We start from the raw sequence: 72089 nt of genomic DNA, 5'->3' as shown, positions 1-72089 counted from the left end.
TAATTTGTTTTTTACTATTTCTGTATATTATTATTTATAGTATTTAAATATTATGAATTATAATTAACCAATATACATACAATTATAAAATATTGCTCTTATTATACAGATTTCATATAGACAATCTATGTGGGGGATTATTTAAATATATATTTTTAGTGACAGTTTGCTAGATACAAAATTGCAAGTAGGCAGGTGTTTCGTTTTCTTACAGCAGTTTCAAGGTAGCATTGCATTTTTTTCCTTTCAGCTTTCACCCCCATTCCTTTGAGCTTGAAATCTTAATCTTGTTCCACTGAAAAAACCTTAACTCTACCCTTTATTTCCTTCCTTTTAATTTTTTTTCTCTAGTCATTTTAGTTTCACCACTTTTACTATGATGCACTTATTTGCTGTTTTCTTTATATCTATATTTCAATGCCATGGTCTGAATGTTTGTGTTCTCCATAATCCATATATTGAAATCCTGACCCCAAAATTAATGTTATTAGGACGTGGGGCCTTTGGAATGTGCTTTAGTCCTGAGAGTGGAGTGCTCATGAATGGGAATCATGCTCTCATAAAACAGGCCTGAGGAGAGCTCAGCAACATAAACCCAAAAGAGGGTCCCCACCAAAATCCAGCTATGCTAACTTGGACTTCACTTCTGGAATGGGGGGAAATAATTTTCTGCTGTTTATAAAACACGTGGTCTATGATGATTTGATATAGTAGCCCAAACAGATTAAAACATGTGCCTGTTTGTTTTCTTTTTATTTATATTTCTCACTTTTAAAATCTATGAATGGCAGTTTTTCAGAAATTTTGGAAAATACTTTGATATTACTGTTTCAGATCTTGATTCTGCTATTGTTTCTCTATTTCCCCATTTTGGGCTCTGTTTTAAACAGAATTCTAAGACAGCCCTCCTTGTTACTGACCAGTGTTCTGGCCTCCTTAATCAATAGAAATTAATAATAGGCCAGACAAGAAATTTCGGCAAGGCTTTACTGGGGCCCTGCTGTAGCAGGGGAACGTGAAAACAAGTAACAGCGTTTCCAGGCTCACTCCCTGGGGTGCGGGAGCTGGTTCCTTATATGAGGGAAGGGTGGGAGGTGGATCTAGGAGTTGGGCCAGAGGAGTGGCTTAGGTAGACTGCCCACCACCTTGGTGATGCTGTGTGCAGGGAGCATGAATAGCATTCTACTTTTGCTCATGGCTCCCCAGAATTAGCCATCGGGTTTTTGGTCTTTTTGTAGCTTGTTGTTCACAATTTGCCCAAACTGCTTATGAACAGTTATTTTTAGCCCTTTGCAGTTTCTTTGCATTTTGCTGCTGGAGGAGACATTTATTTGTCCAGGTGCAAGCACTGAAGCAAACGGTCCCAGGTCCCAGGTTTCAGGTCCCAGCCAGTCTCAGTGTCATCTCCATTTCCTGTTGATACTACCATGGTTATATCATGTTTCATATTTAAATTTTATACACAATTAACCTTACAATAGATCCAACCAGTCCATCCTAAAGGAGATCAGTCCTGGGTGTTCAATGGAAGGACTGATGCTGAGGCTGAAACTCCAATACTTCGGCCACCTCATGCAAAGAGTTGACTCATTGGAAAAGACCCTGATGCTGGGAGGGATTGGGGTCAGGAGGAGAAGGGGACGGCAGAGGATGAGATGGCATCACTGACTCGCTACACATGAGTTTGGGTGAAGTCCAGGAGTTGGTGATGAACAGGGAGGCCTGGTGTGCTGCGATTCATGGGGTTGCAGAGTCTGATACGACTGAGCGACTGAACTGAACTGAATCTTACAATAGAAAGATTATCCAATTAGGCTTAACTCATTCATATGAGCACATTAAAAGAGGAGTTTTTTTCCAGCTGGTTACAAATAGGAAGTCAGATATTAGAAGCCTGAGGGAAATTTGAGTCTCTTGCGGCAGCTGTAATGTGACAGGGCCTGTGAGACTGGCCCAAGGCACAACACTGCAAGCAGAATGTAGGAGCTGAGAGTATTTTCCAGCTCACAGTCTGCAAGAGAAAGAAGCCCTCAGTCCTACAACCACAAGGAACTGAATTTTGCCAACTAACTCAATGAGCTAGTTGATAAGTTATTTTCTGGAATCTCCAGTGAAGAGTTTAGCTCTGTTGAGCTAAATTACAAAACTACAAAACTAGATTGCTAACCTACAAAACTACAAGATGCTAAACAGATGCTGTTTTAAGGCTTCTAGATTTATGGTAAGCAGAAAATAAAGTTAAAGATCTTTTTTATACTGTATAGTCTTTCTGTCCTGCCTCCCACAGACAGGGAGTGTGTTCCTGTGTTCTCTGCTTCCATAATATTTCATATCTACACAAACATCCATGAATTAAAAAAAAATCATAAATAGATCATTGCTTTATCTTCTCTAGTCAAATGCAATCTCTTGAAAGATAAGAACCATGATCTTCACTTTTTTTTTTTTTTTTTTGCTTCCAGATATATCAGGTTGGCCAAAAAGCTTATTCAGGTCTTTCTGTAAGACGTTATGGAAAAACCAAATGAAACTTTTGAACAACACAATAAATAGCCACACCTGGCCATAGAAGGAATTTTGTTTGAATGAAGTCAACAACAAAGTTTATTGAAATATTTTGTCTTTAAGAGATCAAATTTTAAAGTGGTAAGTTTTGTCATTAATGTAAGCTGAAAATTTTCAAGAATTGGAGGGTTCAAGTACTCTAGGATATAGAGATCCTGAAAAAAAAATTAGATTTTCTTTCAGCAATTTAGGTTTACACACACAGTTATGCACAAAATACACAAATATACACATATAAAAGTAATGCCAAATACTTTTTATTATTATTAGACAAATTATATTTTCTGTCTCTTTCCCAAACTTGCTAAACAATTACAAAAAATACTTACTGGCCATCTTCTCCATATGTATTTTCTTTTTTAGTTGATGTTTACTAATTGACTATTAGTCATTTATCAATACTTTTAACCTATTGGGAGACTCCCAAATTCAGAACAATTCACCCTGATCATTTTCCCCAGTGCTGAATTATTTTGAGCTTCTGAAGCATTTTTATGTGACTTTAGAGACATAAAATATATCAAACTGAAACTTTTAATAAAACTTTAATGAAGTGATAAGATGACTTTTGCAAAAAAATGTAAAAGTACAATTGTACCATTAAATGATGTAAGAATCATATCTAGTTTAAATGAGTTGCTTGAAAAATCAAAGAAGCATCAATCTAATACTTTCTTTAAAATGATTCTTCAAACTTTATTTTTTAAAGCAAAATAACGTGTTTCAGTTCAGTTGTGATTTTTGCAAGCATTTATCAGCAATCATGGTTTTAAATATATTAACTCTCAAAAATGTTAAAATGCAACTTCATATTTATTATTTTATTTTAAAATTTAATCTGTGCTAATGAAGCACTCCCATGCCATTTTTATTGTGAATTGACATTAATACTTTAAGAACATACATATCAACATTGTTAGGATCACTAGTGTGACCAAATTTGCATAAAACAGTGATTGATGGAATTACATTATTACATGCTTACTTTCATCAAAGCATATATATAAAACCTTCGAGATTCAATATGTTTTTGAGGTTTTCAAGATTGTTGTGAAGATGTTGCTGTTATTATTATGTTTTCTTCATATATTTCCTCTAGTCTCCAAAAGACCTATTGCAAAAGGGTGAAGACATCTATTATTGAAAGAAATCTTTTTCCAACATGACTGGCAAAATAAATAAATAATTCACTCAAGTTAGCTTTTTCTCTTTTATATCCTGTATATTAAAAAGGAATGAGAATGCATAAACTTAGGTTTTCTTGACATTCATTCTGGCTCTGTGTAAAGATTACTAGCATATATAACAAAATCCAATAGACTCAATATTTAAGTTGTTTACACAACTGTTGAATTCACATTATGTAGTTACCTAAGGAAGTTTTGCATTGTCAGAAAATTCCTGGACTTGATTAGTGTAGTTGATTGTGATGAGAATCTGAAATTCTTGCTGGGACTCTACACCTAAATTCTTCCACCATCAAGATGGAGAAATGGGTTTCCATACCTGGAAGTGGCAACGCTTTCCTCTTTTAATAGTGTATCAACACATGTGAAGCTAAAGAAAACTTTCTTGGAGCATATGTATGCTCTAGAGTTGAAACGATGAGCATTCATTTCAAAAGATTCATTCTTCTTTTGAAAATTGTTTCAGCAAAAGGGGAGGGCAGTCATAGATGGGTAAGACAAGAATTAGGGCATAACATTTATATCTCAAAAAATTCACTGCACCCAGTTGATTATCAGCTAGGTTGTTTTTCCCTTTCAGTCCTTCATGACGTACCAGCTCTAAATGAAGTGGGAATCCACAGCATGGCAAATCTCCCAGTCTACTGAACAGAGAGATCGGAGCTAGAAGTCTAATACTCTTTACTTTATTCCCAATGGAAATAACCACTGCAAAACAGAGGAAAAAATATCATTTCAATTGTAATAGCAAAATTTGTTTATTCATGTTTTTATATTTTTGTTGCTATTTAAAAAGCATACCTTCTTCAGACAAATGCAATTCTCAAATTTAGAGAATCCTATCAAGTATATCAAATATTCTTTTTGTTGTCTTTGCCATACATTATAGTATTGCTGTCTTGCTTTGTGATCTCAAGTTTCTGTGGTGAGTCATTCAATAAAGAAATGTTCCAGCGAATAACTATTATTAAAACTCTACAGATATTATCAGGCATTATTTCCCTAACAGTAATTTGTAGAAAAACTTGGAAGCAGAGAGAGGTGAAAATCACTACTCTAAACAAATTATACTTTAACTCTTTAAATTTAACTAGGAAGATCCCTGGAGAAGGAAATGGCAACCCACTCCAGTACTCTCGTCTGGAAAATCCCATGGACTGAGGAGCTTGATAGGCTACAGTCCATGGGGTCGTGAAGAGTCGGACACCTGAGCGAGTTTCAATCATGTCCGACTCTTTGAGACCCCATGGACTGTATAGTCCATGGAATTCTCCAGGCCAGAATACTGGAGTGAGTAGCCTTTCCCTTTTCCAGGGGATCGTCCCAGCCCAGGGATCGAACTCAGGTCTCCCTCATTGCAGGCGGATTCTGTACCAGCTGAGCCACCAGGAAGCTGTAATATTTCACCATGTACAGCATAAATAAATTGTGTGCTTGCGCGTGTGCCAGTCTTCTCTCTTTTCGACCCTATGGACTCTAGCCTGCCAGGCTCCTCTGTCCATAGGATTCTCCAAGCAAGAATACTGGAGTGGGTTGCTGTGTGTGGGTAGAGAGCAAATAAGCCAAGAGGCGTGCTCAGGCTCTCTCACCGCACGTTTTGTAAATAACGACTATGTAAAAGCTGAAATCACTGATAGCACTGCACATGCGCGGCAGGGCACTGGCTTGGTCACGGGTTACTTTGTACAGTACGCATATGTGAGCCCTGTCTAGAAAACGGCTCCATTACTGTTACATCATGGCTGTGTTGATTGGATCAGCCATGAGAGGAGAGAATATAGTGTGTCCTCTGCTACAGCTGCTGCGCCAAGCAGCAGAGAGGTCGTGTTGTGTTAGGTTACGCCATGGCTGCAGCTACAGCTGCTGCATTAGCCAGGAGAAAAGAAACCTGTCTTCAGTTACTACAGCTCCTGGAATCTTCCAGCCTCCTAGCTCGCAGCTTGCCTACCCTGGTTTCAATGAACAATGCGCACAGTGAGATACAGTGAGACAACTGGCATCACAAACAGGATCGGCAATACACTGTGCCCTCCTCCAGGGGATCTTCCTGGCCCAGGGTTTGAACCTGCATCTCTTGCATCTCCTCCTTTGGCAGGTGGATTATTTACCACTAGTGCCACCTGGGAAGCCCCAAATAAACTGTGTGCAAATTATTAAATTTGAATTATTTTGCTCTATTTGAGAAGCTATTAAATAGCAGTATGTCTAAACTTGTATCTGATATTCAGCAGCCACTTGTATAGGGAAAAAGTAGATTTGCACAATATTACATCACTATAAATATGTGGAAAGATTATTACAATGGTTAAGGAGTTGAGCCAACAGATAATTTTTCTGGAACCCTCAACCATCTCTGGGATTGATTCACATTTGTGTTTCAATTTTATCATTCTACCATTTTAATATTAACCTACAGGAAATACATTTATTAAAATTTCAACTTTGTAACTACTAGGCGTTTGCTGTTATTGTCACTTTCACTACTCTTAGCCAGAAAATAATGGAAGTTTTGTCCAAAGTTAGTTTGTTTACCTTAACTTCCAAATCCTACTCTTTTATAAATGTGTGCAGTTTTGAAAATCTACAGCCCATGGAGTCACAAAGAGTCGGACACGACTGAGCGATTTTCATTCACTCACTTCAAAATGGTAGGCCGCCATGAAATGACAACTGGTCCCTATACATGTTATTTTGTCAATATTGTTAAAGAAAAAATATATGCAAAATCATCAACTACATGCCAAAGAAATTTAGTAGACTAAACTTTTCAATGAAATTTTTAGGATGTTTTTCCTCTATTTTTTAATTGGAGGATTATTGTTTTAACATACTGTGTTGACCTCTGCCATACATCAACATTAATCATCCATAGTTAAACATATGTTCCCTCCCTCCTGAATCTCCCTCCCATCTCTTCTATATGTCAGTCCAAAGACTACATAATCAAATTAGTCACAAACCACACACCCAGAAAAGAAGTGAGCTATATATTTTAAATAAAAATCTATTAAAAAAAAAACTTTATTTCCATAAGCATTACTTTCTGGAGTACTCAGTAATGTAGGATAGATATTCTATAGCACATCAACTAATATACTTTGAACACTAGTAAGATTTTGATCATATGCTTTCCTTGATATCGCTACAGTGCTGTAGACAGTATTTTCTGGGTTCCTATTGTTGTTTTTTTTTTTTCTTCTAACTATGTCCTAAGAAAGTGTACATAAGAATAATTTTCTAAGTTGTTTTAGGGCTAAAAATATTTTTATTTCTTCCTGTCTGATTAATACTTTCTCTGTATATGTAGTTCTGGCTGGAAGTCATGTTTCCTTAGAAATTTGAAGAAGCTGTTATATTTTATTCTATTGTCTGATGCTGTATTGAGAAATCTTGTGCCTTCTGCTTCATATGCTGTAGTAGAGTTGCTAACCCTGAACCAATCCCTTTCAGGTTTTAGCATCCTTTAACCTCACTATTCTAAAGAGTGACAGTGATATGTTTTAGCCACAAATAATTTGTGATGTAAGCCACTATACTGTAAACAAAACAAAGCAAAACAAACAAAAGCCATAGAAAGCTAGTTTCCACTCAACATCCCATAGAAAATATGAGAGCGGAAATCATAATACCGGATGAATGGCTTATCTTCTCAGCATGCTGAGGCTTCTCATCTTGTGAGAAAATCCTCTTTTGGTAAAAAGTTGAATATTGAATTTCCATTAGTTTTGTTCATTTTAAGGGTTTTTGAAAATGTATAGATCTTGGTTATGAGTTGAACATATTTACTGAATCTGAATTTTTAAAAGAAAAGTTGACTTAAATTTCTAGATCAATAAAAATTTTTTTTTGTTTTTTCCAATTTAAAATTCACAGTTTGACTTTTTATCAGTTTGACTGATATAGACATATTTGTCTTCCCTGCTTCCTTTTTCAAGGTACAAAATGATTATTGAAAACAAAGATTTCCTTCTCCAAGGCACACATGAAAATGTAAACTAACAGATTTGTTAAATTCATTTTTTCTATAGCTATTTAAGTTTTTGCTATATTTTAGTTTTAAATAACTTTTCTCTGTTAGCAATAATTTCTACATGATATTCACATTTTCTAAATATTTATTATAGTGTATCATTAATTTTCTCTAATTCTTCAAATATATATTTCAATTGCAGACTAATTAATAATTTATCCAATCATGGACTGTGTTTAACTATGTTCTTATAAAATAAATTCTTTGCATGCCTTTTTTGCTCATCTTAACATATTAAATGAGAATTATCTAAACTACTTGAAAGCCCTATGTCAAATTTTCCACATGATTTGGACATGACTGCATTTCCAAAATATATAGATATTATTTTCTTATAAACTTTATATTGTTTCAGTTCAGTTCAGTCGCTCAGTTGTGTCCAACTCTTTGTGACCACATCGACCTCTGCACGCCAGGTTTCCCTGTCCATCATCAACTCCCGGAGTTTACTCAAACTAATATCTATTGAGTCAGTGATGCCATCTAACCATCTCATCCTCTGGTGTCCCCTTCTCCTGCCTTCAATCTTTCCCAGCATCAGGGTCTCTTCCAAGCAGTCAGTTCTTCTCATCAGGTGGCCAAATGAGTTTCAACTTCAGCATCAGTCTTTTCAATGAATATTCAGGACTGATTTCCTTTAGGATGGACTGGTTGTATCTCCTTGTTATATTGCTTAGTAATACTATTACTCCAATCAATTAATTAAAAGGCATCAGAACTTAAGCTACTGAGTGTTTTTGACTGTTGTTGTTCAGTCACACTACTACTGTTGCTGCTGCTGCTAAGTCGCTTCAGTCGTGTCCGACTCTGTGCGACCCCATAGATGGCAGCCCACCAGGCTCCCCCGCCCCTGGGATTCTCCAGGCAAGAACACTGGATTGGGTTGCCATTTCCTTCTCCAATGCAGGAAAGTGAAAAGTGAAAGTGAAGTCGCTCAGTCATGTCTGACTCTTAGCGACCCCATGGACTTCAGCCTACCAGGCTCCTCCGTCCATGGGATTTTCCAGGCAAGAGTACTGGAGTGGGGTGCCTTTGCCTTCTCCAGAAACAAACACTAAAAAGGTTCAAAAAACACACAGTCGTGTCCAACTCTTTGAGACCCCATGGATTGCAGCGATTTTGCCTCCCTGTTCCTTACCATCTCCTAGAGTTTGCCCAAGTTCATGTTCATTGCATCATTGATGCTGTCCAGCCATCTCATCCTCTGTTGCTGTTTTCTCCTTCTGCCTTCAAACTTTCCCAGCATCAGAGACTTTCCTAATGAGTCATCTGTTCACATCACATGACCAAAATACTGGAGCTTCAGCTTCAGCATCAATCCTTCCAGTGAATATTCAGGGTTAATCTCCCTTAAGATGATTGACTGGTTTGATCTCCTTGCTGTCTAAGGGACTTTCAAGAATCTTCTCCAGCACCATAATTTGAAGGCATCAATTCTTTTCACAGTAAAGTTTTTTCACTGTAACAATGAAAAATGGTTTTTTAAAAATGCTTCATGTTTGTATTTTTTGCATTTAAAATGTGTCTAATAATATTAATGGCTAATTTTTGTTGCAAATATAACTTAGTCAAACTTACTACCTCCTGAAGACATAAAGATACATACAACTTTATAATTTCCTTATATTTTTAATATAGGATGGTTTAGCATCCATATAAAATGTGCAGTATAATACTTAGAATAATTGCTTAATACTTTTTAAAACCCAACTATATATTAAAATTATTTAACAACTAAAAAGTGGAAAAGTTTGGTGTTTTAAATAATAATCAGGTCAAATGGTGGTAGAACTTATAACCTGATATATATATATATATATATATATATAGATATAGATATAGATATAGATATACACACATTATTTGGTTTGACAAGATGACTTTTACTATGGGTAAATTTTCCCTGTCCAGTATCTTTCTGCACCTTTGTGAAATCAGATATTTGGCTTTTGACAACAGAATGACTACTTCATTCTCTAACAGGTGGACTTAATAAAACTTATGGACATTGATATAAAAATATATTATCTGATTATTAATATAAAACTAGAAAAATAAAACTTCCCTACATTTTTCTGTACTCCTTCAGAAAGCACTAGCTTCAGAGCCATGGAAATATATACTATATAGCTTATGTTTATATAGAATAAATGGTGGTGGTTTAGCTGAGAAGTCATCTCTGACTCTTGCGACCTCATGGACTATAGGCCACCAGACTCCTCTGTTTATGGAATTCTCCAGGCAAGAATATGGGAGTGGGTTTCCATTTCCTTCTCCAGGGGATTTTCCTGACTCAGGGATCAAACCCATGCCTTCTGCATTGGCAGGTAGATGCTTTATTACTACTGAGTTTTCAGGGAAGGCCATATAGAATATATAGAAACATATATACTTAGAGTATGTTTATATAGAATAGAGTGCTTTTTTTCCCCCCAAGAAACAGCTCACATACTCTAAAACTTATATCTGTAGTCATTTTTTTGGTTAAATTGTCTGATCAAAATGATTAATGAAACTTCTCTGTCCATTTCTGGGACAGCCAGGTTAAAACCAGGTGCCAGGAAGACTGGAACAATATCTATCTGGTATTTACATGTCAAAAAATCAGAAACTTCAGGGTCTGTCTGAGTCCTGAAGAAATGTTTTTGTATACTAAATGGCTGGAGTTAGAATTTGAAGTATTTATATTTCCCAGGAACTCCTTTAGGAAGGAAGAACAATTGCCTTCTGCTTTAAAAGCAGAGAGAAATTTCTTTCTCATTCTTAGCCTGTGGGGCCTCTGGCTACTCCTGTAGTTAATTTTGCTCTCATGACCCCACATTAGGCATAACAACTCGGGCAAGAGGAGCCAATACACTTATCATTTACTGTATGGTATTTCATTGGGAATCTGTCTCTTATTCAGAATTTCTCATATTGTAAAGATATAATTCATAAAGATGAATATTAAAAACCTGGCAGTAGTCAGATATTTGCTGGTTGTCCAGTAACTAAGTCATGCCCTACTCTTTGGGATCCAGGGACTAGAGCTTGCTGGACTCCTCCGTCCTCCACTGTCTCCCAGAGTTTGTTGAAACTCATGTCAACTGAGTCCTTGATGCTATCTAACCATCTCATCTATGCTGCCCCCTTCTCCTTTTGCCTTCAGTTTTTCTCAGCATCAGGGTTGTTTCCAATTAGTCAGTTTTTCGCATCAGGTGGCCAAAACATTAGAGCTTCAGCTTCAGCACCAGTCTTTCCAATGAATACTTAGGGTTGATTTCCTTTAGGATTGACTGGTTGGATCTCTTTGCTGTCCAAGGGACTCTCAAGAGTCTTCTCCAGCACCACAGTTCAAAGCATCATTTTTCAATAGTCAGAAATAGGACTTGAGTATTTGTGTTGATCAAAAAAATGCACTTAGTTGAATATTCAAGCAAGGGGAATTATTTTTACATGTTAATGACATCAAGACTCTTTGCCAGAGACTTCATCTCCATGATGGGGATATATCTGATACAGAGATGTCAATGTCTGAACTTATGGGACAGACATATCCTACACAATAATTTTATTTTGTCCACATTGTTTTCTTGACTAGCCTAAGGTAAATTTACACTGTTTAAATCTTAGAATGTACCTTATTTTTCTTGCTTCAGAGTTTTTGTCCTAGTGTGAGATAAAATAATAGAGTAAAAAAATTCTATCTTCTCTCATGGGTTCCCCCAGTGGCTCAGCAGTAAAGGATCCATCTTCAGTGCAGGAGACACAGGAGATGCAGGTTCAATCCCTGGGTCAGGAAGATACTCTGGAAGATGAAATGGCAGCCCAGTCCAGTATTTTTGCCTGGGAAATTCCATGGACAGAGGAGCCTGGTAGTCCATCAGGTCCCAGAGTAGACATGACTGAGCAACTGAACACATTTTTCTCTCATGTATCCCTTACAAATGTCTCTCCTAAATTTTCTTATTAACAAATAGGCCTGAGTGACATTGGTATCATGGTGGCCTCCTTTTTGTCTCCCTGGTAACAACTGGCATCCATCCATGAGCATAAGTGCCTCAGTAGAGGCTATGGGACTTGGCACTATGCACCAAGAAGTCTAGGAGGAGTCTTGCCCACCTGTGTGCCAGGTAATAGCAAACAGATTTAGGTTAAAAAAAAAAAAAGAAAAAACTTGAATAAAATCATAGCAATAATAATGCCAGGAACTATGTCTATCTAATTATGTTTTTTCATTTCAATTTGTATTTTATCATTTAATTATGGCTAAAACTGGTGCAATATTCACAACTATAATCATTATGTGATCAAGAGATTAAGGCTCATTTTGGTTCACATATATTTCTTCAGATAATTTGTTTAGAATGAGGCATAGTTAAGACTAAAGATTTCAATTACCTTATTTTCAGAAAAAGCCCTGACACAGTGAAATTATATCATAATAGAATTCTAGAATCTAGGTTTTATCAACAACCATTTGTGTTATCTAAAAGTTCACTTAACACCAAACTTTATAAAATGCTGTGTGTTTAAGTTCAGTTCAGTTCAATAACTAAGGCATGTCCAACTCTTTATGGCCCCATGGACAGAGGCACACCAGGCTTCCCTGACCATCACCAACTCCCAGAGCTTGCTCAAACTTATATTATCCAATCATATCATTTTCTGTCATCCCCTTATCCTCCTGCCTTTAATCTTTCCCAACAGCAGGGTCTTTTCCAATAAATCAGTTCTTTGCACCAGGTGGCCAAAGTATTGGAACTTCAGCTTTAGCATCAATCCTTGAAAGGAATATTCAGGATTGATTTCCTTTAGGATTGACTGGTTTGATCTCCTTGCTGTGTGGCTAAGCACAGCACAGCACATCGATAGTGTATATATGTCAATTCCAATCTCCCAATTCATTGCTCCCCCCTTTACCTCCTTGCTACCCTTATGATTGTTCTCAGTACTTCTCTATGTTCAGAAAGATGTATGCTTCCCCCCTGCCCTTGGTTCAATATGCTTGTTCTCTACATATCTGTATCTCTGTTTTGCAAATAAGATTATTTATATAATTTTCTAGGTTCCACAAATATGGGTTAATATGTGATATATATCTTTTATCTTTCTTGTTTATTTCACTGTGTGGCAGGACCTAGGTTTATCCACATCTCTAGAAATGACCTGATTTCATTTCTTTTTAGGGATGAGTGATATTCAATAGCATACATGTACCACATCTTCTTTATTAATTCCTCCAGCAGTGGGTATTTAGGTTGCTTCCATGTTCTGACTATTTTAAATAGTACTTCAATGAACATTGGGGTGCATGTGTTTTTTGAATTATGATCTTCTCTGGGTATATGTCCAGTAGTGGAATTGCTGGGCCATCAGTTCAGTTCAGTCACTCAGTCGTGTCCAACTCTTTGCAACCTTATGAATCGCAGCACGTCAGGCCTCCCTGTCCATCATCAACTCCTGGAGTTCACTCAGACTCACGCCCATCGAGTCAGTGATGCCATCCAGCCATCTCATCCTCTGTGGTCCCCTTCTCCTCCTGCCCCCAATTCCTCCCAGCATCAGAGTCTTTTCCAATGAGTCAACTCTTCACATGAGGTGGCCAAAGTATTGGAGTTTCAGCTTTAGTGTCATTCCTTCCAATAAACACCCAGGACTGATCTCCTTCAGAATGGACTGGTGGGATCTCCTTGCAGTCCAAGGGACTCCAAGAGTCTTCTCCAACACCACAGTTCAAAAGCATCAATTCTTTGGCACTCAGCCTTCTTCACAGTCCAACTCTCACATCCATACATGACTACTGGAAAAACCATAGCCTTGACTAGATGGACCTTAGTCGGCAAAGTAATGTCTCTGCTTTTGAATATGCTATCTAGGTTGGTCATAACTTTCCTTCCAATGAGTAAGCGTCTTTTAATTTCATGGCTGCAATCACCATCTGCAGTGATTTTGGAGCCCCCAAAAATAAAGTCTGACACTGTTTCCACTGTTTCCCCATCTATTTCCCATGAAGTGATGGGACCGGATGCCATGATCTTCGTTTTCTGAATGTTGAGCTTGAAGCCAACTTTTTCACTCTCCTCTTTCACTTTCATCAAGAGGCTTTTTAGTTCTTCTTCACTTTCTGCCATAAGGGTGGTGTCATCTGCATATCTGAGGTTATTGATATTTCTCCCGGCAATCTTGATTCCAGCCTGTGTTCCTTCCAGTCCAGTGTGTCTCATGATGTACTCTGCATAGAAGTTAAATAGCAGGGTGACAATATACAGCCTTGACACACTCCTTTTCATATTTGGAACCAGTCTGTTGTCCCATGTCCAGTTCTAACTGTTGCTTCCTGACTTGCATGCAGATTTCTCAAGAGGCAGGTCAGGTGGTCTGGTATTCCCATCTCTTTCAGAATTTTCCACAGTTGATTGTGGTCCACATAGTCAAAGGCTTTGGCATAGTCAAGAAAGCAGAAATAGATGTTTTTCTGGAACTCTCTTGCTTTTTCCATGATCCACTGGATGTTGGCAATTTCATCTCTGGTTCAAGCCATAAGGTAATTCTATTCTTTATTTTGTAGACTTAGTTTATTTTATACTAGAAAATAGTATCAATCTAGTTAAAACATCTACTATAATATTTTTCTTCCATTTTCCCACTTGTTTTACATTTAAATAATTTTAATCCTGCATCATCTGGTGATTTACCATATCTTTGCTAAGTTACTATTTTAGAGTTATTAGAAGTTCATTTAAGTTTTTATTTATTCTCTGAAAGAATGAAAGAGTGGAAAACTCAACCCAAATTAAGAGAATATTTCCAATCTCCATCTGAATGTCATTCATTGTCTAAACACAGAAATTGTCAAATGAAGCAGCAAAACACAGGACTTGGATAAAATACTATTTCCTGCTGAGTAGATTCTTAGAAGCACTGAAAGTATTGAAAGAAAAATAGAGAGTTGACTTTGAAATAAGTATGATGTTTCATGCTGAGACAAACCACATTCACAGGATACATGAACATTGAAAATAGAATTGCAAACCAGAAGCAGGAGATAATATAATGCTAGCTAGAGATTCTATCTCCCCCCAAAAAAAAGAAAAGCAAAATTTTAGCACTTAGAGGAATTTGAGACATGAGGTTAAAATAAATAGAACAACAGCAACAACCCCTAAGGGTTATAAATGATTCCTTTAAAAAGAAGTAAATAAATTCTGTGTTGACAGGTGTATTCCTCTAAAGGTGGGTGCCAAAAGTGTAACAGTTGCAAACCTAATTAGATGAGCCAGATGTGAATATGGTGAAAGTCATTTCAGCAAAAAAATAGCTTGGGCATGCTGGCTTTTAAATTTTCCAATCTCCTCTTTCTTAAGTGAGTGTCAATGCAAGCATTTTTAATATAAATTTTTCTATCTTATACATCTTTAGAAAAATTTTTTTTATGTTTTGCCCAAAGCGTTGGTATTCATTTAACTGACAGCAGTTTCACAAAATGCTATCTGCCCAGAATTTCGTGTAACTTGTATTAATATTACCACATACTCCTACAAATAAAAGATGAAAAAGAAAAGCAAATCAAAATAGCTTGAAGATCAATCACTACCTAGTAAATTCCAAATAACAATGATCAAATTAAAAGAGAAATATACTTAAGGATATATTTATTTTCATTATAAATCTTCTTAAAGTGGGATAATATTACCATTCTATTTTTATTTTTCTACTCCTTTCACAAGCAAACCAGACCTCAGTATTAGATGAACTAACAGGTTGAAGAAATAAAATCTAAACACAGGTGTTTAATATGTTATGTGAAATATTGAAGCTGTGAGACATTAATTGTTGTGCTATGTTGTATCTGAGAAATGATGCAAAGATGGTATATTTGTCATTTATTAGAAATGTCAAATTTGTAAAAAACATTATAAAAGAGTGGAAAATAATACAATTATGGTTTATATTTATTATATAAGCTATACAAATAGAGCACTTTATTTTCACTTTTAATTGAACTATGGCATGCTTTTAAGATCAAGAAATAAAGCAATAAAAATTAAGATGATCTAGAAAATATTTCAGCTTCTAACAGAATATAAGAACTGCTTATATATAAATTAGGTGCTTTTAAGGTTTTTCTAACAGAATCTTTCAGAAAAGAGTTCAATTAGTGAATGAAGATAATATGTAAGATTATATAGCAAACAATTTATTGCTATGTAGTTTCTTAAGAATTTATATCTATTCACTTATCCAGGGCTTCCCAGGTGGGTTAGTGGTAAAGAATCTGCCTACTATGCAAGAGACCCAGGTTTCATCACTGGGTCAGCAATAACCCAATATTTTTGCCTGGGAAATCCCAGGGAGAGAGGAGCCTGGCGGGCTACCATCCATGGTGTAGCATAAAGTCGAACACAGCTTAGCAACTCAAAAACAACACATATCCAATCTCTTCAGAACATGTAAGACATAATTTCTTCTAAAAACTATGAGATAAGATACAGCCTTATCCTTAACATACTTATGATAAAGTTGAAAGGACAGAATTTAAAACTTCATAATTTTTAAATAATGCTATATGGCTTGTTATGAACAAACATTCTCTTTAAATCATACAATGCTTTGGAAAACCTTAAAGAAAATATAGGTTTAAGGGTATATGAGGAAGAACAGTTATTATTTACTAAGAGAATGCACTTGAGACAATCAAGCATGAAAAAAAGGCATTGAGGACCAGTGTGATGGTCTGAAGATGAGTGATCTAGATGATACTAGAGATCACATTAGACCGAGCATCACACGTCTGAAAGGGCAGTTTGAAAGCTCTGTATGATGGTAGCGCATAGATAATGTCTAGTTGCTTGAAAACTGGAAACATATTTTTGGTTTCCAGTCTGGCTCTCCCACTTAGCTGTTGAACATCGGACAGCTTGTTCAAGCTCTCTGTGGCTCTGTTTTCTCACACATAAAATAGGTGCAATAATGCTTTCTAGCTCATAGGATTGTTGTGAGGATTAAATAAATTTGTATGTGTGAAGTGCTTAAAACAGTATTTGTTATTAAGATAAATACAAGTTATTGCAATTATTTAGCACTCTATATATACATATAGCTGATTCATTTCATTGTATAGCTGAAAATAACACATTATAAAACAATTATATACCAATTTAAAAAACTAATAATCTACTATTATACCAGAAAAAAAATTAAATATATGTGTGCTTCAAGGAAGCAGAACTTCCTTGAATAGAAATGTGAGGGCTTCTGTAAATTCTTTCTTCCATAAAATTAATAATAAAAGAATCTTGAATGAAGATCAAAATGAACTTTTTCAGAACTCTGAAAATTAACCAAAATTTTACAAGAATTAGGACAGTATTTATTTATTTGAATAAATGCCCAACAGATGTTTTATTAAAGAGGATATACAAAGTTTAAAACATTGATCAACATAATTACTTATAGGGGAAATGAAAATTAAACCTACAATTTGATAACAATTTAACCTCTACTAAAATATCTATAGTAAATCAGGCAGATTATAGTCAAAGTAGGTGAGAATATGGAAAAACAGAGACTTACAAATTATTGCTTGATGGGAAAAAAAATGGTGCAGTCACTAGAAAGTAAGTCTGGCAGTTTCTAGAAAGATTAAACATAAAATGACCACATGACCTAGGTATCTAACTGACACGTGAAATTTTTGTCCACACAAAATTTTGTATGTGATTGTAACGAAAAGCATTATCATAATAGCTAAGTCTATGGGGTCCCACAGAGTCGGACACGACTGAAGCGACTTAGCAGCAGCAGCAGCAGAGAGGGTAATGGAGAAGGCAATGGCAGCCCACTCTTGCCTGGAGAATCCCATGGATGGAGGAGCCTGGTGGGCTGCATTCCATGGGGGCGCTAAGAGTCAGATACCACTGAGCGACTTCACTTTGACTTTTCACTTTCATGCATTGGAGAAGGAAATGGCAATCCATTCCAGTGGTCTTGCCTGGAGAATCCCAGGGACGGGGGAGCCTGGTGGGCTGCCGTCTATGGGGTCGCACAGAGTCGGACACGACTGAAGCGACTTAGCAGCAGCAGCAGCAGAAGCAGCAGAAGCAATCTAAGTAGAATGGAGAGATAAAATGTGTTTGGTCTATAAAATGGAAAATTATTCATCAATAAAAGAAAATATCATCATATTCCATGAACTTTAAAAATGTTAAGTGACCATATACAAGGTACCACATATTATATGATTTTATGTATATGTATAGATTCTGAAAGAAGCAAATGTATAGTGACAAAAAATAGATTAGTGGAAATCTGAGGCTGGGCATAGGATGGGGGCTAACTGTATATGGATATCTGCGATCTCATGGACTGTAGCCTGCCAGGCACCAATGTCCATGTGATTTTCTAGGCAAGAATACAGGAGTGGGTTGCCATTTCCTTCTCCAGGTTATCTTCCTGACCCAGAGGTGGAATCATTTCTCCTACTTGGCAGCTGGATTCTTTACTACTGAGGTGTATATGGACATGAGGGATCTTTTTTTTCCTTTGGAGGGATAAAAATGTTCTAATTTTTGTGACAGATGAAACAGTAAAGGTAATAAAAATTACTGAAATGTAATACTCAAAATAGATATAATTTCTGTTATGTTAAGAAACAATATATCTGCTTATAAAAATAATGTCTTAATAAGTTTGTGGAAGGACACAAAAGCCAGATGTAAGCTTTAATTATATTTATCCTTATTTTGATACTATTTTAGAATGTGCACAACATTATGATTTATCACATTTCATCTCACACCGTCCAGTAAGATAGAAATAGCATCTAACCAAATATCCTTTAACTGATTATTAAAGTGAAAGTAAATATAGACTGCAATAGTTGAACCCAGCTGCTTACCTGTACTTGGGTTTCATTATTATCTAGATTGAATTGGATTGAGTTGGAGCTAAATGCAAGATGTAAATTAAGAGAATATTATAGCAATTTGTATTTTCTGTGTCAATACCACCAGGAAAAATGGCAATACTCCAAAGGCACTGCTTTAATAATTAATAAAAATGACAACTTAAAGTCAATACTTGTATAATTAGTCTTATGAAGTATTTGAATATTTATAGCTCTCCTTAGCACTCTTTGTGGACATGCTTTATTCACAAAAGAATAAGGATTTACCCTTATGGCTCAGCAGTTAAAGAATCTGTCTGTAATGCAGAAGCCACAGAAGGTGTGGTTTTGATTCCTGAGTCAGAAAGATCCCTTTAAGAAGGAATTTGGCAATCTACTTCTGTATTCTTGCTTCAAAAATCTTATGGACAGAGGAGCATGGTGGGCTACTTGTCCAAAGGGGTGTTCAGTTCAGTTGCTCAGTCGTGTCCGACTCTCTGCGACCCCATGAATCGTAGCGCGCCAGGCCTCCCTGTTCATCACCATCTCCCGGAGTTCACTCAGACACGTCCATCAAGTCAATGATGCCATCCAGCCATCTCATCTTTGGTCGTCCCCTTCTCCTCCTGCCCGCAATCCCTCCCAGCATCAGAGTCTTTTCCAAAGGGGTATAAAGGATTTGAAATGACTGAACACAGTCCCTCTCTCTCTCCCTCAGAACCATAAAAATAAGCAATAGAATAACTATCTGTATAAGGTATTTCAGAATCAATTTTACACGAATCCCAACATGGATGCCTATATTTTAATTTTGTGCACTGAATTCAAAATGTGCAATTACTACTTTGATACTATTCCAACCATCATTAATTCTGTAAAATTTAATGAAGGTTCTGCTGATAACCCAAGCTTCTAGATGGAGGTAATATTTTAGAAGTAGCCTACAATTTCAGCTCGAGAGAAGTCAGAGATAAACATTCATGCAAGACTTCAGAACCTAATTGACTTAGTTATATTTCACTTTGAATGGTAGAGATTAGTATTTGTAGATCATATGTTTAAGATCAGAATAATGAGAGGAAAAATTCTATTAGATTCAGGCGTTATTTCTCAGTGAGTACAGTTCAGTGAATCAGATTTCTTTCCCATGCCATTTGAGTGAAGCTGCTGAATACAAAATGCCTTTCCCAATATACCTAAGAAATTGAAAGATTAAACTCTTGGTGATTTTAATGACTTTATAATTGGACTATAAATAATATCCCTAATATACTAATATGAAATTAATAGTAAGCTAAATATTCTAAACTCTTTAATTTTTCTTATGGTAAAAGCATTTTCATTAAGTATAATACTATTTCAAAAACTCATCAGTCTAGTTTTGATTTAAAATATGGCCAAGATATTTGTGCAAAGATAATTATATAAAAAGATAATTTTCTGAAATTTTTTTAATTAAAATATAAAAAGTAGTGTGTGTGTGCTTATTCCTCAGTCATGTCTGACTCAAAAGTAGTATCTTCCCTAAAAAATTTAAATGTTTTTAAGACTATAACAATAGGATGCAAAAATAAGTAACAAGGTTATTAGGCAAAACTTTTGCTTCTAAGTTAAATATTTACCACAAAATGTATTAATAAAATCATTTCTGGATGTTCTTTAGGATTTCTGTTACAACAACCAATATTCACTGAATATCTACTATGTAATGAAGCATTATAATTGCTTTTTGTTAATCCATAAAATCATTGAACACATATTTATTTGATTTCTCTCATGTACCAGAAATTATTCCAGGGTTTGGAAATGCACGAGCAAACAAACAAGCAAAAAAAAAAAAAAAAAATCTCTTCATTCACGAAGATTATTTCTGGGAGAAAATGCAGCTAAGGAAAAAAATAAGCATATTTTGAGACCTAGACCACTTTAATGCTGCTGCTTTCATGATATTAGAAGGCATGGCTAGAACATTTTTCACACAGTTGGGTCACTAATGATATTGGACTGACAGTGATTGTTAGATACAATAAGACTTCCATAATGTTAAATGTGGAAAGAAAAACAAAAACACAAAAGCCCACAGAACTCTGTACTGCAGACACATTGAAATAGTAAATAGGCCTATAGAGTCAGAATATAGTAAATATTGTAGAAAATAAAACTGGACAATGTGACAGGCCTTGAGACTGCTGGGGGACTTAGGATTTCAGAAGGCACACTCAGTAGAAATATCATTCTCAGAAGAGGAGAAAGGGAGCTATGAAGTTGTTTGGAGGAAAATAGGAAAAATAGGAAGAAGAAAACTTGCTTTCAGAAAGCAGGAAGAGCCACTGCAAAACCTTTTTCTATCAGAGCAAGCATAGACTGTTGAGGAATGATTAAGAGCTGTATGAGGCTAACAGGAAGGGAAGTTAAGAAAGAAAAAAAAAAGACAAGAGAGAAGGAGTGTGGAGTAAGGTAAGGCATCAGAGGTCGTTGGAAAGAACCACAGGGTGTGTCCATCCCAGAGAAGTTGTTGTTCAGTCACTAATTCATGTCCAACTCTTTGTGACCCCATGGACTGCATCACGCCAGGCTTTCCTGCCTTTCACTATCTCCCAGAGTTTGCTCAAACTTATGTCTATTGGTTTGTCATCCAACCATCTCATTGCCTGTTGCCCCCTTCTCCTGAGCTCAAACCTTCCCAGCATTAAAGTCTTTTCCAATGAGTCAGCTGTTAGCATTAGGTGCCCAAAGTGTTGGAGTTTCATTACAAACACTTCAGTCCAAGTATTTCAGCATCAGTCCTTCCAGTGAATATTCAGGATGGATTCCCTTTAAGATCGACTGTTTTTATCTCCTTGCTGTCCAAGGGACATCTCACAGAAGAGATATGGTCAGTCTCACAGGGCCACGCTGAACTTCATGTTGTGGATGAACAGTGATAATTTGAAGGTCACAGCAGGGAGATCAGTTAGGATGCTATTGCAAAAAACCTTGGGAAGAATGATGGACATGTAGACCAAAGTTGTAGAGGAGTAGATACATTTTGAAAGTAAAGCCAGAAAGATTTCTTTGACAAACAATGCAAGGTATGAGAGAGATATAGGACTCAAGTTGATTGCAAAGGTTAGGGAATTATTAATAATAATAAGAACTGTGGAGAAGTTTAAAAATGAAAGTGCAATGTACTTAACTGATTTGTAGAACATAGTAATTCCAAAGTAAACTTGCTGGAGATCTTACAGATGAATTATTTCAATAAGATGATTCAATACATACCAATATGTACCATTTGGCAGAATTAAAAATGCTTTCCCTTACTGTTTAAGTTTGTAACTCTGATAGCAAAAGTGACCTTTTTACCATTTAATAGTTATTTACTTGACTTGTATTAGGAACTAGATGCTAAATAGCTTTTAAGTTTTTCTGTTGATAACTTTTTCTTAAGTTATGAAAATACCTCATGTACTATATAGGACACTCATTCTTTAATCCAAAAAAGTAGCTGCCTATATTTTATTATTTTATATTCAGTCCAGTTCAGTTCACTACCTCACTTGTTCATGTTTGACTCTTTGAGACCCATGGACTACAGCATGCCAGGCTTCCCTATCCATCACCAACTCCCAGAGCTTGCTCAAGCTCACATCCATCAGGTTGGTGATGCCATACAACCATCTCATCCTCTGTCATCCCCTTCTCCTCCCGCCTTCAATCTTTCCCAACATCAGGGTCTTTTCCAATGAGTCATTTCTTCACATCAGGTGCCAAGGTATTGGACTTTCAGCTTCAGCTTTAATTCATATTAATTTATAAGTATTTAACATACATAAACCTATGTAATGATGCAATGAACACATTTATAAAAATAATTGCATTAATATCCTATGGTGGCTCTATCAAATCACTACCCATTTTGCGACTTAAACAACATAAATGTTCTCTCTTATGGTCTGGAGGCCAGAGTCTGTAAGTGTTCCCTGGGGTGACATCAGCATCGGCAGCTCCCTCTGCTGACTCCAGGAGAGAACACATTTTCTTGCCTTTAGCTTCTGGAGGCTTGTTCACTGGTCAGCTCACGGCCCCATATCATACCACCTTTGTCCCTAGCTTCCATGGTCACATGGTTTTCTTCCTCTTCTACCTTCAAATCCCTCTCTGCCTTCCTCTCATAAGGACAATTGTGAGTACATGTATGACTCACCCTGGAAATACAAGATGATCTCACCACATCAAGATCCTTAATCACACCTGTGAAATCCTAGCTAAGATCTAAACTCACACTCACAGCTTAGAGGAGTTAGGACCTGGGAAACCAAACTAGAGAACCAAAAATTATCAGTAGACTTGAAGAACTCTCTACCAATCACTTCTAACTTTTCAATTCAATTTTAAATTAATTTAATGGATTATGTAAGGTAGACATATAAATTAAATATTTTCTGATGTCATGAGTCAATTTTCCAGCAATCTGAATAATTGCTGATCACTGACACAAACATATATACTTGTCTGTGCACAGTCTGTCACTTCAGTTGAGTCCGACTCTTTGTGACCCCATGGACAGTAGCCCACCAGGCTCCTCTGTCCATGAAAACATAATATGTTGACTGGTTGAATTTTTACTTTCAAAAAATTGTTTTTTTCCTAAAATCATAGTGAATTAATTTCCTATTTTAGTGTTGTAGTCAAGTATACTAACTGCCATACTCCTTCACCTGAAGCTTCCCTAATTTGTTCTATTTTGCTTTTTCACAAATACAGCACTTGGCATATGTCTTTTTAATTAATTTTCTGGCAAAAGTATATATATATTTTTTTGCAAAATTCCCTGTCATCTATAATTTTCTTTTACTTCTGTAAGTGTAGGTTAAAAGAAAAAAGAAGAAAAAAATCCTTAGACTAAATAGCCGGCCTCAGGTATCCTATAACTCCTATGACTAAAAAGTATAGATAATTTGCTTGTTTTCCCAAGGAAGTGGGCAGGCAGCCAAACCTCACAAGCGAAATTAGTTCCCAATTTAGTGTTCGATGTCATTTCACAAGGACTAGAATGAAAAATGAGACATCGGACATGTTAGCTCTGAGGAAAATTATCACTTCACCTTGTATAGGGCGTCTTTACTGGATGAAATCAGAGGAGATAAATCATCTCTCCCCATGACAGATCTGCCTGTCATCAAAGGAAAGATGTCCCACAGTGAGAGGGCAGGCGCTGTCTGAGGTTCCCTCCGGTTGCGACCAGATATATTTTGTGCCTCAAAATAATTATAGAGATGTGAAAATGTGGATGGTGTATGCAGGACACACTTCCCAAGTCGATTTTTCCAAATGACATCTTAAGCGAATATACCCAAATACAAATAGAAATGCATTCAAATTTGTGAACTGCATATACCCTTGAAACAGTAACTGGGTAAAAAAACATTTACCAAATGCTATCTGTGGTCAGGTTTCCTAGTGTCTGGTGGTGATCAACATAAGTAAACTCATAAGCCCAAGTAAGATTCATGGGGTGTTTTGTCCCTCAAATTTTCCTTCAGAAAGCAGGAAATTAGCTTAAATTTAAGCACCTACAAAAGCAGTTATATTATGGTCAAATCTCTCATGAAATTTATTTTGAAATCTAAAGAGGCATTAACCAGAAATGATATCACTCCTCATCAAATTTTGGATACATAGAGAGGTGACCTTATGGAAACACAAACAATGGAGGTCAAGATTTCATTCTGACTTTGTGTTTATTCTTGTGCTATGGCATTGCAATTCAGTTTTGGCTGCGGTCTTTAAAAAGGATTCTAAATAGTAGAGAATGTGTTGATGGTGAAGTTGAATACATGCCTTTGGAAATAATAATTACCCAAATGTTTAATAAATGAGTCTTTGTGGCTACAGATAAAATAAGCAGCAAAATGAGCATTTTAAAAGGTCACTCTCATTTCTGAAGGAAGTCAAAGTCTAAACTGCTAGATAACTCCAAAATAGCTCTAGATTTAATAAAACTAAAGCTATATAAACTCCTAGAATCTAAAAAAAAAAAATCTAAATCTGCTATTACAAAGTTAAAGCTTGGCTGTAAGATGTCCAAATAAAATATATTTTTCTCCTAAATTGCTATTCTAGTTTCGCCCCCAAACATCGTTTTGAAGTGATCTTATAAAATAAGCACTCTGTCACCTTCTATTTTCATCTATTTGATTTTTAAAAAATGAAACTTTAAAAATAAATTAATACTCCCATGCAAAAATTGATATAATTCTTTAAAAATTGTGCTATTTCTAACATCAATAATATATTTAAATTAAATAATTAAAATAATTGAGAATAGTCATTTGAGTTTACTTCTGCAAAGAAAGTCAAACATGTGATAAGCCTGTCTGTGATTTTCTAAAAATTTTATTAAGTTTTATTAAATCTTTTTTCAGCTTGTAGTAATAATAGATCAGGGCTCATTGACAACTTGTTTATTGATTATGCAAATATTGAGCTTATCCTCTTGTCTGGGTCTTGTCTGGACATAAGATGTACAAGGGTAAACAAAACAGATGTGTCTTCTCAGAAACTGAATTCTAGTGATCACAAATTCAGTTCATATTGTTGATGAAGTAACCGGAATACTTTAGGGTCAGGTGAACCAGACAGAGAAAACTGCAGACTGGGACCAGTTAGATCAGCAGAAAAAAGAAAATCATAAGAGATGCTCAAAGCTAAGACCAGGCAGGCCATCAACACGGAAAGAACTGCATGTTTCAAACAAAATAATCTGGATTTAGAGATTATGATTTAGAGTGTGTGTTAATTTCAATAAAGTTGATAGAAGCAGTAATGTAGGAACTGGCTCCAAAGTGATCTAAGAGAAAAATACATTTGCTGGCTCTGTCCATTAGGGGTAAAGAAAACCTCCATCTGATTTCATTCACACATTCATTTCTTCATTCTCTTGTCCATTTATTCATCAAAAATGTATTAAGCACTCTCTATATATCAGGAATTTTTCTATTTCATGGGCATAGAAAGTTAAAACAGAGTCCTTGCCCTCAAGGAATTTACAGTTAACTAGAGAAATAAAGGACAATAAAATGTGCCATATATTTGAAAGGTAGTAATTATATGTAAATCTACAGATATGGATTATGTGTAATATGCCTATTATACATACATATAGATGACATTGTCTATATCAATATCTCTATCTGCCTCTCTTTATTTATAGAAATATAAAGAAATAATAAAAAAAGAAACCTGAGATATAAAATGGAAGGAGATGAAATAGAGATTTGGAAGGTTTCATAAGTCATTCTGATTTGATTTTTTAGATGAAGCTTTTTTCTAGAAATATTGAACATGATACTATATATATTCCCAGTTTTTCAAATACCTTACTCTCCCCCTCCTCCATGCCTTAATTATCCTGCTCTATCTACTAGGATGCTGTTCCCAAAGTTCCTTAAGATTAAAATACAAAAACCTGACTTTTGCTTCAAAGCCTTCGTTAATATGACCCCCTCATACATAATGTGTCCTTTCATCCAGGCAGTCAGTTACTCCTTCCCCACTGGTGTCTGAGAGCCCTAAAATATGCTCTCTAGTCCCCTTCACTGTCATGAAGGATTCTCCTAATCACCCTTCAACATTAAAACAAAATAATTTTGAATGCTACTAAATATTTATTGATTGCTTAACATCATCAAGTTCTCTAGTAGATTTTTTTTTTCCATTGTGTAACTTCTTAGTTCAACATCAATTGTTTGGGAAAGTTGGCTATTTTAAAGGACAGTAATTTTATCTTGGAAATCATCATAGACCAAAATTATACTACCCAAACCTGTGGCAAGGAAGAAGAATCCAGGATACAGAAGACTCCCTTGATGAAAATTTATGCTCTTCATTAATTACAAGTAGTTGTAAACCGAAAATGAAAGTGAAGTCACTCAGTTGTGTCTGACTCTTTGCGACCCCATGGACTATAGCCTACCCGGTTCCTCCATCCAGGGGATTTTCCAGGCAAGAATACTGGAGTGGGGTGCCATTTCTTTCTATTTATGTTGTTGTTCAGTCACTGAGTTGTGTCCAACTCTTTGCTACCCCGTGGACTGAAGCACACCAGGCCTCCCTGTCCCTCACTATCTTTAGGAGTTTGCCCAAGTTCATGTCTGTTAAATCAGTGATGTTATCCAACCGTCTCATCCTCTGCCACTCTCTTATCCTTTTGCCTTTAATATTTTCCAGCATCAGGGTCTTTTCCAATGAGTTGGCTGTTGGCATCAGGTGGCCAGAGTATTGGAGTAAATCTTAAATGGTACTATGGATATTGATAAGTTTTGACATTGAAAGAAAGCTATAAAATTTCCTCTTACCTGCAAGATAATGAATATATGGCATAATATATGACTCATGACCATTATGAACAAAGGTAATTATTCGTAGAAATTAGGAATTGGATGACTTCCCCTTTGGCTCAGCTGGTAAAGAACCTGCCTGCAATGCAGGGGACACAAGAGACATGGGTTCGATCCCTTGTTTGGGAAGATCCCCCTGGAGAAGGAAATGGCAACCCACTCCAGTATTCTTGCGTGGAAAATCCCATGGACAGAAAAGCCTGTCAGGCTACTGTCCATAGGGTCACAAAGTCAGACACAACTGAAGCGAGGCGATATTTGCTCATATAAAGAAAAGAAAACGATTGCTGTTAATTACAATAACAACTTCAGCAAATGAGACTAGAGTTAACATAGGGCAAGTGATTTTTTGCTGTAAGAGTGCTTTTTATACATAATATTAAACCAAAATCGTATTGCTTCACATCACTATGTAAGTGATATCTCACTGGCAGTTTATTTCCCTGCCTTCATAAACACACTACCCTAATTTAAAATCTGCTTAAAAGACAGATCTAAAATGCAGATTTGACCATTGTACAATGTTATGTAAAAACTATCTTTAGTTTCCACAAATCTCAGAGAAAAAAATCAAAACTTCTTCCCTTCAATGCCTATCAGTGTAACACCTGTGTACTTACCCTGCCACCTGCATTTCTTTTCTATGTCAGAGAAGCAATTCTATTTCCAGGACCACTATGGTTGTGTAACTACACTGACTTCAGAAATTTTGGATTTTTCACATGCTATTCTCTGGGCTCATAAAACTTATTCTCTCCTTCTTACTATCCTGTCTCCAACTCTATATTTTAATATCAGCTGACACTATTTCCTTCAGGATTAGCAATCTGCCTTCCACACTAGCAATCTGTTATTTCCAGGATGGGAGAAGTAATTAAGCTCCCCCTGTATCTTGTGTGTAATCTCAGTTTAATTGTTGTGACGAGTACCATTTCCATGTTATACTTGCATATTTCCCCATCTGTTTCCAGCATTGTTGCGTGACATCCCATAGCTTTAGCTTACACATTTTCTTAGGATTCATGACTCAGTTTCATCCCCAGAGATTTTTGCTTAACCACGTCTTAAATTATACCTGAGTCATGAATTTAAAAGAAGAAATGAAAGAACCAAAAAGTATTTGAATACAATTAATTGTATCGAATGTTTAGAACCATTGTCCTAAAAGGAATTCTATAATCTTAATGCATTACTTTGTTCCTGGAACAGAATAAGAAGAAAAAGAAAAAAAAAAATCTGAAAAAAAGACCTTCTTCAGTACAAGTATCAACTAGAAAAAAAAATGATTGTGCTTCTGTTGAATTAAAAATATTCAAAATATTGGATTATTTTATTTCCCACCTTTATCCAAAACTCTGTGGCCAAGATTGCCTACAATCTTTGTGGTTTTCAAATGTATCTTAACAATACATGATAACAAAGGAAACACAATTTCTGATAAGGTCATTCTAAGGCAAAGGGGTCCCATGGGTTTAGGGGATCTTAGACAATGTCAGGCAGAAGTCTCTACCCTACTCCAGAGACCACAAAGTCTCTAGTTCTGTTATCACAAGCCAGTAACGAACAGTCTTCTCTCTTCATGGGCTTCCCAGCTGGCACAGTGGTAAAGAATCTGCCTGCCAATGCTGGTGACACAGGAGACGTGAGTTCAATCCCTGGGTCAGGAAGATCCCCTGGATTAGGAAATGGCAACCCACTCCAGTGTTCTTGCCTGGAGAATTCCATGGACAAAGGAGCCTGATGGGCTACAGTCCATGGGGTCACAAAGAGTCGAACATGACTGAGTGACTGAGCATGCACTCACACTGTCTCTACTTCTCAATGAAGTTCACCTGCCATAAGCCCATCCCCCCAGGTTCTGTCTTGGCTTAGATAAGCAGCTTATGTTATTAAATACAGAGGTAAAGTATATCAAAGGTTTATGTAGGATATGTTTCTAATCCTATGTTTTTATCTTCTATTTATACTTTAACAGGGGATTTTCTGGACTTAGAATAACTTGATGGAACTCAGAAACATCCATCAAACAATTCAGGAGTGAGATAAGTTCTTGAGATTCTTCCCCGCCCCCCCTTTGGAATATAGTCAACAATGTTGTGTTACTTTCACGTGGACAGCAAACTGATTCAGTTATACATACACATGTAATTTTTCTTTTTCAAATTTTTTTCCTATTTAGGTTTTTACAGAATATTGAGCAGGATTCCCTGTCTACACAGTAGGTCATTATCCTTGTTGGTTATTTCTTAATATTTTAAATATAGTAGTGTATATTTTGCAAGAAAAACATTTAAACAGCTACTATATGGCCACAACTAAAATGTGATTGAGTATTCATGATTATTTATGTTTTTAATAAATGAGATTAAATTTAAATTATATATTTATAGCTTCTCGATTATTTAGCATTTCATGCAACTATATATTGACTCTTCTGCATGGCACCATTGTTTGGTATTTGATTTGGCAGAAGAATAACATAGCATAGTAGATAGTATAATAAAATGCTAGTGACCTTTTAGCGACCTTGTAGAAATTAAATTAAATTTAATTCTCTAGGGAACTCTAAAATGTCTCAATTAACTTAGCATTGAGTAATTAAGAATATGAATATTTTTAATATAAAAAACACCAGGATCCATTTTATAAAAGTTGTTTAAATATAATAACAATCAACATTAAAATAGAGTATCACATAGAAGACATGCAGAGTTTACTAATAAAATATAATGATAGTGTAATGACCATAATGTAAGACTAAAATATTTTAAAATTAAGAGCATAAATTTATTTTCTAACATATTATAAAATTAACATATTCCACAATGCTATCACTGGTTTATCTTTTACTTTTGCTTAAAAAAAGTCCAGAATTATAACATTTAATTACAGTAATCCAACAAACATTAAACAAAAAATATACTGACTTAATTCTCTTTTGATGAAGTTATCATATTAAACAAATATGGTACCTCTCAGAGATGGAAAATGAAAAAGAACAAGCATTGCATTAAATCATGGAATCAAATACAGACCCCTTGGGTCAAAATACATTATCTGTCAGAACTTGAGCAATTCATTGCTTTGTTAAAAACTTATGAAACTGAGAGGAAACCACCTAACTCTAGTGCTTGATATTTTAATTGTCAATGTTTCACTATTCACCTTAAAAGGATATTTTTCTGATTTTCCCTGCTTGTTGATTTGTTTTTTAGTGTTCTCAAAAGTATTGTAGCCAGGTTATTGCAATTTCCTTTGGCACCTGGTAATTGCATATTAGATCACCAAGGTCAAATTTTGCCACTGCCAGCTCTTATTAACTCTAATTTTTTTCCTTCAAACATATCTCAGTTCATATTCTGCAATAAGCTGCTGCAATTTAAAGCTATAACCTAATGACTCCCCTGTGATGTAGGCCACCTTGCTTAAATGGCTCTTGGAATCAGATAAAAATTTATTGAAATTATTAATCCAGAAAACAGCTTTCAGTCATGTAAATGTCAATCAGTAACCTGAATTCCCTAACCAAACACTGTAGTAAGTAATTGTCTTCCACTTGTCCTGTCACTCACAACATCTTACTCTGCATTCAAAATACTAAAATTTCATTATCAAAAATTCTTCTTAAATAAACAATTCAACCTTAATATTTACATTGTATATGCTGCATAAAAGTAACCTGTAGAGAATTTTCCTTTATAGCTGGACAGAGGAGTCTCTGGGTATTTCAAAAAATATGTGTTTCTACCAGTGGTTTCCTCTGATAGCCCGATACATTGCTTGCATGACACATTTCAACTTCTTTTCTTTCCTCTTATTACTACAGATTTTTAAATAACATACATACCTGAATGTTGTCTAAAAGTTTGCATCTAGCCACTACTTCAATAATGTTATAATTAAATATTTTACCTCGGCATTTTGGATTTTAATTTTCAGAAATTAACTTGGGATGGCTTAAGAAAAACAGGGCATTTTTTTTTTAAGTACAAAAGGATGTGTCATATCTGGACAGAAAAGCCACTGGGCTTAGGAAGGACTGTGAACCAAACAGGGAGAGCTATCAGAAACACAGAACCTGGGAGTTTACTTTTTTTCTTTTTTTAATGTCTAATTCTTTAGAGTTGGCTTTTCTCAGTTTTTCTAGAACAATACATTCCATACTATTTAATGCACATGATAAAAACAGAATCATCCAATTCTAGGCAAGTACAAGGATTTCTTTTTTTTTCCCTTTTCCCCAATCCTACTTTTCCAGGAGAGGGGCTCTGTGACCAGTCTTGAGGTGGGGACTCCTCAACTGCACCAACTCCAAAGGGGCCATGTTTCACAGCAACAAAACATGCCCCATTCTGGATGTAAACTTCTGGCCCTACCTCTTGACCAGAACTAAGCATGGAAAATAGGGACCAATTTTCTGTGCTGAAATTTATTCTCAGAGTGAAAGTAAATTGAAAAGTAGAAGAGTTACCAAAGGAAAAAATAAACAGAAAATGGGGTCACAGAAAACAAGGCAATGTATAAACAATAGACTATCATCAGTTAAACAGAGTCATATCCTGCTTATGCTACTTTATAGTTGCACATGGCATGGCGTTTAATTTATCTGAGCATCATTTCCTCAATTATACAAATGTAGATTAAATAGCATGAGGCATATAAGTTTAATGGCTGATACAGTGCATTAATTCAGTGAGTCAATATGGCTAGTCCTGCTAATGGTTCATGTTTCTAAGTCTATGACATCTTTTTAGACAATCATGCCCAGATTATCTAATGACTTACTTCACCTTATATTTCTCATGGCATATTTTATTCTTTAAATTATATAATCTCTATGCATCTTTACTTGTTAACTATCTCTTCCATCAGATTGCAAAGTTTTTGAAGCAGGGCCTCCATCCATATTGTTCACTAATGTAATTCCAATTTCTGGAACAATGTCTAGTAGATACATTTTTAGTGAAGAGGAACTATACTAAATACAAGATGGTCATTCTATTTCAGTGACATTGTAAAGCATGTAGTTCATCTTACAGATCTTTGACTATATGGTGACATGACAAAAATCACTCTTTAATAAAATTCTGATAGTTTTCAAGGGACTTTTTAAGGTTTTAAATGTAAAGAGAATGTCTGATAATAAAAAAGAAGAAAAAATACAATTATATTAGAAAATGGAATTAGTATGATCTCCATTATTTCAGTGATGTAAGAAGTAAAATGAAATATCTAAAAATGCTTTCTTTTTCTAAAGTGAAAGAGTAGAGTGAAAAAGTTGACTTAAAACTCAACATTCAAACAACTAAGATCATGGCATCTGGTCCCACCATTTCATGGTGAATAGATGGGGAAACAATGGAAACAGTGAGACTTTATTTTCTTGGGGTCCAAAATCACTGCAAATGGTGACTGCAACCATGAAATTAAAAGACACTTGTTTCTTGGAAGAAAAGCTATGGCCAACATAGTTCATTTCATTTCAGTCACTCAGTCGTGACCAACTCTCTGTGATCCCATGGACTGCAGCACGCCAGGCTTCCCTGTCCATCACCAACTCCCGGAGCTTACTCAAACTCATGTCTATCAGGTCAGTGATGCCATCCAACCATTTCATCCTCTGTTGTCCCCTTCTCTTCCCACCTTCAATCTTTCTGAGCATCAGGGTCATTTCAAATGAGTCAGCTGTTTAAATCAGGTGGCCAAAGTATTGGAGTTTAAGCTTCAACATCAGTCCTTCCAATGAACACCCAGGACTGATCTCCTTTAGGATGGGCTGGTTGGATCTCCTTGCAGTCCAAGGGACTCTCAAGAGTCTTCTCCAAAACCACAGTTCAAAAGCATCAATTCTTCAGTGCTCAGCTTTCTTTATAGTCCAACTATCACATCCATACATGATTATGGGAAAAACCATAGCATTGACTAGACAGACCGTTGTTGGCAAAGTAATGTCTTTGCTTTTTAATATGCTGTCTAGGTTGGTCATAGCTTTTCTTCCAAGGAGCAAGTGTCTTTTAATTTCATGATTGCAGTCACCATCAGCACTGATTTTGGAGCCCCCAAAATAGTCTGTCACTGTTTCCATGGTTCCCCATTTATTTGCCATGAAGTGATAGGACCAGATGCCATGATCTTAGTTTGCTGAATGCTGAATTTTAAGCCAACTTTTTCACTCTCTTCTTTCACTTTCATCAAGAGGCTCTTTAGTTCTTCTTTGCTTTCTGCCATAAGGGTGGTGCCATCTGCATATCTGAGGTTACCTAGACAGCATATTAAAAAGCAGAGACATTACTTTGTTGACAAATGTCCGTCTAGTCAAATCTATGTTTTTCCAGTAATCATGTATGGATGTGAGAGTTGGACTATAAAGAAAGCTGAGCACCAAAGAACTGTTGCTTTTGAACTGTGATATTGAATAAGATTATTGAGAGTCCCTTGGACTGCAAGGAGATCAAACCAGTCAATCCTAAAGAAATCAGTCCTGAATATTCATTGGAAGGAGTGATGCTGAAGCTGAAGCTCCAACACTTTGGCCAGCTGATGCAAAGAACTGACTCATTGGAAAAGATCCTGGTGCTGAGGAAGACTGAAGGCAGGAGAAGGGGATGACAGAGAATAAGAAGGTTGAATGGCATCAGCGACTCAATGGACATGAGTTGAGCAAACTCCAGGAGTTTCATGATGGACAGGGAAGCCTGGTGTACTGCAGTCCTTGGGGTAGCAAAGAGTCGGACATGGTTGAGTGACTGAACTGAACTGAATCCAAAGAAGCTATTTCTGGATGTTGATTGCATGCAAAAATTTAAAGTATTTTGTATTGTTCTGTACTATGTTCTCAATAAGGAATATATAGTACCAGTTTACATTGAAATAAACGTTCTGTTTTAAATATAACATGGTGTTTTTGAAATAATGTTGTAATCCATATAAAAGCTATTAAATCAAACAATCATTAAATTGGAAGGGGTTAATTGAGATGCTATGAGTTATTGGTCACCAGATGAGATGAAACAAGTATACCAATAGGAGAGAAGAATTTCTACCATTAAGGAATGAGTTAGCATCTTTTTAATGGAATGAAAAAAAGAGAGTATTGGATTAGAGATAAAAATAGAAATTAAGACAGACAGATGAGCACTGACAGGTAGATAATATTACCTATAAATGAGTGAAAGACTAGTTACTCTAACCTGAAATGTGAAAGATTCATTCTGGAATGTTCCTAAGTTTCTCTTTAAGAGGCAACTCAATGATTCTATATTTTTAAAGGTCACAAAAGGTTGATGAGATTAGTAAAAGTATAAATATCTGACTAGCAGCAAGAGCATGTAAGAAATTAGTGAAACAATTGTTTCTTTGAACATAAGAAGTCAATCATGCAAAAATATTATTGCAAAGCAATTTTATAGTTTCCTCATGGTATCCAACTTCATCCTTTCTGAATCTGATCTTTAAACACCATTCTTTTTCAGGTTCAATATGGTTATCCTGAAATGTTTCAATGTTCTAAGAGAGAAGTGAGGCTTTAGGATAAAAATTCATTGGATTTCCATCTGCTATATCCAAAAACAGATGAAGAATAGGAAGACGTGATGGAATCAGTCTTCAGAAATACATGACCTAAATGGGATGACAAAAATATACATTACATGAAAAGCATTCATTGTACAAATAACAAAATATAGGCAGAATTTCTGAAATTACATGCAATCATATACTGAGGATACTTCATGATGAAGTTAAATATATGTTTAATTGTATAAAGAAAAGAAGAATGACTATTAAAATAATTTATAATGGGCAATAACTTGGCTTTATTAAAAAGGTAAATTAAGTTATTTAAAATCATATCTTATCCACGTAATGTATAATATATAATGTATATAAAGCAACAAACTATTTTGATGACGTTAGAATACTTTTTGTTTAATTAAATAACATAGTCTCTCCTAGACAGAGAACATATAACGTCATTGAGGCTCCTTTTCAAAATTATTCCCCACTCTACCTATACAGAATGAAAATGTATGCTAAGGTATAAAGATTAAGATAAGTAATATCTACAAGCATTCCCTGAAAAAAAATGCTCTAAAAAAGAAATAATGTGGTTTGTCTTTAAAAAGTATTCGAGGAAACCATCAAAAAGATAGAATCACCAGTAGACCCAAGTGCTGGACCTTATGAATTGAAGACTCCACCACACCTCTTTCCTTGTAGTTCCAATTATGCTATTCTTCCCATTTCCAGGAGTTGTTCAAGGATACGTCCTTGACACAGCAATGTGGTATTGAAGCCACCTGGACTGGTTACCTGACTGAGCCCTATTAAGTTCTCTATATAAAGTTTTAAGATGCTGTGGGCAGGTGGAGAAATCTACTCATCTTGAGATCATCTAAGGCAGAGTCCCTAACCTGAGGGATCTAATACCTGATGATCCAAGTTGGAGCTGATGTAATAATAATAGAAACAAAGTGCATAATAAATGTAACATACTTGAATCATCCTAAAACTATGCCCCTCCTGTCTGTGAAAAAAATGTCTTCCATGAAGCTGGTCCCTGGTGCCAAAAATGTTGGAGACCACCGACCTGAGAAGAGCCTGGCAAGTTCCCCTGCTTATTAAAAACTGCTGCTTATCAAGCTGAAGCTGCATGACTCTTTATTTGTTATCTCCGTTCCCTTCAGAGCATACCCCTCTCAATAACAAGGCTGGTTTCAGATTATATTGAGGAAGATCTAAGGAGGATGCAAAACAACAAGAAGGTGAAGGTGATGCAATGAGCCAAACATGAAAAAGCTAAAGGTTGATGATAGAACAAAGTTACACGATGTCTGAAAAATAATAATGCTCCTTTTGAATACCTATGTCAACATTCATCTTTAGCACAGAAACATGTGTCAAGCTTATCTCTGTTCTACCAGTATTATTTTTCCAGAAATCATAATTAGCAAGTCCCAAACTATATTTACACTAACCAGCCTTTTATTTAGGTGCTTTACAAGGATAGTATTAGAATAAAAGAAGCTTCAGGCACTTCTGTTACAAAAAATGGATGTTTCCTGAGATGTGATGATGTCCAAGTTATATCATTCTGATCATAATTTCTAATGCATTACAGAGGAGTGGGGACTCTTGAGAATCAGATGAAATTCTCTTTCATCTAGATTGCATTTTTTCACTGTCCCAATGTGCTTGATATGAACTGACACAGCCATAAATATGTTTATATGAATGGCATGCTGTCATATTAGATAGAGAAATATATAGCCCTGTGTGAAAAATAATTTCAGATACCTTTCAAGTGCTTTCTTGGTTGTTGTAACGGTAATTCTTGCAAATCACATAGTAGACTATGTAAAATAACAATTCTGCCTACAGATTTAGTGAATCGTGTATTCTTCAGAAAGGTTGAGCATTTGTGTTCTAATAGTACCAATGGGTAATATGTAGGATAATTTAACTTTCTGGAGACTTATAGATCTGCAAATTTCCTGAACTACCTCTTGAGAAAGAAACCAAGTGCTCTTGCCCTTCTAATAATTTATGAATGTACCAATGAGCACTGAATGTATACTCAATTAACTACAGAAATAGGCTCACAATATTCTAAATATATACACAGAAGAGATACCTACACTACCTATGTTGTGGATAAAGGAAATATTGATTTCATTAACCCTCAGTGGGTTATTATCAATGCTAGTGAAATTGAAATGGATCAAGTGATTAGCTCAAAGCCTGACACTTAATAAGTACAGCACAAGTTGTTGAAAATTGGAAGGAGTTGCTACATGAAAGTTACAAGTATCTTCAAAATTTTTACATTATCAGCACAAATAATTGAATAACATTTATTTCCTATTTTGGGTATGACTTTACTTTTTTTTTTTTTTTTTAAGGAAATTTAGTTTCCTTTTGGTTTAAGATTTGTTTTGAAGCAGACAATTTTTAGAGTCTTTATTGAATTTGTTACAATATTGTTTCTGTTTTGCCTTTTTAGCCACCAGGTATGTGGGATCTTAGCTCTTCAGTCAGGGATCAAACCTGTACCATCTGCATTGAAAGGGGAAATCTTAACCTCTGGACCACCAGGGAAGTACCCTTTTGTTCTTTTACTTCCCCTAAATAACTAGAGTGTTAGGTGTGATTGAGTCCTGTGAATGATTTGATTCACTAAATGTACTATTCAGGTTTTTAAAACAGTAGGCTGGTATTCCGGAGGACTTTGGGATGTTGTGTGACTATTCAAATTGCTTCAATATTTTAGCATTATAGATGTAAGTTGTAGCATTTGAGATGAATTTTATATCCAACAATTTATCATACTCATGACCACTATGCTTGCTCTATGTCTCTGCAGTTTTAAACTTGCCATTATGTAGAGATTGATTAAAACACCAACTTCATCATAAACCATTCTCCAAATTCTATACTAATTTTCTTCTTCCTTAAACTAGGGCTAAATGTAAAGGCAGAAGGAATATTTTTGAAAAATCTGTACCTTTTCTTATCCAATCTCTAATTTTATTTCCACCCTGGCTGAAAAATTCAAGAAAGTTTGTTTGGGAAATTTGCAAATGGGCTCTAGAATTTATGTTAAAATTCAAAGGTCCAACAGTGTCAAACAAAATCAGGACGAAAGAAGAGCAAAGTTGGACATAAGTTATTGAATTTCAAGATATATGTGCAATAAAGGATACGAGTATGCATGCTCAGTCACTTCACTTGGTGTTCAACACTGTATGGTCCTATGGACTGTAGCCTGCCAGCCTCCTTAGTCCATGGGATTCTCCAGGCAAGAATACTGGAGTGGGTTGCCATGCCCACCTCTAGGGGATCTTCCCGACCCAGGGATCAAACCTGGATCTTCTACACTGCAGGAGGACTCCTTACCAACCGAGCCATCAGGGAAGCCCCTCAATAAAGGATAAGCATTGTCTAAAGTAAGGTTTGGCTTTTTGTCCTCATGTCTTAGGGAGTAACCACTAAGCCTACCTAATAAAGTTTTTTTGTTTACCTGGGCATCTTGGGCCTTGCCACTCAATTGATGCCAACAACATGATTTATAGTGAGGGTTTTGGGCCATTTGGTGTCAGCTCCACCGCTGGAGGGGTACAAGATTATCATCAATTATGGGGGTGGTCAGCCATGTCTACCTGTACAATCTCTGGTACATCTATTGACACCAGGACTTGTATGATCTCTCCTGGTTGGCAATAGTCTACAAGAAGTGTCAAACATCATTTCTGGGAGAAATGCAGGCTGTTTACACCACTTTTGTGGGAGATGACAACAGATAGTCTTGTGTCTATTCTATCCTGGACTTTGCCCAATATGCTTTTTCCTATTGTTTGTCATAATCTATATCCTTTCACTGTAATGAACTGGAACCATGAGTATAATAACACTACTGACTTCTATGAGACTATTATTTATGCACCTGAAGATTATCTTGGAGGCCTCCTCAACCATAAGGTAATTATGAATTTGGTGTGAAATTCAGAAAAATAGATCAATGAAACAGAACTCATTGTGTAGTTCAGTACGGTACCCACCAGCCACATGTTGTAGTTTAAATTTCAAATTCAATGAAATAAAACTAAATATTCATTTATTCAAATGTATTATACATATATCAAGTGTTCAACAGTGTGTGGTTATTGTATTGAGGCTATACAGATATAAAACATTTCCATCATTATAGAAAATTTTATCAAATAAATACTCAAGTAGGGAGTCCAATAAAAGACCCAGTTAGGCAGACAGAAAGATATGTCTTGGGTAACTTGTACATTAGAATTTGAGAAATAAAACTATAAAACTTCTAAAAAGTCACATATGAAACTTTCTTCATGTCCTTTGTGTAGGGAAAATCTTCTTAGAACAAAAATACTAATTGTTAGTGAAAGCTATAAATAATTAGTCTGCATTAAATAAAAATTCAGTTCATCAAATGACACCATTAAGAATGAAATGTAGAGAACAGATCTTTGGAAATAAGGGAGGAAGAAGGAGGGTGAGATGGATTGGTAGACTGGGATTGGCATACATACAGTACCATGTGTAAGGTAGATGGTTCATGGGAAATGCAGGAAGCTCAACTCTGTGATGATCTAGAGGAATGGGATAGGGAGATAAGATGGTGGCTCAAAAGGGAGGAGTTATATGTATAAATATGGCTGATTCACTTCATTGTACATCAGAAACTAACAATTTATTGTAAAGCAACTATATTGCAATAAAATAAACAAAAAAATTTTTTTAATGAATGAAAATGAAAAGTCAAAGAGTGGGTCAACAAATTTGTAATACATATAATGGTCAAAGAGCAAATATGTAGAATATAAAAGAAATTCTACAAAATGAAAGGACAAACAGTCCAGTAGAAAAATAGAAGGGACTATGGGGTATTCCTCAAAAGAGGCAACCTGCATATTACACACACACACACACACACACACACACACACACACACTTGTACACAACCTCAGTAGGAGTTAGAGAAAAGCCATACAGTGAGATACTACCATACACCACTGACAAAGAAAAATTAAGAATATTGATTGTCAGTGAGAAAGTGAAACCACTGGAATGCTGGAAAAATTGTAAATAATGCTTAGATGCTAAAATGATGCTTAGAAAGCTTTTAATATCATTTTCATGTTCAGTTCAGTTCAGTCACTCAGTTGTATCCAATTCTGTGACCCCATGAACTGCAGCACACCAGGCCTCCCTGTCCATCACCAGCTCCCGGAGTTACCCAAACTCAAGTCCATTGAGTTGGTGATGCCATCCTACCATCTCATCCTCTGTCATCCCCTTCTCCTCCTGCCTTCAATCTTTCCCAGCATCAGGGTCTTTTCAAATGAGTCAGCTCTTCACATAAGGTGGCCGAAGTATTGGAGTTTCAGCTTCAACATCAGTCCTTCCAATGAACACGCCCAGGACTGATCTCCTTCAGGATGGACTGGTTGGATCTCCTTGCAGTCCAAGGGACTCTCAAGAGTCTCCTCCAACACCACAGTTCAGTTTCAGTTTCAGTTCAGTTCAGTCACTCAGTCGTGTCCGACTATTTGTGACCCCATGAACTGCAGCACGCCAGGCCTCCCTCTCCATCACCAACTCCTGGAGTTCACTCAAACTCATGTCCATTGATTCGGTGATGCCTTCCAGCCATCTCATCCTCTGTCATCCCCTTTTCCTCCTGTCCCCAATCCCTCCCAGCATCAGAGTCTTTTCCAATGAGTCAACTCTCCCCATGAGGTGGCCAAAGTATCAGAGTTTCAGCCTTTAGCATCATTCCTTCCAAAGAACCCCTTGGCCTGATCTCCTTTAGAATGGACTGGTTGGATCTCCTTGCAGTCCAAGGGACTCTCAAGAGTCTTCTCCAACACCACAGTTCAAAAGCATCAGTTTTTCAGTGCTCAGCTTTCTTTATAATCCAACTCTCACATCCATACACAACTACTGGAAAAACCACAGCCTTGACTAGACGGACCTTTGTTGGGAAAGTAACATCTCTGCTTTTTAATACACTGTCTAGGTTGGTCGTAACTTTTCTTCCAAGGAGTAAGCGTCTTTTAATTTCATGGCGGCAATCACCATCTGCAGTGATTTTAGAGCCCCCAAAAATAAAGTCAGCTACTGTTTCCCCATCTATTTGCCGTGAAGTGATGGGACCAGATGTTAAACAAATACATATGTGTGTACCTGTACCCGTGTGTGTTCAGTCGCTAAGCTGTGGCCAACACTTTGTGGCCCCATGGACTGTAGCCCCCCCAGGCTCCTCTGCTCATGGGATTTCCCAGGCAAGAATACTGGAGTGGGTTGCCATTTTATTTTCCAGGGGATCTTGCCAACCCAGGAATCAAACCCACATCTCCTGCATTGCAGGTGAATTCTTTACCACTGAGCCACCAGGGAAGTCACTATGACCAATAATTCCTCCCTTGGAAATATCTCAGTGACAGAATTACCCTTCCATGTACCTCCAAGAAATATACAAGAATATTTATTGCAGCATTATCATTAATAGACCAAAACCTGGAAATAGGATGAATTCTATTATTTACTCTAGCATATTGCATTGTAGTGGTGAGATGCAGAAGAATATATTATTTATTTTTGCATATAAGGCTCACTAGAGAGGGAACTAATTTACACTATTAGAAACTAGGAAGGTTGTTTTCTTTGAGGAACAGAAGCATATGGATTTGGGGAGCCTACATATGAGGAGGTTATATATTGCTGGTCATGCACTATTTCCTGATCTGGGGGTAGTTATAAAATATGTTTACATTGTGATAAAATATCAAGCTATACACATGATTAAATGTCTTTCTATGATGCAAAGTATGCTTTAATAAAAAATGATTTTAAAATCTTATAGTCTAAGTAAAAAGGAGTATGAAACCTGTTAAATGATAATCATACACATTCTGGGAAGATACTAGTCCCATTTTAACATGATAAAATAAGGTGAAACAAAATGATCGTAGATAACCTTAGCAAATGAAAAGAACAATTAATTATTAATAATAACTACTTAAGTATTTAAGGCAACCTAATAAGTTGTTCATTTGGTTTAAACTAAATTTCAACTAAACCACTTACCTAATTTATGAATTCACTTAGCCAATTAATTTTTTTTAATCTGGCCTAGTTTTATTTAGAGAATAGATATATACATTGGAATGGTTTCTGAAGTCTTGTATTACTCTCTGTCAGCCAATTATTTATTGAGCAACTACTAAATGTTAATTACTGACCTATAAGTATAGAATGTTATAATAAATTAGACTCACACTTTGCATATTTTAGTGAATTTAACAATATAAAGGAAATAGAAGAAAAATTTAACTCCTCTGAGTTTTTAATGAAGATTGTTATAATACCATCACATTTATCAACCAATATGCCATTGATGTATTTATTATCCTATTAAATAAGAAAGTCATAAACCATTATGTGCCCTGGTAAAAAATATTTAAAAATTAATTATCTCAGACATGACAATTTCAACTTGAGCAGTACAGTTTTCGTGGCACAGTTAAGACAGCTCATGACCTAAGGTATAAAATAGGCATGTGCTTACTGTGTCAGCCACTGAATTGATGGCCAAGGACAAAGGATTGAACAAAATATTCCATGATCCTCACGGGGTTTGGAACCTGACAGTCTACATACACTTTTGACAAAAATAATAAACATAAAAATAAATCTACAATAGTGATAATTGTTATGAAATAGAAGTTTGCTGAAGTTTGCTGTGAAAACACAAGTACTGATACTCAGTTTAGACTAATTGTGGGGAAAAAAACTTCCCTGAATTTCTCAGTGTTCTTGTAAAAAGTCCCAGCTTCCTACAACATTTTCACATGCCGTGAGTTGTATGGACATTTGTCTAGTTAATTGCTCTGATCCAGAAGTGTAGTAAAATATCTCTCTTTATTTTTCCTTGAAAGGCCCTAACTGTTACAGCCATGAACTAGGCCCTTAAGTTAAATACATGAGGTGGCCAGGGAGACTGGTACTTTATCTTCTTTGGATTTATATATAAATGAGGAATAAGGCCCAGACACTTGGAGATAACTCTAGGTCTTAAAGGCTGAGACACACAGAGTTATTAGACATTTGCCAAGATTCTACTTCCATCTCAAAGGGCTTAAGGAAGGAGGAGAGCTTTTCTGGGGTAAAGGAAACTTTATAAGCAGAGAGAAATAATTTACTCATGGTTTGCTATGGGATTTCCAGTTACTCATGCAGGAAAATTCCCATTATTGGCTCTGGTGATATCCCCATGGGGTAAAGACTGGCAGGGGAGGAAGAACACATATATATTTGCTGTGAAGTAATAATAAATCTGTCTTTGATCCAGTACAGCTTGTGTGTGCATTCTGGATAAAATTAATAAAGGTGAATATTAAAAGTTCAACTGGGGCATTTATAGGGATGCAGACGTACCTACAGTCTATCACACAGAGTGAAGTAAGTTTGGAAGAGAAAAGCCAATTTCACACATTAATGTATACATATGGAATCTAGACAAATGGTAGAGATAAACATATATGCAGGACAGAAATGGAGACTCAGACATAGAGAACAGATGTGTATGTGTGAGGGGAGGGTAGTAGAATGAATTAAAAGAGTAGCATTGACATATGCGTAAAATAGTAGCTAGTAGGAAGCTGCTAGTAGGAAGTTAGTATGAAGTATAGTATGAAGCTAGTAGGAAGTATGACACAGGGAGCCCAGCTTGGTGGTCTGTGTTGACCTAGAGGGGTGGGATGGGAGGGTAGGGGGAAGGTTCAGGTGGAAATGGACACATACACACACACACACACACACACACACACACACAGACACAGCTGATTAAGTTTTATGTACAGCAGAAACTATTATTAACAAAACATTTATAAAACAGCTACACTCCAATAATAAAATTTTTCATAGTTGTAGAAAAAAAAAAAAAAAAGCCCAATGCAAAGAAATAGAGGAAAAGAACAGAATGGGAAAGACTAGAGATCTCTTCAAGAAAATAAGAGATACCAAGGGAACATTTCATGCAAAGATGGGCTCAATAAAGGACAGAAATGGTATGGATCTAACAGAAGCAGAAGATACTAAGAAGAGATGGCAAGAATACACAGAAGAACTATACAAAAAAGATCTTCACGACTCAGATAATCAAGATGGTGTGATCACTCATCTAGAGCCAGACATCTTGGAATGTGAAGTCAAGTGGGCCTTAGAAAACATTACTATGAACAAAACTAGTGGAGGTGATGGAATTCCAGTTGAGCTGTTTCAAATCCTGAAAGATGATGCTGTGAAGGTGCTGCACTCAATATGCCAACAAATTTGGAAAACTCAGCAGTGGCCACAGGACTGGAAAAGGTCAGTTTTCATTCCAATCCCAAAGAAAGACAACGCCAAAGAATGCTCAAACTACCGTACAATTGCACTCATCTCACACACTAGTAAAGTAATGCTCAAAATTCTCCAAGCCAGGCTTCAGCAATACGTGAACCGTGAACTTCCTGATGTTCAAGCTGGTTTTAGAAAAGGAGAGAAACCAGAGATCAAATTGCCAACATCATGGATCATGGAAAAAGCAAGAGAGTTCCAGAAAAACATCTATTTCTGCTTTATTGACTATGCCAAAGCCTTCAACTGTGTGGATCACAATAAAATGTGGAAAATTCTGAGAGAGATGGGAATACCAGACCACCTGACCTGCCTCTTGAGAAACCTGTATGTAGGTCAGGAAGTAACAGTTAGAACTGGACATGGAACAACAGACTGGTTCCAAATAGGAAAAGGAGTACATCAAGGCTGTATATTGACACCCTGCTTATTTAACTTATATGCAGAGTACATCATGAGAAATGCTGGACTGGAAGAAACACAAGCTGGAATCAAGATTGCTTGGAGAAATATCAATAACCTCAGATATGCAGATGACACCATCCTTATGGCAGAGAGTGAAGAGGAACTTTTTAAAAAGCCTCTTGATGAAAGTGCAAGAGGAGAGTGAAAAAGTTGGCTTAAAGCTCAACATTCAGAAAACAAAGATCATGGCATCTGGTCCCATCACTTCATGGGAAATAGATAGGGAAACAGTGGAAATAGTGTCAGACTTCATTTTTTGGGGCTCCAAAATCACTGCAGATGGTGATCGCAGCCATGAAATTAAAAGACGCTTACTCCTTGGAAGAAAAGTTATGAGCAACCTAGATAGTATATTCAAAAGCAGAGACATTACTTTGCCGACTAATGTCCATCTAGTCAAGGCTATGGTTTTTCCGTTGGTCATGTATGGATGTGAGAGTTGGACTGTGAAGAAGGCTGAGAGCCAAAGAATTGATGTTTTTGAACTGTGGTGATGGAGAAGACTCTTGAGAGTCCCTTGGACTGCAAGGAGTTCCAACCAGTCCATTCTGAAGGAGATCAGCCCTGGGATTTCTTTGGAAGGAATGATGCTGAAGCTGAAACTCCAGTACTTTGGCCACCTCAATGGAAGAGTTGACTCATTGGAAAAGACTTTGATGCTGGGAGGGATTGGGGGCAGGAGAAGAAGGGTACGACAGAGGATGAGATGGCTCGATGGACGCAAGTCTGAGTGAACTCCGGGAGTTGGTGATGGACAGGGAGGCCTGGCGTGCTGCCATTCATGCGGTCGCAAAGATTCGGACATGACTGAGCGACTGAACTGAATACTAAAATTAAAACTTTGTGAATGCTTTAATTGTGCCAGACACATATGTTAAGTTCTTTATATGTGTTAAGTCACTGAATAGCCACAGTAACAACATATACCATTTATATGTTAGAGGCATAGAGAAGGAAAATATCTTGCCTAATTAATGTGACTATCTCATAAGTTGTCTTAAAAAAAACTTCTGATTTCAGAGTCTGGTGATTAAAATTGATGATGTAGGTTGAAAAGACCTTGAGAAAGTTTCACTGAAGATGGTACTTGAAAGAATAAAACAAATGTAAATGGTAGAAATGTTGGTCCCAGCAGAAGGAACATTGTCCTCTATAAGATGATAAGGCCATAAGAGTTTAAGATATATAAAAAAGAAAGAAAAAGGTGAAGATGGAGGAAGAGAACTATGAATTATGATAGACCTCCTGACATTGCATTTTTATTTTTCAGCCCACTTCTAAGAATCATGTACAAATATATATATATATATAATATGTATATATATATATATATTTGCTGTAACACTATATAGGTGTTCCTGAATAATCTCACATTTTGCTAAATTGCACACTAAAATTGGAAGACTTACGACAAAAAAAGAGATGAGTTTCTAAACAGACCACTTAAAACTCACGCAACTCTACAACTGCAGAGCCCTATAGATGCAACAAGAATTCAAAGAAAAACAACAGCATGGGTAGCACCCTACTGGCATTCACAACAAGCATCACATCCTTGTGTGCCTGCTAAGTTGCTCAGTCATGCCCGCCTCTTTGTGACCCTATGGACTGTAGCCCACAAGGCTATTCTGTATATGGGGATTCTCCAGGCAAGAATACTGGAGTGGGTTGCCGTACCCTCCTCCTGGGGATCTTTCCCAGCACAGTGATATTCCCAATCCAGGGACTGAATGCTCTTCTTTTAAGTCTCCTGCATTGGTAGGCAGGTTCTTTACTACTAGAGCCACCTGGAAACCTCTGTCACATACTTAGTAGACTTAAAACCTTAATTCTGTTACCCTCATCAAATGCGGGGCCTTAAGAGAATTCACTTCCAAAAGGGACCAGTGTCATCAACATTTTAAACTATCAGATCCCAGATATGTACGGCTCTTTCATCTTTTTTTTTTTTTTTTAAACATGGAGTAAATATGTTCACATCATCCTCATCTGTGTAGATTCCTCAAATAATTTAACAGAATCAAAGACGAACTTGAAGCAATAAAACAGATAAGATTTCTATGAAACAAAGGCACTTCTGTAGGACTTTTACCTGTTTCTTAAGGTTTTCATGTTAAATACTTGACCTTTCCTTGTAAGAAGGTCTGTCAAGCCAAGTTTTAAAACATTAATGTCCCTGAAAAAAGTTCCTATACAAGTTGACTTATGATTTATACTAATTTACCAATCATGTGTGAGCTAATTTGCCTGAGAGTAATATACTTTGTGGCAGAACAGGATGGACTCAGAATAAGTCTTAAATGTTATTACTCTTTTCTAAAATAATTTATGTATTAGGAAATTACAGCCTTTTAAATTTTTATGACTGACAATTTATTTTCCAGATAAAATTTATATTATTACTCAGTAATGGATCTTTCCTCACCCAGATGGGAACTGTTAAAAACAATTTCAAGTCTTTGCCTTTATTCTTTACTGGGAGTTTACCTCTCTGTGTTTACAGAGGTAAAGTCAATGAACTTCTCAGATCCTCTAATTGTTCATCTGTACATTGAAGAGGTTAAAATAGATAGGTGTTTTCTACATTTTGATCAATTCTGGCCCAAACTTAGGAGAGGAGAAATGTACATTTACTTTTTGAACTCATTTAGGAAAGAAGAGAAATATTCAAATTATATATGTGTAATATTGATATTCTAAATTATATATATTTATATAACCAAATGTATATAATGGGTTTCCCTGATAGCTCAGTTGATAAAGAATCTACCTGCAATGTAGGAGACCCTGGTTGGATTCCTGGGTTGGGAAGATCCCCTGGAGAAGGGAAAGGCTACCCATTCCAGTACTCTGGCCTGGAAAATTCCAAGGACTGTATAGTCTATCGGTCTCAAAGAGTCGGACACAACTGAGTGACTTCCACTTTCACTTCAAATGTATATAATGGCTCTATTTAAGTTAGCAGAGGGGTGGTAATATAGGCTTGTTAAGTAGTTAGAATAGGCAAAAGGAGTCCAAAATGGTGGAGGCTAAAACACAAAGAAGAAAAAAGCCCACAAAAATAGAACAAAGGAAGGTCCAAGGACTGGAGTGAGGACCTCAGATAAAACAAACAGCCTTCCTAGCTAGCCCAATTTACACAGGGCAGGCTCAGGGGGAGGAGAAAAAGCATATAACAGTAGGAGCCAAAATTGAGCCAGGGGCTTCTTTTTTCTTTGCGTCTTTTGGGTTAGCCCATCCTCTTGCCTTGAGGATATATTTTCCTTTGCTTGGCAATAAAGCTGAGCTATAACACTGGTCCATCCGTCGCTTCAAATTTTTGCTGCAGGGAGACAGAACCGAGGAAATTACACACTCCCCTGACATATATGGTGCCGCTTCCCAGATTTAACCTGGCTGAAACAACCTCAGCTCAGCCCCTGTGAGGCGGAGGCCAAGCACAGCGGAAGCTCAACTCAGAGAAAGCCCTTGGGAAGGAAGCTGAATGTGAAGAAAACCCAGCGCAGTGGAAGTGACAAGCCCACCGTACTGGAAACCAGGACAACAAAAATAGTCAGCAGAAAGCTCACACGGCTCAGTCTCCTACTCCAGAGCTCCGGTTGGGGTAGGAAGTCCTCGCTCCTATGTTTGGAAGGACATATGGCTAACAAAATCTTAATTCCTTTACAATCCCTCATTTCTTGTTTCCTCCAACCCCCTGCAAATAAGTGAGCAGCAGTGGGTGCCCCAGGGTGTCCTGAAGCCTCCACTATCTGAGGTGCCCTAGTAGCTGTTGCCCAAGCGAGTAGGGGTTCTTCTGTCCTTAATCTTCTTTGTGCCAAGGATCAGGCCAATGAGAATTGTGGGCACAGGTTAGGGTATTTAGCATATTTTCCAGCAGGTTATGAAGGGAATTTCTCAGCATGTTTTTTCCCACTGCTTTTTCCTCCAGTCCTTCAGCTCTTCTCTCTTGGCCAAAACCCTCAGTGCCTAGTTTCAGGGCCTAATGAAGCTCAGGTTCTTGATATCTCATTGAAAAAACTTCAGCAAAAGACAAAGCAATAGTTAAGAGGTGGAATTGTTCAGATTCAGAAAGAAGCACACGCCACAGGGTGTGGGCCATCGCAGAGGGCAAGTGCAGCGCATTGGCCATAGAATGTCCTGTGGTTAGTTTCAGCTGTGAGATTTCATGTGTTAATGAGTGGGAGGATCACCCCAACAATTAGGGAACCACACACTCCTGTCTTTTGACAGTGCCTTGGAACTGTCCTGGTGCTTCTGGGTGTGTCATTCAGCTTGCAGATTGAGAATCAAGGTTTAATTGAATTTGACTTGTCATCTTGGATCCATTTGATTTTAATCAGTTTATGTTATGCTGTTGGGCTACGTCATTCTTTCAAAAGTTGTGCCCTGCCCCCTTTCTTTCTGCTTCATGCTCTTTTTCTGAGCCCCATCTGGGCCCACAGTGTTGCCTCTACAATCTTCTGGAGCGACAAAGAGAAAATAGCTGGCCCTTGGGAGAGAAACACTGTATAATATCCAATCACTATATATTCAGGCCTTCATCCTCCATGTTTCTTACAACACGTGCCACAATAGCATCTCTCAGTGAATACCCTAGGGCTGGTGACAGGCACACAATGCCTGCCGGAAGTCCATCTGTTGGCGGTATCCTTTCAAGGGGGCAATTTGGCTTCTGGTGATAATGTTTACCACTTTGGGAGTTAGCCCTGCAGACCCTTTGGGCCAAAATCCTTACCACCCTTCTCCTAAAGTTACAAACATACCCAAACAGATCAAATCTCCACTCCACTTTTATGGAACATCTGGTTTTTTGCCTCTTGTCAATTTGTTCTTAAGCCACTTACTAACTCCTACAAATAGGACCCTGCCCCCTTTTAGGCAATATCAATGGCACCCCACTCCAGTACTCTTGCCTGGAAAATCCCATGGATCGAGGAGCCTGGTAGGCTGCAGTCCTTGGGGTCGCTGAGGGTCGGACACGACTGAGCGACTTCACTTTGACTTTTCACTTTCATGCATTGGAGTAGGAAATGGCAACCCACTCCAGTATTCTTGCCTGGAGAATCCCAGGGACGGGGGAGCCTGGTGGGCTGCCATCTATGGGGTTGCACAGAGTTGGACACCACTGAAGTAACTTAGCATTAGCCACTTACTATTAAAATACTCCTAATACCCCTAACAGAACCAGATAACCCACTCCTTTATTATTACTTCTGTTATTACCTAAAGTGGGTCTATGACAATGAGATGTTTACCATTGGAAACACCCTAAACTGCTCTTATGGAGGAGAAGGGGAAGAAATCAGTGACTAAATTTTCTCAGAGCAATAAGAGGATAAGGCTTATGGCTGTTTCCCCAGGTTTCCAGTTTCAGGACACAGGCTTGGGTTGTTTTACATCATGGTAACTATTCCTGTCCACAGTGGACAAACCAGCAATGAGTCAAGATTACAACCCCTTAATCCTTCCCAGCACTGGTCACGTTGGAGACCTCTGGGATGCCCAGCTCCAGTCTGGGTGTCCCATGAGGTCGACCTGCCTCAACATTCCTAGGGATCTGGTCCCTGAGAGGTTGTCACACTTCAGCCTGCTCAGGGATCTGGCAGTCTGGGGGTCCCGGGAAGTCGATCTACCTTGACCTGCCTAGGGATCTGGTCTTCAGAGATTGTCACGCCTCAACCTGTTTGGGGATCCACCAGTCCAGGGGTTCCAGGAGGTCAACATGCCTCGACTTGCCCAGGGACCCAATTCTCAGGAGACTGACATGGCTTGACGAGCCCAGGTATTCAATCCCTAGGAGATTGTCATGCCTCAACCTGCCTGGGATCTGCACCCTGACCCGTGGACACCTGGCTCTCAGGTTGCAACAGTACAGGGTAGGATAAGCTTCAGAAAGACTCATCCCTAACCCAGTCCACCCACTGAAATAGAAGGAAGCCTATTAGTTGTGGGACTGTGCAGTCTCACCAGTAACTCAGGAGTGCAACAAGAACCCCATTGCCTTTCTGGAAAGGCTAAATGAGACCCTCCAAAAGTTTACCAATCTGTACTTAGACTCTTACAAGGAACAGGTGATTTTAAAGGACAAATTCCTGTCACAGTGTGCATCAGACATCGGGATAAAGTTACAACAGCTACAGCAGCAGGACCCTCCTGCCTCTTTAAATGAGATGGTCCAAACAGCCACCAATATCCTTTGTAGCAGAGAACAGGAGAGGGAAGACAAGGGCAGGAAAGGGAGAAAAAGAAAGAGACAAGGCATGCCCAGATGCTGGCCACCCTCCAGGGAAACCCCGAGTCTTTAAAAGACAAGGCACTAGGCAAATGCCTAATCTGTAGTCAGGTGGGACACTGGGCCAAAGAGTGTCCAAACCATGACAAGTCTCCTAAAACAGCTTGCTACAAATGCCATCAGTTTGGACATTGGGTGACACTCTGCCCTGGGGACCCAAGAGCCTCAAGATCAAGCGCCAAATCTTCTTTCAGCATGATTCAACATTACTGAAGTGGCCTGTTACATCCAGCCCATCTGTCACAGATAATCAACATGGGGTTGGAGCCAAGGATGAAAATGGATGTGGCAGGTAGGTCCGAGAATTTCTTGGTTGACACAGAGGCTACCTACTCTTTCCTGACCTCCTACTCTAGAGCCTTCTCCTCCCAAGCCAGTACTCTTTTGGGTGCTATAGGAAAAACAATTATGAAAATATTCACCTGAGCACTTCTTTTTTGCTGTGATGGGCAAATATTTTCCCACCAGTTTCTGGTGATCCCTGAGTGTCCTACTCCCTTATTGAGAAGAAATATTTCCCTGTCTTCAAAATCTTGCAGCTTTTGCAGTCCTGATGGAAGATGCTTTAAAACTCTCTTTTGGGGGAAAACTGTTTTTACCAGCCCCCAAGTAAAAAACTCCTGAATGGGACAGGCCATTTATGGGTGTCTGATCAAAGGATCCTCAGATATCAAGTAGTGCTGATGGAAAATCCAGGCCTGACTATATCCCCTTGTGAGGTTCTTAACCCTGCCACTCTTCTGCCTACCACCAAGGGCTCTCTCCCCTTTCAGTATTGCCTGGAAACTTTGGACCACTGGACAAAACCCCAAGAGGGGTTGTCAGAAGATCCTCTGACCAATCCTGAGGAAATCTGGTACACTAATGGAAGCAGCTTTGTGTTGGATGGAGAAAGAAGAGCTGGATACACAGTTGTCTCCAATTTTGAGACCATGGAAGCTACACCTTTGCCACCAGGTACCAATTAACTGAACTCATAGCCCTGATTTGAGCTTTAGAGCTGGGAAAAGGAAAAGGAGTAGCCATTTACACTGACTCTAAGTATGCCTTTCTGGTGCTACATGCACATGCTGTTGTTTGGAAAGAAAGAGGTAACTTGACCATCTGAGGGTTTTCAATCAAATATGGTGATTAAATCCTTAGGCTCTTGGAGGCAGTCCATCTGCCTGCTGAGGTTTCAGTCTCCCACTGTAAAGGACACCAAAAAGGAAACACAGAAGTGGCATGGGGAACCAAGCAGCCAATCAGGCAGCTAAAAGCAGCATTACAGAACAAGGACCTAATAGGGGTTGCCACCTTGGTTCCACAGATTAATTTGTCAGAAACTCTTTCATATACTGAAAGTGAGACTCTTTAAGCTAATAGAGTGAGGAGTTTCAAGAAGATCATATGGGGTGGTTCCAAAAGGAGGGGCTCCTTTTTATGCCTGGGAACCTCCAATGGAAGTTGGTTAACTCCTTACATGCCACCACTCATTTAGGGGAGAAGGCCCTCCAAAGATTACTAGAAAGGTCCTTCAGAGTAACAGGCCTCCAAACTACTATAAGGCAAGTGGTCTCCTCTTGTCCCACTTGCCAACTAAACAATCCCCAAGGAGCTCAAAGACCCCAGCTGGCCTAACTGACCCAATGATGTAGAACCTACCCAGGAGAGGACTAGCAGTTGGACTTCACCCAGATGCTAACTTCTCAAGGGTATAAATACCTATTAGTCATGATAGATCCATTCACAGGATGGATTGAAGGCTTTCCCACCCAGACTGAGAAGGCTGAGGAGGTAGTAAAAAAACTGTTCTATGAAATCATTCTGAGATTTGGTCTGCCCAGGTCATTACAAAGTACAATGGGACATCAATTACTTCTAAGGTCGCCCAAGGGGTTTCTAAAGCACTGGGCATTGCTGATTACTTCCATTGTGCCTGGAAGCCTCAGTCTTCAGGATAAGTAGTAAGAGCCAACCAATTCTTAAAAATCACTGATAAAAAAGATAACCCAGGAGACCTCACTGAGATGGAAGGAGGCTTTACCAATGGCTCTCCTCTGCATCTGTATTGCCCCTAAGGAACAGGTTGGTCTTAGTCCTGATGAGATGCTATATAGGATACCTTTTGTTTATTTCAATGAACCTCTCCCTAGATCCAGAGGCTCAAACCCTCCTTTTTTATACCATGGCCATCGGACAATTCCAACAGTATATATGCTTGCGGGGTGTGAACCAGGACCCAAAATATTCTAAACAGCCACCACTATATGCTCCAGGGACTCAAGTCCTAATTAAAGTCTGAAAAAATGGGTCCCCAAAGGCTCAACTCCAGCCCATATGGAAGGTCCCCTACCCTTCAATACTTTCAACCCCCATAGCAGTCGAAGTACCAGGACACAACTCCTGGATTCACTACTCAGGAGTCAAGCTGTGGAAGAAAACAGAAGAGGACACTAAATATACCCGTGAGCCCCTGGGAGATCTCAGATACCTATTCAGAACTACAAATGATATCATTCTAATGAACATCCCCAAAATTAAATTTCTGGGAATAAGATTTCTCAGGACAGCTCTAAATGGCCAACACATCTTGCCAGGGATTGTACTCCAAAATAGACAGGAGATAGATCTCTTGATCCCTGAACAAGGAGGGACTTGAGCCATTTTGAATGAGATGTGTTGTTTCTGGGTAAATACCTCCAGCTGTGTTAAAGATAGTTTCATAGTCCTTGAGAAAAACATTTTAGATCCTACAGGACCTCAAGGATTGAGCTGGAGATTTCTTGGGATGGCTACAATCTCTCTTTGGGGAATCTTTTTCCTGGTAATGGGGAATTTGGAATTGGCTAATGCCCCTACTAATCTTGTTATCACTGTATTGATGCTGTTTAGATTGCTTAATGTATTATCAATTGTCTAACCCATTTTGTCTCTGCCCAGGTCAACAGGCTACAACATGCAGTACCAGTTTAACAAGGATATATAAAACCACAGCCGGCCACTGAAAATACCACCCACCTTTAGATGGACACTGCTATAAGGACTCTGAGGCTTGAGACCAGCAAGAGTGGAGGCCCAATGCCCCTCACCATCCAAGTTCAGCAGGAAGTGGTCAGAGACACCTCAATGCCCCATTCCCAAAAATTGGGCCTCCCATTTCTTGAGGGAGGAACGTTAGGCAGTTAGAATCAGAAAATGGAGTCCAAAATGGTGGTGGCTGAAAGACAGAGAAGGGAAAAGTCTGCAAAAATAGAACAATGGAAGGTGCAAGGACCTCAGGTAAAACAACTAGCCCTCCTGGCTAGCCCAATTTACATAGGGCAGGCTCAGGGGGAGGAGAAAAAGCATATAAAAAGAGGAGTCAAAATTGAGGCGGGGGCTTCTCTTCTCTTCCTGTCTTTTGGGTGGGCCAGCTCTCTTGCCTCGAGGATGTATTTTCCTTTGCTTGCCAATAAAACTGAGCTATAACACTGGTCCGTCCATTATTTCAATTTTTTGCTGTGGCAAGACAGAACCAAGGAAATTACACACTTCCCTGACAGGCTAAACCTGGTAAATCATCTCCAATTTTACTATAATGTCACCTTTTCCTTATATTTTTGTTTTTAATGTGCACAGAGGAGCATTTCCTAGGAATCATTGGATTATTGAACTCCTGGCAAGAAAGTGGGTTTCATACCACCATTGTTGTATTGTTTGGGAGTGTGTCTTATGCTTCTGTTGCATGGTTTTGATGCTAAGCAAGCCCATTTGGCTCTATGGTTAAGCAAACCTGCTTTCTTGAGTGATCATTAACTTACAGGGCTCTCCCATACTTTTTTCTTTATTTATAATAGCCTACTGGGATTAAGTATTTAATCATATACTTTGGCCCTTGACTCTACTTATCAAATTTGATTAGAACATCTTAAAGTCTTCTCTTTTCAGTTAGTTTATAATCCATGTTCCTCATCATGACCTTCTTACTTTGTAGACAGTGAAAATTATTTTAAGAAATTAGCACTTATTAGGTGAACCTCAAAAAACTAAGGAAGTATACAAAATACTGAACTTTGCTGTGTAAATAGCCATAATATGATAAAATATAAAATTTTTTAAACTGGAAACTATTTCTTGGGTTACTGACAGTCAAGATTCTTCAGTCCCAAAAGCTGAGCAGAACTCCCTTTTGTCTGGATCAGTAAAAGTTGCATATTTTTATATACAATTTTAAAGAATACACTGATCAGTCAATAAAAATATTTCAATAAAAAAAATTTCCTGAAGTTTCTGGGATATTTTCTGTTTTAAAGGAATCTCAGAGATCACATGTATGTTTCCTCCTAAATTAAAATTTAAAATATTCAAGATTATTCTGACCTTTTCTTTGATTAAAATGCTGATATATTCCTTAATCTAGAGCTTTCCTCACAATGCTGGTATATCTCAAAGTACCAAAAATGAATTATAAATCCTGGATGGAAAAATAAGAATGAAATGATGCAAACACCTATCCTAAGATGCATAACACATGCTATGAAAATGCATGCAGACTTTTTAATGTCCTTTTCAATTACACTGCACATAATTTAATATATTCATGAAATGTCATTCAATTATAAACAATGAAAAGCAAAGAAGTGCTCATTTTCAATATTCCATGATATCCTTTGTGCTGATATAGATTTATATATTTTGGTTTAACCAAAAATTTACAATATGTAAAATACTGTAGAATTTCTAATAACATAAGGAAAGAAAATTTGTCATTTGTCACATAATATGATGTTGCCTGCTATGTTATGCCTATGGTTATGGGAATTATTTAAATCTAATGTTAGCATTTCATTGAGACTGTGGCTTTTGTAATATTAAAATAATAATGAAAAAATTTTAATTTAGTTTAATGAAATTTTGTAATGAAGCAATTCCTAGATAATTCTTTCAGGAAAAAAATACTCCAAAGTAATGAGCATATTATGTTGTAAATGCAAAATACTGGAAAAAATAGCCACCTACTATTGAGCTTAAGTTCTCCAGGAACTCCACTGAATTTAGAAGCCCCAATGGTGAGATCTTCTAATACTCTTCAGAGCTCCCTCCAAGTCCTTGTACTTAATTGCCTTTCTTTCTAGAATCTTAAATCATAGATGGTAAAGAAAATGCCTACATTAACTGATTATTGAAGATTCCCTAGAGAAGAAAATGGCTACCCATTCCAATATCCTTGCCTGAGAAATCTCATAGACAGAGGAGCTTGGTAGGTTAGAGTCCATGGGACAAAAAGTTAGACACAACTGAATGTCTAGCACACTTTTCACTTCTTTTCAGTTCAGTAACCTATAAGGGAAAATAATATGAATATATATAAATATATATAACTGAATCACTTTGCTGTAAACCTGAAATTAACACAACATTGTAAATCATCTTTACTTTGTTTCCTGAAAAAAAAAAATTCACAATGTGAGAGTTGTGAGGTAAGTTTTATATGGGGCAAAATGGAGACTATTGCCTGGGAGACAGCATTTCAGATAGCTCTGAGAAACTTCTCCAAAGAGGTAGCAGGAGAGGTCAGTGTATGTGGGACTTTGGTGAAAGAGAGCATGCAAACAAGTACATATATTTTGCAGGTTTCTGCTAGACTTGGGAAGGTTACTGCTAGTCAGGAGTCACCATGAAGGATTTTAGTGCTTTTCCAGATGCAAGGAGATGCAAGAATTGAGCTCATAAAATGCCTGAAAATATCCAACTACCTGAAGACCTGTTCAGCCAGTTTCTCCCAAAACACATGTTTATTCATTCCTGATCTACACTCTGAACTCCTTTCAGAGGGTGTTGAAGGTCAGCAGCTGCAGCGGCTCATAACTTGATCCTTGTAGAGGTACATGGCAAGTGTCAATTTGAAGGAGACAACTTCACCTTTAAAAAACTTCAACTTCAACTTAAAAAAAGACCTAATTTAAAGTAAAAACCAAACAAACAAATAAGAAAAACAAAGAGGATTTTCTCTCTCTCTCTTCAAATTGCATTTAAAGAGATATGTATGGAGATAGTTTACTGCAGTGAAAAAGAGTATCAGAATGTGTGTCCTGCCATCATATCTGCATATTTCAATACACTTTTTCAATGTGATCCTCATCAAGTTACTTAACTTTTCATGATTGAATTTCCTCATTTGTAAATTAGGCATGATAATAGTACTGACCTCATTTTGGTTTTGCAAAAATTAAATCAGATGCTAATCATGTAAATACTTGTACATCCTGACACATATTAAGTGCTTAGAAAATGTCTCAGTGGTCTATTACTCATATTATTTATGACCCTTTGTTTTGTTCTATGCTTTCTATTTGTGTCTTATGACTATGACAGTTCACACTTTTACACATTGTGTCAATGACTTACCAATTAAGATCTTACTCTTGATCTCTACATCATTTACCCTCCTGTTTAACATCCCCTTTAATATAGATTGGGCTTCCCTGGTGGCTCAGTCATTAAAGAATCTGCCTGCAAATCAGAAGATCCATGGTTGATCCTTTGGTCAGGAAGATCCCCCAGAGAACGGAATGGCTACTCATTCCAGTGTTTTTGCCTGGGAAATCCCATGGACTAAGGAGCTTGGTGAGCTACAGTCCACAGGGTTACAAAGAGTCGTCCACGACTGAGTGACTAACACTTCCACTTCACTTTAATATAGATTACTTGGGGCTGCAGATTGCTGCCCTCTGTTCTCCAATTAAACCCACACCTAACTCTAGCTTCTTCAGCCTGAAAGGACTCTTTTATCTTCTAAGAAATTCAAATAAATACAAAGGTTTTTCTTACCCTCATCTACCATATCCAATTAATTTAAAAACCTTGGAGGTTCTTCAAAACATAACTCATATCCATTTATATAGAGACTACATCTCATTTTGAAGTATCTATAAAGCTTTAAAGCACTTCATCAAGTATTGCATCAAATTTTGTATCAGTTAACTCTAAAAAGCATAAATTATTCAAGTCATTCTCTGCTCCCTAGACAAAACAACTAGATCAAATGATAAAATTCACAAGAATATATTTAGCAATTTTAGTATTTCTAACAGATTTAATAATAACAAAAGTTTCCTGATAAAAATCCATCAATGACATATCAAATTACCAAGAAAGATCAAATGAAAATTTGAATAGGAGATTTGAAGATATTTTAAATATTTTTTCTCTCATTTCCAATTTTAATCATTTTCTAAAAAATGAATAAAAGTTTACTTTTGACTTTAATCTGTCACAATAAAACGTATTTAAACCAACTTTTTAAAATTAACAATCTACATTATATCCTTCCTCTACAAGCTAATATTAAAATGAATAGTGTGAGATTATTGACATGATAACAAGAATAACTAGAACATAGCATAGTTAACTATGGAAAGAACAGTGCAAGGTTATCTATGGTAGTGGTGGTGGTTTAGTCGCTAAGTCATGTCCAACTCTTGCAACCCCATGAACTGCAGCCCATCAGGCTCCTCTGTCCATGGGATTTCCCAGGCAAACATACTGGAGCCAGTACCCTTCCGTTCTCCAAGGGATCTTCTGACCCAGAAATTGAACCTTGGTCTCCTGCATCACCATAAAGAAAGTAGATTCTTTACCAACAGAGCCACCAGGGAATCCCAAGGTTATCTATGTTCATGAGAAACAGACATAACTGATAAGCTGCTAAAATTGATAGCTTCTCCTTCAGTATAAACAATATGATTTTGAAGAATTATTTACCCCCTCTTCTTAATTTCTACTGAAATAACCACACACATACAAATAAGAGTAAACTTGTACCTGAACTAAAAATTAGAACTACACACACAAAGAAAATTATAATTTCAACAATAACATCAAAAGCAAAATGACTAATGGTCCCAAATCTAGGTGACAAACAGAACCATTTGGAGAATTTCATAAAAATACAGTAGAACTAGAGTACATTTAAAGTTTCATTTTATTTTTGTACTTCTTATATACTATAATATGGGCTTCCCAGGTGGTAGGTATTAGTGGTAAAGAACCCACCTGACAATGCAAAAGATGTAAGAGACACACGTTTGATCCCTGGGTCAGGAAGATCCCCTGGAAGATGATATGGCAACCCATTCCAGTATTCTTGCCTGGAGAATGTCATGGACAGAGGAGCCTGGTGGGCTACTCATAGGGTCACAGAGTCAGCCACTACTGAAGGAAACTAGCTTGCGTGCATACACTCCAATGATCAGATAACTTAGGAAGTGGTTAGTGTAAGAGTCAAAAGCCAATCCTATAGCAATTAGCAGTCTAAAACATAAGGTTAATAAAATTAATAATCAGATTAATAAAGTGAAAGTAAATTAATAATCTGGTTAATAAAGTGAAAGTAAACCCAGAAGAAATTCTCTAGTCCTCATAACATTGAGTGATTTGAGATGTTAGAATGAAATGGGTCATACGGCAACTGTTGGTGGGAAGACAAAACTTATTCTGTGGATTTTTGAATCAATCTAACCTAGTGTTAAAGTCAGTATAGCAATTATCTCTTATGGTACATGCTTTTACTTCCTCCTTAAATTTGGCATGGTTAGCAAATATTGCTTGTTCCAGCTGATTCATAAAGAGATAGTTGCATTTGATACTGGCAGCACATGGCTAGGAGAACACAACTAATATTAATGCAACAAATACAGAAAGTAAATGCTGACAAAGGGAAGAATGTTTCTTCCTTCCTTATTTCTTCTCTGCATAGGCACTCCAACCTGCTCTCCTCAAAATTCTAAGTTTATATAAAGCAATTAGGTACTTTAAAAGAAAACCACCAATTTAAGAAATCAAATGAAGATCCCCAGATTAGCAGTTGCTGAAAGAAAGGAAAGTTATCACCTAGAATATTTTTTCCTTCCAAGAGGTGTGTCTGAGCTTCATGAGGAGCACAAAATCCAGGAAGCTAAAATCAGTAGGTTAGTTTGAAATTGAACCTGTAATTGTCACATCTGAAATGTGTCAGAGACATTAAACAACAGGTTGAATAATACAGAAAGCTAAATCAGAGAATGTTTCAGGAGGCATGAGTTCTTAGAGAACTCTGCATGAATATAAATCTTAGACAAGTAAAAAAAAAAAAAAAAAAGAGAGAGAGATAACTGAAAGAGGACTCTTCACCGCCAATTCACCAAATATAAAGAAACATTCCCAAGTAAGAAGTATAAAAGACATCCATAATGAAACAAAACATCTCTAGCCCTTCTGCCTTGGAGTGAGGTGCATGGAAAATGATGGACACAGGAGAATCACTAGCAGAAGGATATCTTTCCCAGTGAAATTTCAACAGATTGGGAGGGCAGAACTGGAAGCTTCAGTATAAGTTAGAAATAACTCCATACTCATTTAACAAAAGCACATAGAGCAGAGTTCCCCGTAATATACAGAAAGCCCTTGTTGGAACTCTGCTCAATATTATGTAAAAACCTAAAGGGAAAAGAATTTGAAAAAGATTTTATATATATATATATATATATATATATATATATAATAAAACTTAAAAACTGTAACCAATCTTAAAAACTGTAACCAAGTGTGATGGGAAAATGGCAACTAGACTTATTATGGCAATCGTTTCACTTGATGAAATGATATATAAATATCGGCTCATGATGTCCTACACCTAAAAATAAAATATATAAATATTGACTCAAGATGTTCTACACCTAAAACTAAAAAAATGCTATATGTCAGTTTTATTGCAATTTAAAAAAATCGAAAGTTAAAAAACTTCAGCAAGTTTTCTGAACAAACTAAACATTGTGATCTTTTCCTTAAAATATTGCATCATCATTAACTTTATACCAGATATTTATTTAATGCTTAACCGACACCTGGTAGGGGCTTCTGCAATGGCTCAGCAGATAAAGGATCCATCTGAAATTCAGGAGACACAGGAGATGTGGGTTCGATCTTTGGGTCAGGAAGATCATTGGAGAAGGAAATGGCAACCGACTCCAGTATTCTTGGCAAGAAATTCCCATGGACATAGGAGCCTGGAGGGCCACTGTCCAAAGGGTCACAAAGAGATGGACACAACTGAGCATGAATGTATGCACACATCTGGAAACGTATTAGCCTCTCAGTCTGTAACAATGAACAAGATACAATCCTTACTTTGGTGTCAGAGGGATTGTGCATCTTGTGAAGGGTACAAACAAGCAGGTAAGTAAGTTGCTGTGCCGATTAACAGCTGTGTAACCTTGAGCAAGTTGTTTAATATCTTTATGTTATTTCCTCATTTACAAAATGAGGTAATTTAACTTCTATCTTGTGATAGGTTGGCTATTGTCAACTTGGCATAACCACGTCTTTCTAAGGTCTCTTCTGGATTTCCAAAACTCCTTTTGCCATATGTTTCCTTGTTAGAGTTTGCCAACGATAGACACTTGTGTGAGCTTTGGAAGACAGAAGAGCCAGAAAAGCCATTATTCTCTGGAGGCTGTCACAATGAGACAAATGAGCAGATGGGAGATTTCACTGCATCATTTCAGACAGCATTGGAGAACTACCTGCTTGGCTGCTGCATACTTAGACAATGAGTGAGAGTTTCACATAGACTCAGCGCTGTAGCCCTTTCCAAGACAGTTCTTGGGAGCTTCCGACCAAGATATCTGGTAGCTTTACTGAAATTTGTTCCTGGACTTCTTATCTTTCAGAATCGGCCTTTTAGCTTTCAAAATCAGCCTTCTTAATCTTTTTTTTTCTTTTTTTTTTTTCCTTTCAGTCCTTCTAACTTTTCTGTAAGCTTTTAATTCCTGCATTAACTCTTTTATACCTTGAAAAGCTAATGTGGCTACTGTTGGCTGTTGGGTATTAGATTGTTACAATTCTGGTAAAAAGGATGAGGTTGATTTCTCACTTATGGCACACATGTGTTCTGTTAACCAAATATGTGAGGGATTTAAAACTTTCTGCTTTAAAGCCCAACCACATCATTGTAAACCATCATGTCAAGAGCTGCACAAGGGAACAGATCTTCAGCAGTAACGTGATTAGAAACTGCAGGGGACAGTTTATGGTAACCCATTCACATTCTCCAAGGTCTTTCAGATTCTGCACTGTCCAAACAGGCTAGCTTAACCGGGATATGACAGAAGACTTCAGCCATCCATCTTTCAAAACTTTCATTGTGGCACTAAGCTTATCATCTATTTCTGCTTTATTGACTATGCCAAAGCCTTTGACTGTGTGAATCACAATAAACTGTGGAAAATTCTGAAAGAGATGGGAATACCAGACTACCTGACCTGCCCCTTCAGAAATCTGTATGCAGGTCAGGAAGCAACAGTTAGAACTGGACATGGAACAGACTGGTTCCAAATAGGAAAAGGAGTACGTCAAGGCTGTATATTGTCACCCTGTTATTTAACTTCTATGCAGAGTACATCATGAGAAACGCTGGCCTGGAGGAAGCACAAGCTGGAATCAAGATTACCGGGAGAAGTATCAATAACCTCAGATATTCAGATGACACCACCCTTATGGCAGAAAGTGAAGAGGAACTGAAAAGCCTCTTGATGAAAGTGAAAGAGGAGAGTGAAAGAGTTGGCTCAACATTCAGAAAATGAAGATCATGGCATCTGGTCCCATCACTTCATGGGAAATAGATGGGGAAACAGTGGAAACAGTGTCAGACTTTATTTTTCTGGGCTCCAAAATCACTGCAGATGGTGATTGCAGCAATGAAATTAAAAGATGCTTACTCCTTGGAAGAAAAGTTACGACCAACCTAGATAGTATATTCAAAAGCAGAGACATTACTTTGCTGACTAAGGTCTGTCTAGTCAAGGCTACGGTTTTTCCTATGGTCATGTATGGATGTGAGAGTTGGACTGTGAGGAAGGCTGAGCGCTGAAGAATTGATGCTTTTGAACTGTGGTGTTGGAGAAGACTCTTGAGAGTCCCTTGGACTGCAAAGAGATCCAACCAGTCCATTCTGAAGGAGATCAGCCCTGGGATTTCTTTGGAAGGAACGATGCTAAAGGTGCAACTCCAGTACTTTGGCAACCTCATGAGAAGAGTTGATTCATTGGAAAAGACTCTAATGCTGGGAGGGATTGGGAGCAGGAGGAGAAGGGGACGACCGAGGATGAGATGGCTGGATGGCATCACTGACTCAATGGACGTGAGTCTGAGTGAACTCTGGGCGTTGGTGATGGACAGGGAAGCCTGGCGTGCTGCGATTCATGGGGTCGCAAAGAGTTGGACACGACTGAGTGACTGAACTGAGCTGAAGCTTATCAGTTCCTACAGAAATGGGATTTTAGTTTAAATCTTAAAGAAGAGGAGAGGGAGAATGGTCTAGGGGGTTCACTTGGCTTTATGATCAATAGGCCCATTCTGAAGCAGACTTGAGCCAAAATTGGATCATCATGCTTAAAACAGGTAAATTTATATGATAATAAAATTAAACCTTTTAAAAATATGAATCACAGTGTATTTTAGATCTCTTGAAAATAGCATCAGCTCACAGCCAACATACAGTAATCCCTTAACATTCTATATGGTTAAGATAGATACCTTTGGAAATGTAGAGAAAGATTACACCTATATATGTATACATGCCTATTAACATTTTAAAATAATTTTATTAAAATATAAAAAACATATATAGTGAGAGTTTTTCTCTATAACTAACATATATTTTAAACAAAAAAATAAAATGAAATATCACATACAAATGTACATATATTTATGAAATAGATGAAAATTTAAGGGATTAATTTTGATAAATTAAGGAAATCTAATGTAATCTGCCTATCCAGAAGCCCAATAAATATTATAATTGTGACAAAAACTAATATATGTAATCAATATTTCATTGTAAAACATTTGAAAATTAAGCATAGAGCTATTATTTAGCTGATTTTCTGAATGGGATGATAAATCCAGATAGGCTGATCAAGGAAAAGTGAGAAGACACAAATTATCAGTATGAGGAGGAGGTGAAGGGCACATAATTATGGTCTAAATGCAGTTTATCTTTGAAATTCAAGGTTGAGCTAATGTTTGAAAATTAGTCTCTAATAAGTTAAGAGACTAAAGGAAAAAGTAATATAATTTCTTCAATATTTATTAAGCCACCATGGCTTAATTACCAGCCAATCAGAAAAAAAGGCAAAGAATTTCTTCAGTTTGGTAGAAGAGCTTCTATAAAACCTATAGCTAGTATAGCACGTCATGATGAAATGCTTTCTCACTCAGAACAAAAGCAAGCATACCTGCTTTCTTTTTCCACGTAACACTGCAGAAAGAAAAACTGATAGAAATAGGAACCATAATGATTGGAAAGGAAGAAGTAAGCATTCCTTTATTCATAGAAAAAATTTTTTCAGAAAATCTAATGGAGTCTACAAAAAGACTACTAGAACTAAATCCTTCTAGAAAAGTCATAAGGCCAATATAAAATGTCAATTGTGTTTGTAAACTACAAAACATTGCTCAAATGATTATGAATATCTTGTATCAGTAAATGTAGATTTTATTCTAAAATATATCTCTTTTGAAATTCTCTTTTTATTGACGTCTATCTGCTATTGGTATAAACAGATTAGTGCTGCAAATATGAAATATTTTTTATATTCACATATTATTAGTATTTGGTTTATCGCTGTTAAAATTTCAAGTGTCCCTAGATGATCTATATATTCAACAGAATCTCGATAATTCTGAAAGTCTTTTTGTAAAAATAACCAAGTCAAATGTATATCTACACAGGTGCACTCACAGGATATCTGGCATCGTTGAGTGCACAAAGGTACCTAGAGTGCCAGAATGGCTATATGAAGCCCAGAATCCACAGTGGCCTAATGTGAATGAGTTTGAAATGACATTAAGATCCATCCTGGAAGGAGTATACAGTCTTAAGGAAGTGGGAATGGTGTAATGAATATATTGTGTTAAAACTCTGGAATCCTGCAATGGCACTATAGATACAAAATATGAAGGAAAGTTGAGAAGATATATTTTAAAAATTATTACTGAGAAGGAGCATCCTTAATAGTTCTGCAGTGATTGTTCTATAGGTCAGAGATTATGTTCTAATGTAAAGGATTGAAGTTTCTTGATATCAATAGAAATAATGGAATCTTACAATTGTATTTATTTCTTTATTTTTGACTGTGCTGAGTTTTTGTTACTACATTCTAGTTGCAGCATGTGTGCTTCTCATTGCAGCGGCTCCTCTTGCTGTGGAGCACAGGCTCTAGGTAAGCCGGCCTCAAGTAGTTGTGGCACATGGGCTAGGTAGCTGCAGCTCCTGGGCTCTGGAGCAGTCTCAGGAGTTGTGTTTCTTGGGCTTAGTTGCTGCACAGCACGCAGGATCTTCCTGTATCAGGAATCAAACCCACATCTCCTGCATTGGCAGGTGGATTCTTTACCAGTTGCCACCAGGGAAGCCCCAAGAATTTTACAGCTATGGATAGTAAGTTGAGATGCCTAAGAGCCAATGACAAAGTATAGTATAATTACTATATCCAACCACAGAATGGAAGGGTACATTAAGAGTGTTTTCAGGTCTGCAGAAGTTTGTGTAAATGTTTGAATTCTTATTGGATGTGTAGTATTAGAGCAGTTTGCCATCACATGGTGCAAAATTTTTATGTCGAGCAGGGAAAAAAAGCTAAATTGTATCATTAAGCAGGCATTCAAAATCTCTTATTCAATCCCCCTCTTATTCAAATTTACTCAAAGATACCTCAGATTGAAGGGAGGCAATAAATGTTTGGGGAAGGACACTGGGATCATGTAATAGTTACACACTATTACTCATTCCCAAAGCTTTGCCTCATGGAACCTGAAGCCATTTACTGAGGATCTATGCATTGGGAAGGAGAAGGCAATGGCAACCCACTCCAGTACTCTTGCCTGGAAAATTCCATGGGCGGAGGAGCCTGGTAAGCTACAGTCCATGGGGTCGCTATGGGTCAGACACAACTGAGCGACTTCACTTTCACTTTTCTGCATTGGAGAAGGAAATGGCAACCCACTCCAGTGTTCTTGCCTGGAGAATCCCAGGGACGGAGGAGCCTGGTGGGCTTCTGTCTATGGGATCGCACAGAGTTGAACACAACTGAAGCGACTTAGTAGCAGCATGCTTTGGGGAAAATGAATTTCTCTTCCCTTTCAAGTTGTAAGCTGCTGACTTTTTAAATGACATATATGCTTGAAGACCAAAAACCTCACATTCTACCAGTTAGATTGGGGCTTAAAAAAACAATTAGTGATAGTACAGTCTTGGGACAAATCCATCTCAATGAGAATTTAGAAAAACTGTGGTTACTTCTCTATGTTTATAATCCATGATGGGATTAGGCACTCTTAGTAAGTGACCAGATACTTGTATTACTAACTTTATCAATGAACTCAAGATATAGTTAAGGAGAGCTTGCAATGCAAGAGACCTGTGTTTGATCCTTGGTTTGGGAAGATCCCCTGGGGAAGGGAAAGGCTACCCACTCCAGTATATTGGCCTGGAGAATTCCATGGACTCTATAGTCCATGGTGTCACAACAAATAGGACATGACTGAGTGACTTTCACTTTCACTTCCTGAATAACATCCTCTACAGCTACCCAAGTACCAAATTAATCAATCAACTAAAAATAATACTGTAGCCCTGGGTGAAATTCAGTGATCAGATTCATCAGAAAATACTTGAAAGATGCAATAACAATGATTAGAATAAGACTGTTACAGAAGTGAATCAAAGATGACCTCTGTTTATTGGCTTTTGAATTATTTATTTCTCCACATACACTGAAATTTATTATCTTAAAATCTTACCATGGCCAAACTCAAATTTTGACACATCCAATTATTTTTTCTTCCTTTTTAAAATGTATTTTATTTTTTTAATTAATTCATTTTTAATTGAAGGGTAATTGCCTTACAATATTGTGTAGACTTCTGTCATACAACAATGTGAATCAGCCACAAAAACACATAGAGCTTCCCTTGTAGCTCAGTCGGTAAAGAATTTGCCTGCAATGCAGAAGACCCGGGTTGATTCCCTGAGTTAGGAAGATCCCCTGGAGGAGGAAATGGCAACCCACTCCAGTATCCTTGCCTGGCAAATCTCCTCTCCACTAGAGGAGCCTAGTGGGCTGCAGTGCATGGGGTTTCAAAGAGTTGGGCACGACTGAGCAACCAACACTTACTTACACTTACTTACTCATAGGTCCCCTCCCATCTGAACCTCCCCTCCACCCCATCTTACCTCTCTAGGTAGCTTACAAAGCAGATTTTAGAGCCTACTTGCTTTGTGTATCCTAGAAAACTGTTGCTTACAGGTGCTAACCTAATTTATCTTTATAGATTAGATAAACCCTGTGGCTATAAAGACTAATCACTGCCCTTTGGAGCTCTGAGCCAGACTCTAGTCAGTTCACTTCAGTTCAGTGGCTCAGTCGTGTCTGACTCTTTGTGACCCCATGAATTGCAGCAAGCCAGGCCTCCCTGTCCATCACCATCTCACGGAGTTCACTCAGACTCACGTCCATCGAGTCCGTGATGCCATCCAGCCATCTCATCCTCGGTCGTCCCATTCTCCTCCTGCCCCCAATTACTCCCTGCATCAGAGTTTTTTCCAATGAGTCAACTCTTCACATGAGGTGGCCAAAGTACTGGAGTTGCAGCTTTAGCATCATTCCTTCCAAAGAAATCCCAGGGCTGATCTCCTTCACAATGGACTGGTTGGATCTCCTTGCATTCCAAGGGACTCTCAAGAGTCTTCTCCAACACCACAGTTCAAAAGCATAAATTCTTTGGCGCTCAGCCTTCTTCACAGTCCAACTCTCACATCCATACATGACCACTGGAAAAACCATAACCTTGACTAGATGGACCTTAGTTGGCAAAGTAATGTCTCTGCTTTTGAATATGTTATCTAGGTTGGTCACAACTTTTCTTCCAAGGAGTAAGCATCTTTTAATTTCATGGCTATAGTCACCATCTGCAGTGATTTTGGAGCCCCCCAAAATAAAGTCTGACACTGTTTCTACTGTTTCCGCATCTATTTCCCATGAAGTGATGAGACCGGATGCCACGATCTTCGTTTTCTGAATGTTGAACTTTAAGCCAACTTTTTCACTCTCCTCTTTCACTTTCATCCAAGAGGCTTTTTAGTTCCTCTTCACTTTCTGCCAGAAGGGTGGTGTCATCTGCATATGTGAGGTTATTGATATTTCTCCTGGCAATCTTGATTCCAGCTTGTGTTTCTTCCAGGCTAGCGTTCCTCATGATGTACTCTGCATAGAAGTTAAATAAGCAGGGTGACAATATACAGCCTTGACGTACTCCTTTTCCTATTTGGAACCAGTCTGTTCCATGTCCAGTTCTAACTGTTGCTTCCTGACCTGCATCTAGGTTTCTTAAGAGGCAGGTCAGGTGGTCTGGTATTCCCATCTCTTTCAGAATTTTCCACAGTTGATTGTGATCCACACAGTCAAAGTCAATAAAGCAGAAATAGATGTTTTTCTGGAACTCTCTTGCTTTTTCCATGATCCAGCGGATGCTGGCAATTTGATCTCTGGTTCCTCTGCCTTTTCTAAAACCAGCTTGAACATAAGGGAGTTCATGGTTCACGTATTGCTGAAGCCTGGCTTGGAGAATTTTGAGCATTACTTTACTAGCATGTGAGATGAGTGCAATTGTGCGGTAGTTTTTGGGATTGGAATGAAAACTGATCTTTTCCAGTCCTGTGACCATTGCTGAGTTTTCCAAATGTGCTGGCATATTGAGTGCAGCACTTTCACAGCATCATCTTTCAGGATTTGAAACAGCTCAACTGGAATTCCCATCACCTCCACTAGCTTTGTTCGTAGTGATGCTTTCTAAGGCCCACTTGACTTCACATTCCAAGATGTTTGGCTTTAGATTAGTGATCACATCATCATGATTATCTGGGTCGTGAAGATCTTTTTTGTACAGTTCTTCCATGTATTCTTGCCACCTCTTCTTAATATCTTCTGCTTCTGTTAGGTCCAGACCATTTCTGTCCTTTATCGAGCCCATCTTTGCATGAAATGTTCCCTTGGTATCTTTAATTTTCTTGAAGAGATCTCTAGTCTTTTCCATTCTATTGTTTTCCTCTATTTCTTTGCATTGATCGCTGAAGAAGGCTTTCTTATCTCTTCTTGCTCTTCTTTGGAACTCTGCATTCAGATGCTTATATCTTTCCTTTTCTCCTTTGCTTTTCACCTCTCTTCTTTTCACAGCTATTTGTAAGGCCTCCCCAGACAGCCATTTTGCTTTTTTGCAATTCTTTTCCATGGGGATGGTCTTGATTCCTGTCTCCTGTACAATGTCATGAACCTGATCCATAGTTCATCAGGCACTCTATCAGATCTAGACCCTTAAATCTATTTCTCATTTCCACTGTATAATCATAAGGGATTTGATTTAGGTCATACCTGAATGACTGTAGTCACTGTGCCTCTAAGAGTCATTACCTAGATAAGATAAGTCCCATCTCTGATCCCTCTCTTTGTTCCTCACCTTCTGCATAAAAAAAAAAAAAAGAAAAGAAAAGAAAAGTGAAGTGAAGAAAAAGAAAAGTCAGTCAGTCTTGTTGGACTCTTTGCGACCCCATGGACTGTAGCCCACCAGGCTCCTCTGTCTGTCCATGGGATTCTCCAGGCAAGAATACTGGAGTGTAGTGCCTGGTTTATCTCATATGATGAGAGATTTTCCTTGCACATATATATGCTATATATGGTCCTTACACATTCATGGATTATCTTTCCATTCTCCAGCACACATACAACTTAAGAAGATATTTAGATTGCTTTATCCCAAAGCAGTGCTCAAATAAACTGGGCATAATACTGTTACACTGAGATCATCTTTTTTTCCTTGATCATCCCTAAATTCCTATTATAAAATCAAATTTATGGTTTCTACTTGGCCAGTACAAAATTCAAGTGTTCCTTGAGTTCAGTTCAATTCAGTCACTCACTTGTGTCTGACACTTTGCAAATCCACAGACTGCAGCAGGCTAGGACTCCCATCACCAATTCCTGGAGTTTTATGTCCATTGAGTTGGTGATACCATCCAACCATCTCATTCTCTGTTCTCTTCTCCTCCCCACTTCAATCATTCCCATCATCAGAGTCTTTTCAAATGAGTCAGTTCTTTGCATGAGGTGGCCAAAGTATTGGAGTTTCAGCTTCAACATCAGTCCTTCCAATGAATATTCAGGACTGATCTCCTTTAGGATGGACTGGTTGGATATCCTTGCAGTTCAAGGGACTCTCAAGAATCTTCTCGAACACCACAGTTCAAAAGCATCTGTTCTTCGGCACTCAGCTTTCTTTATAGTCCAACTCTCACATCCATACATAACTGCTGGAAAACCAATAGTTTTGAATAGACAGACCTTGTTGCCAAAGTAATGTCTCTGCTTATTAATATTCTGTCTAGACTGGTCATAACTTTTCTTCCAAAGAGCAAGTCTCTTTTAATTTCATGGCTGCAGTCACCATCTGTAGTGATTTTGGAGCCCCCCAAAATAAAGTCTGACACTGTTTCCACTGTTTCCCCATCTATTTGCCATGAAGTGATGGGACCAGATGCCATGATCTTAGTTTTCTGAATGTTGAGCTTTAAGCCAACATTTCCACTCTCCTCTTTCACTTTCCTCAAGAGGCTCTTTGGTTCTTTGCTTTCTGCCATAAGGGTGGTGTCATCTGCATGGCTTAGGTTATTGATATTTCTCCTGGGGATCTTGATTACAACTTGTGCTTCATCCAGCACAGCGTTTCTCATATACTCTGCATATATGTAAAAAAGCAGAGTGGCAATATACAACCTTGACCTTCTCCTTTCCCTATTTAGAACCAGTCTGTTGTTCCATGTCCAGTTCTGTTGCTTCCTGACCTGCATAGAGACTTCTCAAGAGGCAGGTCAGATGGTCTGGTATTCCCATCATTCAGAATTTTCCACAGTTTGTTGTGATCCACACAGTCACAGGCTTTGGCATAGTCAATAAAACAGAAATAGATGTTTTTCTGGAACTCTCTTGCGTTTTCCATGATCCAGCGGATGTTGGCAATTTGATCTCTGGTTCCTCTTCCTTTTCTAAAACCAGCTTTAACATCTCGAAGTTCACGGTTCATGTATTGCTGAAGCTTGGCTTGGAGCATTTTTCCTTAGTATCTCTAATTTTCTTGATGAGTTCTCTATTCTTTCCCATTCTATTGTTTTCCTCTATTTCTTTGCATTTATCACTGAGAAAGGCTTTCTTATCTCTCCTTGCTATGCTTTTTAACTTTGTATTCAAATGGGTATATCTTTCCTTTTCTCCTTTGCCTTTTATTTCTCTTCTTTTCTCAGCTATTTGTAAGGCTTTGTCAGACAATCATTTTGCTTTTTTGCATTTTTTTTTTTTTTTTTTTGGAGATGGTCTTGATCCCTGCCTTGTGTACAATGTCATGGACCTCCATCCATATTTCTTCAGGCATTCTCTCTATCAGATCTAATCCCTTGAATCTATTTCTCACTTCCACTGTGTAATTGTAAGGGATTTGATTTAGGTCATAATGTTGAATGGTCTAGTGTTTTTCCCTACTTTCTTCAATTTAAGTCTGACTTTGGCAATAAGTAGTTTAGCATGTGAGCCATCATCAGCTCCCAGTCTTGCTTTTGCTGACTGTATAGAGCTTCTGCATCTTTAGCTGCAAAGATATCATCAATCTTATTTCAGCGTTGACCATCTGGTGTGTTTTTCCCTACTTTTTTCAGTTTAAGTCTGACTTTGGTAATAAGGAGTTCAGGATTTGAGCCATCGTCAGCTCCCAGTCTTGCTTTTGCTGACTGTATAGAGCTTCTGAATCTTTGGCTGCAAAGAATATCATCAATCTTATTTCAGTGTTGACTATCTGGTGATGTCCATGTGTAAATCTTGTGTTGTTGAAAGAGAATGTTTGCTATGACCAGTGCATACTTTTGGCAAAACTCTGTTAGCATTTGACCTGCCACTTTTTGTAATCCAAGGCCAATTTGCCTGTTACTCCAGGTAGCTCTTAACTTCATACTTTTGCATTCCAGTTCCCCATAATGAAAAAGACATCTTTTGGGGGGGCATTAGTTCTCAAAGGTCTTCATCCAACTGTTCAGTTTCAACTTCTTCAGCATCATTCATTGGGACATAGACTTGGATTACTGTAATACTGAATGGTTTGCCTTTGAAAGGAGCAGAGATTATTCTGTCACTTTTGAGACTGCATCCAAGTACTGTATTTCAGACTCTTTTGTTGACTATGATGGCTACTCCATTTCTTTTAAGGAATTCTTGCCCACAGTAGTAGATATAATGGTCAGCTGAATTAAATTCACCCATTTCAGACCACTTTATTTTGC

The sequence above is a fragment of the Budorcas taxicolor genome, chromosome 16 (genome assembly GCF_023091745.1).
Source record: "Budorcas taxicolor isolate Tak-1 chromosome 16, Takin1.1, whole genome shotgun sequence".
Taxonomy (NCBI): domain Eukaryota; kingdom Metazoa; phylum Chordata; class Mammalia; order Artiodactyla; family Bovidae; genus Budorcas; species Budorcas taxicolor.
This window is presented reverse-complemented; position numbering follows the sequence as displayed.